The sequence below is a fragment of the Xyrauchen texanus genome, chromosome 30 (assembly GCF_025860055.1).
Source record: "Xyrauchen texanus isolate HMW12.3.18 chromosome 30, RBS_HiC_50CHRs, whole genome shotgun sequence".
Taxonomy (NCBI): Eukaryota; Metazoa; Chordata; class Actinopteri; order Cypriniformes; family Catostomidae; genus Xyrauchen; species Xyrauchen texanus.
Genome location: NC_068305.1, coordinates 11,420,302 through 11,492,390, shown reverse-complemented (window position 1 = coordinate 11,492,390; position 72,089 = coordinate 11,420,302). Strand labels below are relative to the sequence as shown.

Genomic DNA, 72,089 nt, shown 5'->3' with positions numbered 1-72,089 from the left:
CTCCATTTAACGTTTATGATAATTTTTCAAGTCACCTTTGACCCACATATGCATTTTAGAGATTAAATAAAATTTTGTATTTGAAGTTTATGTTGATTAATCACAAAATATATAAATATATTTTTTAACATTTGACAGTGTCCCAATGGAATTAAATTCATCAGACTCCCTCTGCAATGACACAATTGCTTGGGTATGGCTGTCTTCTCTCCAACCACCATTTCTGGCTCTTGTCATTATCCTGGGAGTAGTGGGCAACATTCTGGTCCTCTGTGTGTTCTGCATCCAGCGGAAGCCTTGCAGTGTAGCAGATGTGTATCTGGGTAACCTGGCGGCTGCAGACCTCATCATGGTACTTTGTTTGCCCTTCTGGACGGTCACTATTGCCCAAGGCTATCAGTGGAACTTTGGTCAACTCATCTGCAAGGTGGTGAACACCGCAATCTCTATGAACTACTACTGCAGCATTCTCTTCTTGGTGCTGATCAGCGTGGACCGCTACCTTGCTCTGGCCAAACCCATGAAGCCCTGGAAACTTAGACGGCCTGTATGGGCCAAGTATATCTGCTTAGTAATTTGGGCAGTGGGCTTCCTGCTTAGTCTCCCAGCCCTGCTCTTCCGAAGAGTCAAATTGTTTCCAAACGTCGAGGTGGATGCCTGCTACCTAGTTTACCCTCATCCAGCCTGGGCGCTCCAATGGAATCTTACAATAAACGTGATTGGCTTCCTGGTTCCTCTGCCGATCATTTCATTTTGCACCTTTCACATGGTCAGGGCACTTAAAAATGCTGGTGTGGGGATCCGACCAAGTGTACAAACAGAGAGGAAAGCCACCCAGCTGGTTCTGACAGTTCTTGTTGTGTTTCTCTTCTGTTGGACGCCCTTCCATGTGGTGCGTTTCCTAGACACTCTAGACTACTTTCAGCTCTTACCTGGGTGCCTGTGGGAACACATCTTAGGGATCAGTGTACAGCTTGCTTCTTACTTGGGGTACAGCAATAGTTCAATAAACCCTTTCTTGTACGTCATAGTAGGGAGTCACTTCAGGAAGAGAGCTAAAGGGGTTTTTAGAAATCTTCTCTCTCCTAGATGGAAGGACAAGGCATCTGTGCTCACAAATGTCACTGTTAATAGTAAGTGGAATGACAGTCTCAAAGGATCACAAGACAAAATAACATCACTGGTCCTGAGACCTGTATGTGCAAACATTTCACACGTTTAATCTTTTACAAATACCTAAAATAAAGTTTTAGCTCTACTGGTAAAGTATTGCACTAACAACATGAAGGTCATGGGTTCAGTTCCAGGAAACGCACATACTGAAAATAAATGTATATCGTGAATGCACTGTAAGTCACTTTAGATAAAAGTGTCTGCCAAATGTTCTTTGAAATATAAATGGTTTCTTATGGCACCATATGTGTTTTTTTATGATTGTGGTTATCTATAAATTAATAATTTACTTGTGTATTGATTGTCAATAACGTATGTGGAAAATAAAATTCATTAGGTGTGATTTTATTTCTATAGTGTGTACAGTATAATGGATTTCTTTTCTCAAGTGTGCCTTTGTTGTTTGGCTTTTGTTGTCTAAGGTATCAACAGCCAACAGTGCTGGGTAGATTACTTCTGAAATGCAATCCAGTACAGATACAAGTAATTTGTATGATTTCATTATCCCTCATTTTGTGTCTGTTTAAAAGGGAGACAAGGACTGTGATTTTTAAATTGAGTTGGTAACTCTTACATGGAATTGAATTAGAGGTGGACGTGGACATAACATAATTGAGTGGGTACTGATAAATAGAGGTATAGCTGATCAGAACGGATTTCTGGTAAGTATTACTTTTTGAGTTGTTATTATAATTATCATGTTTGTTAGTGAGTGTATCACTTGTATGCAAGTGGTGTGGATACGGTAACTCACATATTGACACATATTTGTAGATGTGACTGTGCACATTGTGTTTGGGGTTTGAGGGTGGTTGCATGTAGTGTGGGCTGGTCTTGTGTGGCTCTGAGAAATCTCCCATTTCTCTTTCATGCACCTGGAATGCAGTGAGAGTGGCCAGCGTTGTCTAGCAGACTCTGCCTTACTCTTTAATGATGTTTTTTTTCTTTGTTCTTGTTTTTCGTTTTTGTATTTTGTTTTGTTATAGACTGATATTAATTCTGTTTATTCTAAGAGTTGATTTTCTTTTAAGATAGTTACTATTTGTATTAATAAAAAGTGTTGTTTGATTTTCGATTCATGCCTCTTGCTTTATTATTCTGTAAGAGTTGTGAGATTAGACCCAAGTGACCATATGTATTGGTATAAAGGAGTCCTTCTACCCTTTTTTAGAAAGTGGCATAGTTGTGCCAAAGTGTTTAAGTGTTCAAGAATTAATGCTTATAGCTTGAACTCCACTAAGATGGAAGAAAATGACAACATATTTGTATTTTAAAGATAATTAATTGTAATTAATATATAGGGAATTAGGAATAGGAATCAAAAGATTTACAGCTTTCTTTTTTCCTACTTTTTTAAATTGTTGATATTGTTATTTATTAATTTATTGTAATTGCTGATAACTTATTACAAAAGTATCCCTTACCTTTATGCCCTAACATGAGTTTCTCTCTATTAGAGAGCTTTTATGAGCAGAGTTTTACGACTCTGAAAACCTATTCTTTACTAATAATGTATGCTTTATATCAACAGTAAAGGATGAAAACATGTATTTGTAAAAACAACGTAATAATGTGTTTATAAACACATTACCCTAATTTTCGTATAACCATGAATCAGAATGCAATAAACATACCTTTACAAATGGTCCGCTCACAGTATATTTTTACATTTACATTTACATTTATGCATTTGGCAGATGCTTTTATCCAAAGCGACTTACAGAGCCCTTATTACAGGGACAATCCCCCCGGAGCAACCTGGAGTTAAGTGCCTTCCTCAAGGACACAATGGTGGTGGCTGTGGGGATCGAACCAGCGACCTTCCAATTACCAGATTACCAGTTATGTGCTTTAGACCACTAAACAACCACCACTCACAATATATTGTACAAGGGACTATTCTGAATTTGCATTTGGCATGCAACACCACAGAATCGTCAATAGTGCTACAGAAAAAGGTATACACATTTGAAATGATGCAAAAATGTCTGATAGGGGATGGCACTTGCCAGTTACTTGGCAGAATGAGGTCGATATCAGGGTGCTGGAATATTTGGGAGCAACATGTTGACTGGTTTTCAATTGTATTTATCAGTAAATATATTCAATGAATGCAAAATTTGAAAAAGTAATTCAGTTATCATAGCCTTTTTATTATTATTATTATTATTATTACCTGAAGGCTTGAAGGCCCAAGCTAGAGGTGCACCGATACTACTCGGTAGTACTCATATCTGGCCGAAACTGGGGGGTAAAAACTTGTAGTCAGTATCAGTGTCATCATTTCATATTTCTGAGTACAAGTATATTCATATAATGATGTGACTGCACATGAGTGCATAGTGCTTCTAAGACTAGTTTGAAAATATGAGAAACATTTGAATGTATTTAAACTAGGGCTATCAATCAATAAAAAATTTTAATCGAATTAATTACATGGTGTCCTGGTTAATTAATCATGTTAATCGCATATACAAATATTTGCTGAAAAAGCCCATCATGTAACAATAATTCAATATTTAAAGATTATACATATTTATATCAATATATAATTATACATAGTTATATTTAAATATTTAAAAATTATATATATATATATATAAAAATATTCACTTAATTAAAATGCATTACATTCTTGTAGTAGAAGAGTTAATAATTGATAAGACAATACAAAAAGCAGCTTTAGAATACAGTGTATTGTTTACTACCATATTATTGAACATAAGCCAATCATTGGCATACAGTTAACAGCAATCCATTTCACAATTGAATTGAATCGGTTGGAGATTTATAATGAGGGCTTGTTTAAGAGCCCGTCAATTTACACCTGCATCAGACATGCTTTTGTAGTGTTTCGGGTGCGTTGCATCATAAACATAAATTGTTTAGTTCACGCTTTCAAGTTAAATATAGTTTAATATTCAATCTTTAAACACATCTTGAGATCCCTTCGCATTTGTGTCCCATCAAGTATTTTGAATGCAAGAATGTAACGCAAGTTTGCATTGTTCTGCCTACTGAGGTGTTTTCTTCACTGTATAAACAGCACGTTGCTCATACAGCTGAAATTTCACTTACTGCCCTCTGGAGTAAACAGGTGGTACTACAAGCTTGCATTGTTTTTTTAAAATCCATGTAACCATTAAAGAAAGGAGGCAGCTGGGACAGGGTTGACAAAGCACAAAGACATTTATTGTCGAAGACTTTTCAGCATTCCACAATAATACTTTTCAGCCGAACATTCAACATATGCGATTCTTTTCAGCACCTGCTCTTCTGACACGCAGACCCACACAGGGAGCTTCATGCATCACTCCTGCCGCCACTCGCTGGAACGTGAGACCAGTGTGGCATGCAGTTGAAAGTCATTCGCCACTTATCTTCCCGGCCTCACTCTGCCCAGATGCCGCTCGGCTCCGTCCTGCTCACCACATACCCCCATCGTCGAACTCAGGTCGGGGATTTCTCCGGACTGTGATATACTCCCCCCATTTCTAGTAAGGGAGCATCGACGGGTCACACCGGTCTCCGGATCTGACCTGTGCGTGCCTGGGAGGGGGGACAGGATGAAAGAGAGGAGAAAGGGTAGTGGGAATAACAAAAGGGAAAGAGAAAGCAGGGAGGGGAGAGAGAAGAGAGAGGAGCTCACTGGCCCCAGATACACCATCGAGTGGTCCTCGGCCCGCTGTCCTGCTTCCGTCCGCAACACCGGGTGGTGGCACTGGACCCCTTAGCCATTCCTTGCGGTTGCTGGTTCACGCGGGGCACCAGTCCCACTGGATCGAACACTCCCTCAGCGTTGCGACCCCCAGTCAGCGGCGAGGACTCCTTGGACAGCGCATCCTTCCTCCTTCCTGGGTTTTGGCACCAGTGTAACAGTTAAGGAAAGGAGGAAGCTGGGACCAGGTTGACAAAGCACATAGACATTTATTGTCGAAGACTTTTCAGCATTCCACAGTAAGACCTTTCAGCCGAACATTCAACATATGCGCTGCTTTTCGGCACCCGCGCTTCTGACACGCAGACCCACACAGAGAGCTTCATGCATCTCTCTCTCCCGTCAGCCACTGTCTCTTCTCCTCAAGTACTCCCGCCACTCCTCGCTGGAATGCGAGACCGGTGTGGCACGCTGGATAAAGTAATTTGGCACTTATCTTCCCAGCCTCGCTCTGCCCAGATGCCGCTCGGCTCTGCCCTGCTCACCACAATCCGCCTTCTCTCCACACATTTGTGTTTGAGGGAGAAAAAAAAGAGTGCTATAATCAGACTTGCGCCAGAAATCTTTACGCCAGAAACTCTGCAACTACAAAAATAATTTGTTACATGTAAAATCGAAGTGGGATTTTCAGCCCAATAACAACACAGTATAAAGCAATCAAACTCAAACAGCCTCAACATAACAAAACCAGAACAATCCATCAATACTAAAGCAGCACTGTCCTCTCCGTGAATGTACATAACACATGTAGGTAAGCTACACCCTATCAAAACAGTCCTGAATTGTAATTTTTAATGAATGAAAATGCAATATTTGCAATATCAAGATATCAAATGCATTTAGAATGGCATACATTTACAAACACAAAAATACTCATATCGGTACTCTGCATTACCTACTTTTAGGTAATATCGCCCTTAAAAAATTGGTATCTGTGCACATCTAGCCTCAGTTGTTTAGCTCCCCTTCAAAAATTACGGGCCAAACGTTTTTACCTAGTGACAACCCACCAAAAGTTAATGTCCCACTGTTATGTCTGCGGCACAGACTTTGAACATAAATAGAGCATAAAGCCAATGCACTGTTCTTGCCTTGGGAGGAACACCAGGCAACAAAAACGCACAATTTCTAAGTGTAGATAAGCCTCGTCAAGGGGCTCTGGCTTGTAGTATGGTGCAAACATTTGCTGTGACAGCCAGAGTATCCGATGAGCCCTGTTAAATGGCCTAATATGGAGTCTCCACAGCTCTAGCTAGGGATGCATCGTGCCAAGAGCTTGCAGAGCAGATCTCTAGCAGATCTCGAGAGCATTTAACAGCTCTACCAGTTCCGGAAGCTAAGTGTGGTTGGGCCACTCCAGGGCAAACAATAACACAGTTTCCTTGTCTTCCCAAATTTTGCACAACACTTGGTGTTGCAAGCCAACGAGAGGGAATGCATACTTACATTTTGCTACCCATTTGTGAGCTAGGGCCAGCATGTCCAGTGAAGCCTGTGTCTGTGAAAATCAGAGGAAACAATGCATCCTCTCCAGGGAGGCAAACAGGTCTATCCCAGCTTCACCAAATCCTCTGAACTGTTAGAAGAAGAAGTCTCCATTCCTGGGTCTAACTCCCTTATGCAAGAGCAAATCTGTCCTGCAATTAAGATGACCAGAGGATGTGCCCTGCACGAATAGATATAAGATATCTCTCGCTCCAGAGGAGAACATTACATGCCAGAGTCAGCATTGGGCAAATGCACCCCCTTTTTATTGACATACTTTCCCCGATTTATGTACACCACTGCCGCAGTACTGACTGTATGGACCATAAAGTCAAAGCCTTGCATGTCTGCCTGAAAGTTTTCTAGAGCTAAGATGATGAGCAGCTCTAGGACCAGAAATACCCATGAAGGGCTATTTGCACATATAAGTGCATGTCCTTCATGCCCAGTGACATGAACCAGTTGAATGGATATGCATGAGTCAAAATCTGTCTCTGAGTAACCATCTTGGACAGAGACTTTCTGAGTGTTTGGTTCAAGTGCCTCAAGTCCAGTATTGGACGCAGCCCTCTGTCTTTCTTGGAAACAAGACAACAAAGATTACAGAAGCCTTTTCTGCTTGTTGCCTACCAGTACAGTATCAGTCGCACCCTTGCCAACAAGACAGTGTACCTCATGGCGTAAAATCGGCACTTCCCGCACAAGTACAGCTGCTATGAGGTTTGTCTCTTGAGTTTCAATGTGGCAGTCATATGGCACATCACCATCATCAATATAAACAGTCACAACACTGAAATCTGGTCCTAGAGCTGCTCATCATCTTGATGTCCAATTTAAAATCTGGGTCCTGAAGTGAAATCAGTTAATATGAGTAATATCTAAGTCATGATTTACAGTCTTAAGCAGCCAATCAAAGTGGTGAGTCTATATTACAAAAGTGTGTCAAGTATTTTGAATTAACGCACAATTGTTTTTTTCTACTGTATATATCTCACTCAGTCAACATCCCTCATACATGCAAATTATTCAAGGATTAACCATAGCAGGCAGTTATCATGAAAGATACAGTTTCCAACCTGCTGTCCCAGCCACTGGGGAGTCTAGAGCATTGTCCAATTTGTTTATACTGTGAGAGTTGTATACATTGATTACAGAAGTCAATGTGCTGAAAGCTGTCATGATTCACTGTTGTTTTGCCTTGTGTTTTGCCCCTGTCATCTGTTTTCCCCAGACTACACTTCCCATAATCCCCTACCCTCATCACTACCAGCTGTTCCCTATTGTTCTCACCTGTGTTTCATTTCCTCTTTTACCCCTGTGTATATAATTCCCTGATTTATATCCCGACTTTGTGAGTTGTTGTATTTTGCTCCTGATTGTGTTTGTTTTCTGTTCCTAGTCTTACCTTGTTCCAGTGTTTACCCTGTTTTGTACTTGGGTTTCTATTAAATTAAACTGCACCTAGATCCTGCTCTCATGACCTCCTTACAAAAGCTATCTATCCCTCAGTGTGAAAAAGGTCATCGAGCAATTATAGAGGTCATTTTTCTTCTGGTTTTTAAACTGAAAGGGCAACATGGTGTCACTGCTCTAGCCACGATTTTTTAAGAATCCTTATTCAGCTTTTCATCAGTCATGGACTGTGACTTAATTTTGGTTGATGGATTCCTTTAAAACAGTGCGACGCTATTGTACTGCAACAACCTGCCAATGGTCAGTTAACAAACCCCTGCAGACCTGTTTCTGATGTCTTTATGATGTTGCTAACTTGCTATACTAAGGAGAGTGAGAAGCTAACCTCCATTTGACTGGAGTGTACAGTATGTCGCATACTAAGATGACCATTCCCTCTAACATTAGCTGTGCTAGGAATTAACAATCTGAATAGAATATTTTCTCGTTAGCTGTTAGCATGTACGCATCCAGCCCTTTCCTCTCTCTGGGACAGCAGTTACCTGGTCAACTGGCCAGATAATGTCTTTTAAACTATGTTATGTCCTGTTTGAATGGGTAAATGGGAATCTGGAAGCTCCGATAATCAGGTTTAGCCTCTGCTGTAATTTTTTTTAATGCTAATTTTATTTAAAGATTACATTTAAAAGTCCAGTTCTCCCCAGCAGCATAATGTATAACACTGAAATAGCTAAATTGAATTACTCACAGTGTCTGTTGATTTTAATAGGTGAAAACAAGGAAGAAAGATGTATTCGGTTGACCACCAGAGGTCAGTGCAGGACAGCACATACTGTGTGACCTCTCCACACATGCAATAGTTCCTCTGATGTTTCTAAATTACAGTAGATTTAGATGTCATCATGGATGTCTCTACAGACAATGTCAGTTGTGTTAATATATTTAATTCAAAAGTAAATATGTACATGGACATGCATTGATCATACAGTCATTTTTGCATCCAGAAACAGTCAATTTAATGCGAACACTTAGGAAACCAATATAAGGATATTTAAATATTCTTCAATAGCTATTTTCGGGTATTACATTCTACATTTCGGGTATGGACATTTCAAATACAAAGAAAAAAATAAAAATTCTTATTTGAGAGAGGAGATAATTTATAAAAATGCCTGTTCTTATAACATTTAGACCAAGATCTTGGGGTCCAAAGCTTTAGATATGATGATATGAGAGACAATGTGTACACTATATAGATATATAAGAGGTATACAGGAGAGAAGGGGTCTAGTTGCCAAATTAAGTCATTGCCATTTTTGAGTCAAAAATCCAATTACACATATGCTTGTGTTTTTCAAGCAGTGGTTTTGTTTGAATGTTTCAAATAGCTAGTTTAAAATCCTCTTAAAATATCTTCAAATTCTACCTCCCATTACAATGGCATTTTATTTTTGTTTTATTTTGCAAATAAACAAAATTAAACCACACTTACCATGAGGTAAGGGTTACAATCTGTTTAATCAATATAATAAAAGTACATTTTAACCAAAAAGGTTCACTGTGTTTTCAGGACAGGAAGTTGAGGCAGGTTGTCACATTTTTATCGGGGCAAATTGGCATGTGTTTTATATGATGAAATTATATATACTTTAGTATTTACAATTTCTGTTAGACAGAACAATGCTTTGATTTAATCAATGGTTTCATTTGTATTGCTGTATGTTTCCTTTCACATATTTGCAGTTTCATTAATTGTTTTAGCTGCAAAGCTTAGGCTGTTTAATGATAGGTTTTGTGACAACTTTCCCCATTTGTTAAAATATGTCCCTTTTTCTTGGACGAAAATGGTACAAATGTTCATTAGCTTTACATAGCCAAGACTTTATGTGGCTATTGTTACATCCCTGGGCATATTTTAAGCATCATTTTATTTGTGATCATTTGTTTGTATCTTTTCATTGGGGAGGTGTTACGTCGTAAAACTTACCGGTAGTCAATGTTGTTACATTGTATCTGTTTTGGTTGTGTATTTTGGGGTGGGACTGTTTAGTTTTGCAGAGTGTTTTTGCCCTGATCACTACCAGGTGAGAGCACTTATGAGGAGTTCTCCTGATTGTCCTGGCTGTGATCTGATGGAAGATAAAAGATGCTGTAAAGCTTCATTTACCATGTCACCTCCTCAGACATGGTGTTATATGTGCGTGTGTATTTGTGATACGTTGTTTGGGATTTGTGCTTATTGATGGACTGTTGTTAAAAGGGGTTGTCTTAAGTCTTGGACTGATTACATTGAGAGATTTTGTAGGGAGGTGTGTGCATTTTGTTTCATTATCTGTTTTCTCTTGTTTTGGGGTAGAAAGGGAGTTGGAGTACGTTTATGTTTTGTATTACTTTACTAGGAAAGTTGGTTTACTTCTCTTTAGGAATTTGTTAACTTATGTTATTTTGGCCTTTGCCCCCTCCTAAAGCATTTTTGGCTCTTTTCTCATTTAATATGAAAAATGCCTTGTATGCTTCCAAAAACGTGAATATTTTTGAGTGCTGGGATGGATGAGGTGAACCAAAACCTTCTTTATGTTTTTTTTTTTTTCTTTTTTACAAATCTGAGCATAAACACCCTTTATGAATCTTTATTTCAAAACAAGATCATAACAGGCAGCAACCAAAAATATGCAAGACATGTACAGGTGAAACTTGAAAAATTAGAATATCGTGCAAAAGTTCATTAATTTCAGTAATTCAACTTAAAAGGTGAAACTAATATATTATATAGACTCATTACAAGCAAAGTAAGATATTTCAAGCCTTTATTTGATATCATTTTTATGATTATGGCTTACAGCTTATGAAAACCCCAAATTCAGAATGTCAGAAAATTAGAATATTACATGAAATCAAGAAAAAAAGGATTTTAAATACAGAAATGTCGGCCCTCTGAAAAGTATAATCATGCATATGTACTCAGTACTTGGTTTGGGCCCCTTTTGCATTAATTACTGCCTCAATGCGGCGTGGCATGGATGCTATCAGCCTGTGGCACTGCTGAGGTGTTATGGAAGACCAAGATGCTTCAATAGCGGCCTTCAGCTCTTCTGCATTGTTTGGTCTCATGTCTCTCATCTTTCTCTTAGTAATGCCCCATAGATTCTCTATGGGGTTCAGGTCAGGCGAGTTTGCTGGCCAATCAAGCACAGTAATACCATGGTCATTGAACCAGGTTTTGGTACTTTTGTCAGTGTGGGCAGGTGCCAAGTCCTGCTGGAAAATGAAGTCAGCATCTCCATAAAGCTTGTCTGCTGAAGGAAGCATGAAGTGCTCTAAAATGTCCCGGTAGACGGCTGCGTTGATTCTGGACTTAATTAAGCACAGTGGACCAACACCAGCCGATGACATGGCTCCCCAAACCAACACAGACTGAGGAAACTTCAGACTGGACTTCAAGCATCTTGGATTGTGTGCCTCTCCATTCTTCCTCCAGACTCTGGGACCTTGGTTTCCAAATGAGATGCAAAATTTGTTCTCATCAAAGAGGACTTTGGACCACTGAGCAACAGACCAGTTCTTTTTTTCTTTAGCCCAGGTAAGACGCTTCTGACGTTGTTTGTTGTTCAGGAGCGGCTTGACAAGAGGAATACGACATTTGAAGCCTCAGTCCACTCCGTGTGAAGCTCCCCCACACATTTGAATGGCCTTTTCCTGACAATCCTCTCCAGGCTACGGTCATCCCTGCTGCTTGTGCACCTTTTTCTTCCACACTTTTCCCTTCCACTTAACTTTCTATTAATGTGCTTTGATACAGCACTTTGAGAACATCCAACTTCTTTTGCAGTTACCTTTTGAGGCTTTCCCTCCTTGTGGAGGGTGTCAATGATGGTTTTCTGCACAACTGTCAGGTCAGCAGTCTTCCCCATGATTGTGAATTCATCTGAACCAGACTGAGAGACCATTTAAAGGCTCAGGAACCCTTTGCAGGTGTTTAGCTGATTAGAGTGTGACATTTTGAGCCTACAATACTGAACCTTTTCACAATATTCTAATTTTCTGAGATTCTGAATTTGGGGTTTTCATAAGCTGTAAGCCATAATCATAAAAATGATATCAAATAAAGGCTTGAAATATCTTACTTTGCTTGTAATGAGTCTATATAATATATTAGTTTCACCTTTTAAGTTGAATTACTGAAATTAATGAACTTTTGCACGATATTCTAATTTTTCGAGTTTCACCTGTATTCTCATCTTTCACTGATGAGATCACCCTGAAATATGAGCCTGAAGTTACATAACAAACCTAAATTCATCAAATTGTTTATATAAAAGATCTCTAATTGGTATGTTCCCATTTAACCTAGGAAAAGGGAAGACAAAATGACTTCAACACATCTGTAATGGCACCTTCAAGTAACTAAAATACATTGATTATTTTCCAGTCAGGAAGGAAAAGTTCTGGCTGAGGGATCATTAGTTGAATTTACACAACAGCACTTTTATCATCAGGTCACTAGAGAAACTGAGTCACTCAATGTATTTGGCCGCTGTTTTTGTAAGCGGAAAAGCACACTGCATATTAATGCATCTGGAGTCCAATCAATTGTAACCCTCTTTGGGAGTTTCTCTCAGTAATAGTACAGCAGTTGGCCAATAGAAAGCAGCAGGCCACATCCATCATCTTGAGTCATTCAAGCGGTGTCTGTTAATCTGTCAGACTCCAGTAGAGCCATTGACGTCATTGCTTTTTTTTCCTAACATGCCTTCCTCTGTCCCTCCATCCTCAATCTAACACAGCCTGAGATTATAGCCTGCATAGTGCCATCTAGTGCTCAGAAGGCCTGGTTTATTGTGGGTTTGCTACAGTAATGCATCACACTTAATTGTTTATAGATTCACTTATGAAGTTACATTAGTTATACATTTGGAGTGGTTTGCAACATATATCATTCACTAACAAAGAAATACAGTATATATATATATATATATATTTATTTTATTTATTTATTTTTTTACAGCATACATACATCTTGGTTAATGTTAAAGGGATAGTTCACCCAAAAATAAAAAATTATCTCATTTACGCACCATCACGATATCCCAGGTGTATAGAAAAATATCTTAGCTCAGAAGGTACTCAATGCAAGTGGATGGTGATCAGACTTTTGAAGCTCCAAAATTCACAGAAGTCAGCATAAACGTCATCCATATGAATCCAGCGGTTAAATTAATGTCTTCTAAAGTGAAAGATAGCTTTTGGTGCAAAAAAGATACATATTTAAGTACTTTTTAACTTTAAACCATCCCTTCTGGTCAGTAGAAGTATGTGCAGTTGACGTAATCGTGTTGGAATGTGAGTCACGTGAGAACTGATGCATGTGCGACATACCCGGAAGAGCAGCGCTGTTTAGAACTGAGTAGGAAGGATATTGTATAGAAGCTTAGTTGGTTTTGGTTTAGATCTGCATTTGTATCTGTTTGTTTACATGCAATGGTTCATTTGTGTGCTCATCCTGGATGTCTCAACCGAGAGAAGAATGCGAGATTACGCCCATAACACGCCAACGTGAATTCGTCACATGAGAGACCAGGTGAACTCAGCTCTCTCGTGAATGTTTACACTGCTGCTGAAGGTAGCAATGGTGTATAGTTAAAAAGTACTTAAATATTTATCTTTTCACACTAAAAGCAATCGTGTCACTTCAGAAGACATTAATTTAACTGCTGGAGCTGTAAGAATGATATTTATGCTGACTCAGTGGTGTAGTAGACACTGAAGAGGTGGGTATACTGTGAATTTATCAAAAGTTTATTTAAATGCATTCATGTTTTCACTTTTAGTAGCCAAGTAAATTATGCAAACCAGTGCAAATTATGGGGGCTCCAGCACTGCTGGCGCATCAGTATTTCACTGTAGATGCCAGAAATGTCCCACCCCTTATTGAAATGGAAAATATGATTAGTTAGAAAACGTCCAACCACGTCTAAATCAAATGTTCTGATTGGTAGCTCAGCCTTCAGTTGCGGTCCCCCCTCCCGCTGCTCCGTGCGGGTAGAGGGAATCTCTGAACACTTATAAAAATAAAGAAAGCCATACACACCAGGGATATCATGAGGGTGAGTAAAGGATGAGAACATTTTCATTTTTGGGTGAACAGTCTCTTGTGATACGAAAACACAATTATTCATTGTTAGTTCATGTTAGTTTACAATGCGTTAACTAACGTTGATGCAAGTTTTAATTTAAAATGTTTATTAGTATTTGTTAAAATTTTAATTAAACCAGATTCAATTGTGTTGAAAAGGGATTCTGATGAATGATTGTACGATTATGTATCAATTTGATAAGGTGACAATAATTAATTTTTTTGAAATTGTATTAAACAATTATCTAAGCTGAAATGTATTAACATTTATTGTTTAGACTACGTATATCATTAAAATATTAAGCAATCTCACGGGCAAGAGTATGATATGGCCCTACATCAGCACTGCTGTGATTCGGCCACAGGCCGAGTGCCTTAGGTAATCACAGCAGTGCTTGTTTAGGGCCATATAGGAGGATTGCGAATGTGATTTTGCTTATATACATCAGTGTGGCAGGGCGGGGCCGGGTCGTGATTCTACACACCCGGTCCCTTATCGGGCTAATTAAGCCTCTGATAGGGATAAAGGCCGACTGTGGAGGATGATGCGGGAGAGAGAAATCATTTAATGACATGTCCGTCTTGTGTGTGTGTGTGTTTGTCTTTTGTTTAAGTTTCTCATTAAACTATTATTTATATTGTCAAGCTGGTTCTTGCCTCCTCCTTGCCCGTTTATATCACGTTACACTGGTGCCGAAACCCGGGAAGGTGGAGGGATACACCGTGGTAGAGTTCTCGCCATTACCGTCCACCCCAACGGAGCAGCCACGGCCATCTGCCGGGGGACGAGGAGCCCGGCCACCTGGAAGCGGAGGAACGGCCACCGACCGCGAGTGGAGAAGGGGCTCCTAATCGACCGCCTGGAGCAGTCAGGGCCGCTGCCAGGGGCAGAGGAGTCCCCTACCCGCCGACCGCGAGCGGGGAGGGTCTAGCTGCCGACCACCTGGAGTGGGAGAACCGCTGCCAGGGTGGGGGAGACCCCTTCTGTTCCCCGAGAACGCGGCGGGGCATTCCGTCCGCCAGGGGCTGGAGTACTGCCACCGATCCGCCCGGAGAGGCGTGGAGGAGGGCCGAAGAACAGGCTACAGCGTATCGGAGAACTGGCGAGTAAGTGTTTTTTTTCATCAAAAAAAGTGTTTTTTCATCTCTCCTCTCTCTCTCTCACTGCCACGCTGCGTTGGCCTTTTCCCTCTTGCTTAAATTTTACAGTGTTTTTGGGGGTACTACACTTTTACAGGAAGTACCCCCCCATTTTTATTATTTCTTTTTCTCTCCCCTTGTCCCCTCTCTCATCCAGGTAGACGGGGATGACCCCTCCCTAGGGAAAGGGGGGGGGGGGTGTACTTCATGCCGGGGGTTCCCCAGCTTGAGAGAACGAGGGAGGAATGTGGCAGGGCGGAGGTTGGGGCCAGGCATGCGTGTGTGCGTGTGTGTTGGAGAAAGAGAAATAGAGAGAGATATGGAGCGTGTGCAATCACCTGTCTCTGTTGTCACTCCCAAGCAAAGATTCTGTAGTGCATTAACGTGCACAGCTCTTAGCAGGGGTGAAAGGACATGTACAGAGTGTGAAGAGAAATCTGCCATCAATAGTTGTTGAGCTGGGGGGCACCTTTAGATTTGTGAATGAAAGGGGCAGGGCTTACGCCCCTGTAGCCCCCGTTCTGTGCACTCCGATAAGACGAAAGCGTCTTGAGTAATCAGTCTGTTGTATCTCATAGCTGTGATGAGCCTTAAGGCTGAAGTTGTTAGTTTAAAGCATTTTCTCTACCAGCTTTAGTCGTGTAGTAGTAATGCGAGAAATCACAGAGTGCAGATGATTGAAAAGACTGACTGACTAGTCAAGCACGTCATCTCAGATTAATCATTTACACACAAAAATTGTCTTTTGCTGCCACCTGCTGGCTAAAATCTGTGATGTCACAATAGTAAATGTAAAGAGACACACTTAGCTTTTTACATATCTGCACTGCTCTTACACTTTGGTTTAGAATGGCACAAACACAAGCAGAGTGATACAAGCGTCTGAGAGCTGATGTTCTGAGACATCAGTACTAGAGGTCTGCACAGGCCATAAAATGAAACCTGACCCATACCCGAGAACGTGTGGACCTTACCCGGCTCGAATGATACAGATTATAAGACTGAGCCCGAACCCGAAATCGCTCACTATCTTTCAAATTTCTTCTCCTAGCAAGTACTGTTGCTATATATATATATATATTTATGTAAGCATATAGGTAATATTCGTAACGGCATTGCAACAGTAATCATAAAGTTTTAACAAGGCACGGCACCCCCTCAGTACACTAGAGCAGTACAGAAAAAAGCATTGACTTACCTACCATTTATGTGCTGAAACTTTGCTTGTTGCAGAACAATCTGGAACAATATGACACAATGCAACAGTCCCCTCTTTTCAGCCTGAACTTGTTGAGAACGTTGAAAATTTGTGACACCTGTGCTAAAAACAATCTAGGTTAATCTAGCTAAAAAAATTTACAGCGCAGGTATCTCAACATGCGTTTTTGAAAATGTGAAGCTCTTTTTAACTTGACACAGTGTTTAAAAAGTCCTGAACGATATGCTGAAGAAACAGCAAGACACAGCGCAACAGTCTAAGACATTCGTTCCAGCATGTGTTTACATAGAAAAATAATGGGAAAACAGAACAGATGTACACAAAAACAAATTTGGTGTGAACGGCCCCTAACTCGTCCATTCGAGCGTGTCTGTGAGTGAGAGCGTGTGCGCAAAACAAGTTTTGGTAGGCCTGTTTATTTTTTCATTAATTACGAACCCGAACCGAACCCAAAGTCCTACTTGGAAATCTGACCCGAACCCGGCCCGGGTTGTGTTGTGTTGCAGAACTCTAATTAGTACTCATGGAACATCTCTCGTACAATCAGATTTGAGGACCGGAACTGACTGTTGTATATTTCACGTTAATGATTCCTAAAGCACCTTGAAGCATTAACATGAGAAACACCTTATCAAGTTCTGCTATAACACGTTTTTCTAAATGACTAATTTACTAATATTTTACTACACAGTAATAACACAAGTGTGGTCAATAGCTCTGCTATTCAATACTTTAGTAGCCCAAATGTTCCCAAAAGTTGATATAAAAAGGCTTATTTTACAAGATATGCAATGGTAACCATAGTTTATGACTAAATATCATAGTTAGTTGTTACTGATGTAAAATTGCTTTGTCCTGTACAATTATTACATAATTGGAGTAAATTAATGTAAGCTGATTCTGAAACATTACAAAATATCATGAAAATTGTTTTCTGGCACAAACGGACTATTTTGATGCAAACTATTACAGTAATAACAAGTAATAAATAAAAAATGGCATCAAGAATATTAAGCTTTAGGATGGGGAAAAGTTTATGGAATTTCTCTGAATAATAGTGTTTTTAGCCAAATAATAATAATAACAAAATCGCTGTAAAGTTTGCTTGACTGATGTGTCCATATTTTAACTTTCTACCTCAGCACAACTGCCAAGACTTTTAACCCACCCAGACAGGAGCCCAGGTTACCATAGTAACTACACAGACATCTACTGGATCCAATGCTTTTAAACTGCACAATTTGCTCTAATTGCAAATTAGGCCTTCTTGTAAATATACTCTCCTTTTATAATCCCCTCTCTTTTATTCCTTCATCTTTTAACATATTTTCTTGTTGCTGCAAAACTGAAAAAATGAAGCACAGGTAAACAGTGATAAACGGTGTACATGGTCACCCAGTCCCACAACCATAAATGTCTCTTTGTTCTCTGCAGTTCTTCACCCTCCACTTGACTGATGTAGATTTTTTCCTGAACTCTGATTCTTCCCTCAGGTACTGCACATCTAGATTCACGCAAGGTTAATAAGACACATCCAATCATCTCCCATTCCTGTGTTTTGTTTGTCTCACTGTCACTGACAGTGAGCGTGAGTCACACTGAGAAACTTGTTGGAACCCACAAGCGACAGAGGCAGCTGGGAACACAAGCCTGTGGATGCAGCACAGTAAGGGACCAAACAGACAGGATGAGGAAAGGGGTGTTCACACTATGCATTGAGCAAAAATTTTACATACAACGCAACGGACCAGGATATAATGTAATGCAGGAAGACTTGTGGTGTAAGTAAATACTAAATCACAAAAAACAAATAATATTATAAATGTTAAAATATTCTGTATACTCACTTTCCTGCAACAATAAATCTTGCAATTTGAATTGGGCCAAGAGGTCAGCATGTGACGTTTCAGTCTCCTATTGGTCGCACATCCTCTTGTTGTACGAAATCACTATTCAGAGTTCACCAAGCTTGAACATTGGTACACAGCTTAGAACAAAATTTCTTTGCATGAGCTTACATTTCCACTCTGCTGCATTCGGATGCATTTGAAAGGGAGTGAATGGAGCGTGAAGTGTAGTGTGACTACCCATGAAGGATGAGCGAGAGAAAGAGAGAGCAATTCATTGCCTTATAGCAGTGATGGGGACAAAGCCTCATAATCTTTCTGTAATAGGAAACATGAATCAAACCAGGTTGACAACAACAGCACTAATGAAACATCCTGTTTTCCCAAAGCCTAATAAGCAGAAAACACACAAACTGTCACATGTAACACATTGAAAGTGTGTTTAAGAAATCAGCAACAGAGGGTTGGGCACAGATCAATATTCAGTGTTCACATTCAGTGTTAACATTATTCACGTACTGTCATCAAAATACAATAATAAAAAATATATATATACATGTACTGTATAGATAGAGAGAGAGAGAGAGAGAGAGAGATGGATCTATGGATAGATAGATAGATAGATAGATAGATGGATGGATGGATGGATGGATGGATGGATGGATGATTTAAAGAATATAACCTTGCATTTGCAGTTCACCACTTTTTACAGTGTCTGGGAAAATGTTGGTCCAAAAGTTGCTCCTTCCTATACCACATATGATCGATATTAATATGAAAAATTACACTACAACTCTTTAAATCACTCCAAGGCTCTTGGTTCTTTGTGTGGGTGTATGAATGACCTTTATCATCCATGTAACCTTCTCATTGCACAAAGGGTTCTTTGTTGAGGAAAATAAAAAGATTCTGTTCACAATGTTTTTCATACTAAATTATTGTACAGTACTGTGCAAAAGTTTTAGGCACTTGTGAAAAATGTTGCATAGTGAGGATGTCTTCAAAAATAATGACATAAATAGTTTTAATTTATCAATTAATGTCTTACAAAGTCCAGTAAACATAAAAAAGCTACATCAATATTCATTGTGACCACCTTTGCCTTTAAAATAGCACCAGTTCTCCTAGTTACACCTGGACACAGTTTTCTTGGTTGTTGGCAGAGAGGATGTTCCAAGCATCTTGGAGAATTTTTCACAGTTCTTCTATCTATTTTGGCTGTCTCAGTTGCTTCTGTCTCTTCATGTAATCTCAGACTGACATGATGTTCAGTGGGGGCTTTGTGGGGGACATGACATCTGTTTCAGGGCTCCCTGTTCTTCTATTCTAATCTTTTCTATTTGCAAAAGAAATGTATGGGAGTCTAAAATATATATTTCGTATTGACACACTAAAGCTGAAGATATAAATAACCGTCTTAGACAAATGTTTTGCGATACATCTTATGTGACTAAAACCTTTGCACAGTACTGTGTGTGTGTGTATATATATATATATATATATACTTTATACAATCTTAAAACCTTTCCATTCCACAAAAGGTTCCATTTCTTCATGATCTGAACATTTGTTTAAACTGGTGAAAAACTCACTGCAATTTAGTGATGTTCTTTCAGCGATATCTGTCTTTGATAATTGATCTCAAAATGTTATCAAAGTTATTCATACATGAAACATGCCGAGAAACATTTTTTAAAAGTTACTACATTAAAACAATTATTTCCATGATTTGGTTTCATGGTTTAATTTGAAAGAAAACATCATGCAGAGCTGAAGTGAAATACAAATGATCAAGGTAAAATGCAAAAAAAAATATAGTTATTATTATTGATAATTTCTCGTCATAAGCGTAATTTTAGGCCGGGGTGATAGGGAAAATCGGAAATGTCCCGACCAACATTTGGGCAATTTTACCACACAGAAAATACTTTAACTTCATACTATGTTTGTATTTTCATTTGAATAACTATTAAATGCCATTGGTATAATTATTAATGTGTAAATTATTGTCCTATCTCTTCTGAAGCCGTGCGTAAACAGTGTTGTCACATGGCTCCTGTTACTTTTCTCAGTGCTTTTCAGGATGCTCCAATCACAGTCGTTTGTAAGATTTTTTTTGTACAATTTTTGATTCCCATTGTTCTCTTACATCCAGTCCTTGAAATAAGTATATTTAAACAAGCATACTTTTCATGTACAAATGTTTTGTGTCAAAAACGTCCTGAGTTTATCATGCAGTCCAATTTTATTGATGATTGTCAATAAAATATGGCATTTGTGATAAAAGAAAAGTGATTAATTTTAGGCTAAACCTAAAGCCTACTTTGTTCAGGAGGCCTTCTTTTTCCAGATACAAATATAAGTACATATAAATAAGCAATAGGATAAATATTTTATATTGTGATGCCATTTTGCACATTATCAAATTAAATTGTTAATTTACCATTTGTTTAGATTTCCATTTGTTAAATGGTGGATAATATGTTTTTACAGAATGTCACTTTATGTCCCTTGGATATTATTTTCTAGAGGTACATCTTGACCCTTTAATCTTTGGTTTATCATATCAAACATTGTTGGCACATTATCCAACTGTATCTCATATTGTTCCTCCTAACGGTCAAGCCCTAGTGGTCAGTTCTTAATTTGTTAATTCTGTAGAAATTATTAAAAAAAAGGCTAATATTTACTATGGTGAGGCAGAACATTTTTAAATGACACTTGTTATATGAGGTAATAATTACTGATGCCTGATTACCAGCCCGACTTTCTCACATTTTCTTAATACCAACATTTTGAATATTATCCTTGCAATATGTCCCAGCCAACATTCAATCCAAACCTACACCCTTTTTTCATGATATAAAAAGTCTTCTCTTTTCTCCTTTTTCTTACTTTGAATAATCATTTTGACAATAAAATGTAAATTAATCTTTTATTTTATATTATTATTATTATCATTATAATAATTTTTAGCTGATACATATGCTACAGTACACCTGCCAGACAGTGGGTCTATAGTCTTGTTTGGTCTTTATTGTTTTGGTAAAAATGCTTTATAAATTCATTTAATTAAAAGAAACAAAATTACTAATTCAAAATATATTAGTAATATATATTGGTAATCATATAGTGACTTTAGTTTGTGGGTTGCTATCTCTTTCTTCCTTAAACTCATACAATTTATAATTATATATTTGCATGCATTTAAGGAAACAGAAGGTCTTTAGATCAAAAGGTTTTTAATATCATGAAACATACATTTTAATTAAGTGTCTCCAAATATTTTAAATTAAGGTCTGATGCTTGCTTTAAATGTTCTTTTTTGGAACTTGAAATTTACAGTCCCCATTCATTCAATGGAAAAGAACAGCCTGGACATTCTGCTAAACATCATCTTTTGTCTGAACATCTTCCTTACATGTTCCACAAAATAAAATAGTCAGTTAGGAACAACATGAGGGTGAAGAAATATTTTCATGTTAGGTGAGCTATTTCTTTAAGCCTGTGCCAGGTGTTTGAGTACTTCAATTCTGTTTACCGATAAAAAATTATTCATTGCCCCCAATAGCTAAACTTAGCTACCCAACATGCCTACATGATGCTTATAATCCACCTCTGCAGACATTGTTGACATTATTCACAGCAAGTGGACCAGAAAATATAGCATCATTCATCATTTTTGCTTTTTGTAGTAACAGGTAGGTGTTGTTTTCTGTTTTTCCATGTCTGGCTCAGATCAGATTCATAATAGGATCTACATCATCACGCATAATAGAACTTGTAGGCAGAATTCAGTTGTTCTAAACAACTCTCCAGCAATTACCTTTTCATCTAGACTGCTAATACTCTAGAAAACCAGTTGTATCCTCTGCTGGCATTTCTTTGCTCTCTGCTTTGTCATGTTTCCTGTTGTGTTCTGCCGTTTGGCTCATTGGCAAAGTCCTCACCCTCCGTCTGTTCAGCCTGCTGACGAACGTACTCTTCCCTTTGAAGATTGTTTCTATTTTTTTCTTGTCCTTTTTTATTTATTGTTTTGACAGGACTGTCTCTTCAAATCAAACTCCCTCTCTCTTGTTCTTTAGCTCTTGGCTAAATAATATGTAAAATTGTTGTTGTTTGTTCAATAGCCCAAGAATAGGCAAAAAAAAGGAATTCAAGTTATTTGTTTCCAGCACCTCCACAAGTTCACAGAATAATTTAATTGTTGTTGTTCTTTCCATTTACTGTAATGTTTGCAGGAAAGAGGCGAGAGGAGGATCCATGTACAGGCTTTTTAATTAAAACTCAAAGAAATAAACATTGTTATGTCGGATTCCTCACTCTGCCGCTCAACCTCCAGGCTAGCTGAGGTAGGCACCAGGTCTTCCATGTGCACATTTGCAGGTGCACTACAGACATTATCAAGGCCATTGCTGATCGGTGTATACTGTATTTACCCTTAACTTTTGGGCAGTGAGTCATTTGATCACTTTCCAAAGGTTTTGTTGTTTCAAGGCCACTGTCTTGATGGCTCGTTTTAGTTCTGTGCAGCCCATCGGTTTAGCTAGCATGCTCTGGTTGATTAACATCAGTAGTTGCAGAGGTATTACTATCTGCAGGCTTAAAATATAAGGTAATATTTTTTTTTTTTACAAAAATGTTGGTTGTGTTGCTCTATTAGCTTTTGCATGTTTTTTTTATGTGCCCTATTCTTGTGGTTCTTGAAGTCTGACATCTTTCACAATATGCTGTGACTCAATGCTGGACAGCTTAACACAATGATGTGTCTGCCGCATCATTACAATCAACCAATCAATGTCACCAGCAGCAAAAACATTGTTCTGTAATTAAAGAATGGTATATTCAATGTATATCTGTATGTATTACTGCTAACTACAAACCTTAAAAATAATATATTTGTAATATAAAATTAATAATTATATATATATATATATATATATATATATATATATATATATATATATAAATGCAGACAATAGGCCCCTCCCTAGTGCAGGCCCCTGGGCTTCATTCCATGTAAAATGGTGCATTAATGCACCCCTGCTCATGATGTAGACCTTGAGTATTGTTGAACTAAACATGCAGCTTCCTGAGACACATCTTCATCTTTCTGAAGCTTTATCCGCAGCAGAATGAGTTGAGAAGTCAAGAGTCTCAAGACAAACCAGCAGACAGTGCTGTCTTTGTTGTCAAGGTTTTCGTGAAGGCTTTAAAGCCCTTGCAGTGTGCTTGACAATATAAATAATAGTTTTAATGATGAACTTAAAAGACAAACACACACATGACGGCAGGGGCGGCTCTACGGGGTGGCAAAGGGTGGCAGCTGCCACCCCTGGGATACAGTCTTGCCACCCCTGTTGCCACCCCATTTATAAATCAGATAATATTTTTTTAAGTATATTTTATGTTCATAGCCTACACGTTGAAGGCCAATGAGACCCGCACCAAACTCCTCTCAAACAGAAATCGCCGATTTAGAATCCCTCCCCTCACAATGGTTTCACCCATCACCAGCACGGCAGCGACCCCGCGAAATTTCACCAGTCAGTCACGCCAGCAGAGCAGCTTGGATAGTGTATCGGAGTCGGAGAAGAGAGGCTGATAAGCAGCAGTGAGTTTTGAGGTAAGTTTTTGACACAAAGTCGAAAAAGTCCATAGCAGACAGTTAACCCTGCAACAACCACATTGTTACGTTATTTACATCCGCAATACTTTGTTGTCTCATCGAATTTGTCCATGATCGTCAGTCAGAATAAGGGTCTAGCGTTAGTCTAGCTCTTTGTGTGTGTTTAAACTAATGTTACTGCTGTCATGCATCCACTTTCCCAGCATCTATGACTATCCAATTTTGAAAAATGGTCAAAATGCCAAATTAAACTGAGATATCTAAGCGGTGTCATAAGCTGGTGATGCACAAGCACTGCACGTGTGTCTCACGTACTCAGAGTAGGCTACTAGTCTAGACATTTGAAGCTGATGTCAGCACATCACATGCTTAGTGCATGAGATGTAATTGCTTAGATTCCAGTTAAATATTTCATTGGGTTTGCTGGTAGATGAACCAACATAAAGCTGAGGCCAGCACAGCATCTGATGCATGATTAACCACATTTGTCTTAGTAGCTTATGCAATTTGAAATGTATTTCTGTACAATTACTTCAACTTACTGAAGTGAGTGCATTTTTATTAAAAACAAAAATTCCACTACATTCCACATGATACTGGTATTTCATACAATGTATCAGTGCCATGACCAAACTTGCAAAAATCATGATCAACTAGAGGAAATAAACCGTAACATTGTTAACAGCTGTTCATGGCTCTGCAGCATTGTTAGTTAAAAACTTCTCATGATGGGAATACACAATAGTATGAATCTAGTTAAAGTATTTACATTTTACTAAGGATTAAGATTCAATTAACATGGATAGATGAATTGGAATTGTACAACATGGTTTTAACCAACATGCTATTTTTACGTTTGACAAACTGCAGGTCAGATTAGGATGCAAAATGAAAAGGTTTGGCATAGTCAAGTTCTTTCAACCCAAGAAAAAAAGGGGGGAACTAGACACAGGTGGAGAAGACAGGGAGAGAAGAAGGGAGACTGGAGAGAAGTTAGACAAAGATGAGCAGCACAAGAGACTGGAGCAGACCGAGGGCCAGAAGCAGACCAAGGTTCAGGAGCAGCAGGAGACACTAAGGCGGACTGAGGGCCAGAAGCAGTGTGAGGGGCAGGAGCAGCATGAGAGACTAGAGCAGACCGAGGGTCATGAGCAGGACGAGGGGCAGGGTCAATATGAGGGTCATGAGCAGCATGCGGGGCTGGAGCAGCCCACTGAAGAAGAGGGAAATGTAGGACGAGAGAGAGGGCAAATCAGTGAAGAGTGTGAAAGTGAAACTGGAGAGATGGCTAGGAGCAGCGAATGTCAAGCTGGCCCTCATGGTATGTTGAATCACTGCTGTAATAAAGACATGTCCAACTCTAGGCTGCAAAATTAAAACTGATCTTGTTTAGATAAATGCAACAAAAATTTTTATATGTTGTCAGTACTGTGATTTTGTTTTGTTTTCTCTTCTCAGATATATCAAAGCTGAAGGCAGATGATCCGACACAACCTGTGTTAAAGGTATTTCCCAAAACCATGCAGGGAGGGGCAAGGAGGAGCTTCCATGGACAGTGGTATGAGGAATATCCTTGGTTGGAATATTCAGTGGCCATGGACGCTGCGTATTGCTTTGCATGCCGGCATTTTTCGTCTAGCAAAACTGTTTATACCTCTTCTGCGGGATACAAAAACTGGCGCAAGGCCACTTTCAAAGATGGTGGCTTTAGTGTACATTCCAAATCTGAGGCGCATTTGAATGCAATGACCACATGGCGAGATCATCAAAAGATGATGAAACGCAACATATCAGTATTAGGCATGATGAATGATGAGAATCGCAAACAGATAAAAGAGAATCAACAATACATAAAGACTATAGGTCAGGTATTGCGTCTTACTGCAATACAGAATATAGCTCAGCGTGGACATAATTAAAATGATGAGTCTAGGAACAGAGGCAATTTCCTTGAGATTTTGCACGTAGTAGGAGATCATGATTCTTTTATTCAAAAAGACTATCAGAAGGCCCCACTAATGCGATGTATACTTCCAAAAATATCCAAAACCAAATATTACAAATCCTGGCAGGGATGGTCCAGGAGGACATACTAAAAGAAGTCAAATCGAGTCAGTACTTCTCTGTTACATCTGACTGAAACAAAAGATCTCAGCAAAAGGGAGCAGTTGTCCATAGTCTTAAGGTATTATTATGAGGGAGCTGTACGGGAGGGCTTCTTAGGCTTTTGGGAAGCCGAACATTTGGATGCCAGCTCCTTAGCTACCAAAATCATCTCTTCTTTGGAGCAGTATGGCCTTGAATACAAGGAGAATTTAGTGGGCCAAGGGTACGACGGCGCTGCAGTTATGAGTGGCCGGTGCTCAGGGGTGCAGACAAGAGTTAGACAAGTAGCCAAATATGCTTTTTATGTCCACTGCAATGCTCATTGCTTAAATTTGGTCATTGTCGATTAGGCCAAAAAGGTCCCTGAGGCTGGGGAGTTTTTACTTTGCTCCAGCAATTGTATGTGTTTCTTTCCGGCTCTTATGTCCATCAAAAGTGGATGGAAGTACAAGCGGAGATGTTTAGTGGCCCCCCTAGAGAACTTCAAAGCCTCAGCGACACCAGATGGGCCTGTCGCGGCATTGCCTGTAGGAACCTTTTTGATAGATTGCCTGCAGTACTCAAAGTGTTGGATGACATATCATATGAGGTTGATCCTGAAAGATCTACGAAGGCCCGAGGGTTAATGTCTCAAATTGACCTGAACTTCATTGGGCTACTTGCCTAGACAGGTGCTGGGTGACGCCAAGTTTTTGTCTGAGCTGCTACAGTCCCCAAACTTGGATCTCCTCAGAGCTGTAGACTTAATTGAGACCCTCAGGGAGACCTTTGAAGAGCATCGCAATGAGGATGAGTACTTTAATGAGCTGTGGAACACAGTAATCCACACATGTGAAACCTGCAACATCCCCATCACTGTTAGGCTAAAAAGAGCCAAACAGACACCCAGAGCACTAAATGACAGTTATGTCACATCCACACTTGGTCACAGAAGCCAAGTTAATGGCAAGGATGCCTTTAGAACAAACATATTCCTGCCCATAATGGACTCCATTATTGGGGAAATGCAGAAGCGTTTTTCAGCGCCCAGTTGCTATATAATGAAAGGCTTACAGGGGCTAAACCCAGTTAGCAATCACTTCTTAAAAGAGGATATTGTCTTGCTGCTTGCTGAAGCATATGGCTCAAATATTGAGGATCTGAAAAATGAAGTCAGCTCAGGTTGAGAGGCTTTTTGCAAGGAGTAAAAGAGATGGAAAAAATTGCCCTTCATCTTTGATTGAACTGCTAGGTTATTTGGACCCTTTTAAAGAGGTGTTTTATGAGATGCATCGTTTATGCAAGATTGCAGCTGTTTTACCAGTTACCACAGCTGGATGTGAGCGCAGTTTTTCCACTCTAAAACTCGTAAAAATCACCTGCGCTCAACTATGCTAACTGAGAGATTGTCCCATTTAGCTGTGCTCAGCATTGAGAGTGACCGTGCAAAAGCAGTGGACTTAAACGAGTTTGTTCAACGCTTTTCTAGCATTCATGGAAACCGCCGTCTGCAATTGATTTAACCTGTACAGTTTAATAGTCATGTGTAATAAAATAACAGCATCTTGCAAATAACAAAATTGCATTAGGTTATAATTTTATCAAGTTAGTGTTTTTCATTTCAAGATGTTCTTTTTCGTATGTTTGCTGCATACAGTATGGAGCCTCACAAATGCCTGGAATCTATAAATGTTTATCTTGAGATGAAATGCCTAAACTATAGGCCTAGTTAATATGAATTCCATAGTTCCTCTGGATTTTGAGGTCTTGCCTCAGAAAATTGTGTTTTTGATGTTTGCCCTCAAGTGATTAGCAGTTTAGAGAGAGAAAGAGAGAGAGAGAGAGAGTGTGTGTGTGTGTGTGTGTGTGTGTGAGAGAGAGATTAATTAAATGTACATAAGAATGTCAATTGTTGTATGTTATATTGTAATAAATCCAAAAATAATTTTGACTAAAAAGGTACTTCACTGAGTCTTTATTGAATCAGAGGGAAATGTTTTGACAGTCATGGTTATCATTGCAACAATCCTGCATTATAATCTTGTTTCAATCCAGATAACCTAAATCTATTGATGGCTTATGGTGAATGATTAAATCTGTCCATATTCCCTCAAAACTCACTAGAAGACATATTTTTTATCTCCTGGGGAGCATACCCCCAAACCCCCCAATAATTGCTTTTTCACAAAGTACAATTTAAGTATAGACTACACAGACTGTTGATAGTGATTACACAGAGAAAGGGTCCACAATTCACAAATTAAGACCCACACCATCCAAAAACCCATCTACATCTCTGATTTGACTCCCACTCTGTGTAATGTAGTGTAGAGAACAAAACACATTCAATGAAAACCGTAGCATTTTAAATTATGAATAATTTCCATGGCCCCCCTCCTGAAACCTCATGCCACCCCAGGAAAAAATCTCTAGATCCGCCACTGCATGACGGACATGTCCGTAAACTGTCTCTCTCTCTCGTCGCACCACCGTCTGTCATTGGCCTTCATCCCTCTTGGAGGCTTAATTTGCCTGATAAGGAAGCGGGTGTGTATGGTCACGACCAGGCCCCGCCCCCGCCCTCCGCCCTGCCACAAATACATTCAAGTCATCTGCCAGTTTTTGGTTCTTTACAGAGTTGGGGGAAGGTCTCTTGAAATTAGATATGTCTTTCAGGCCACTCCACACTGATGCAGGGTCGTTAGCTGAAAACTTGTTTGTCAGCTTATCATAATAGCTTCTTTTAGACACTCTGATGTCCAAATTACATTTCTACACTTGGCTACATATGTGAGGAGAAATAAATCTCCGAACAGCTTAAATCCACCTCCGGTTTGCGAGTTCTGTTGTTGTTTACTTTGTAAAAATTACCATCTGACTCCTCATTATTTAGCCTTTTACAAGAATAATTGCCAAATAATTAAATGCACATGAAATATTGATTTGAGTTAAAAATTATTTTATTAGCTTACTTGTAGAGATCGCACAGTGAGCCAAGAAGCAGGAGAACCCTGATGAGCTGTCTGATATGTCTCAATCCCCAGATGTGCGGTAGTTACAGGGCAATATCTGACCACTGGACGACATCATTGATCAATCTGAATCGAGTATTCCAGAGAGCTGTGTAATAACTGATGTTAATGAATGCAACCTTTCTGTAAAGTATTATCAATTGACCAATAGCTCATTTTTGCTATGAAAAGGCCACTTTTCACACTCCAGTCAATTCCCAGTGGATTAAATCATCCTGCAATTTCTTCCTGTTCAATATTATTTCACTGATCAGAAACACATCAGATTGTGGAAGTAAAATGTGTTGCGAATGTAAGCTGTAAGAAGATTTATTCAAATGTGTATCATTTTTGAGATTTGATAGTTTCATTAAAGCACATAACCATCTCATGCAACAAGTTTAGTTTTGTTTGAAAAGGCTCTATAAAAACTGGACAACTAATTACTCTTTAATTAGTTGAATGATTCATCATGTTAACATGTATTCATAGCTCATTGTAAAACATATTAGCACATTAGCATGCAAGGTGAAGCAGCATAAGTAAACAGAAATGAACATGTGAAGCATTTTAGGTGGTGGATCAGCACTATGTGGTGTATCACGCAAAATCTCTGTTTGTCTCTCTTTTATCTCTCTGTCTTTTTATCTCAGTGAGAAGAAATATACATGAGGAAAATTCTAAAGAGATAACTGTTACTATGACAACCCAACTCTCTCGTCACACTTTTTTATTCTCTCGGTATCTGATTTTTGCTATGAGGTTCCAGTTGAAATATTTTGAGAGAAACTTATTGTTTGTCTAATTATGTCTGAATGTTTTTGGTAAAACCAAAAATCTACCATGGTTATGGCTGTTTGGACACCATGTTGTTAATATCACAATGTCGATGTAAAAATCAATCCACTAAAGTTTAAGTTTAATTGTTGCCTTAATTAATATATATATATATATATATATATATATATATATATATATATATATATATATATATATATATATATATATATATATTAAACCACAGTTGTGCGAAAAGTTCATTGCACTTTTTTGACCACTGGATTTATTTACTGATGAAGAAAACCAGGTTAAAACTCTGAAAACTCATAAAATTAAGTAGAAATGATAAAATCTATTGTGACATGTTACATGGACACAAACAAAGATGTTGTTATAACAATGATGGTATTTATAGTTTTCTTATTTATGGTACTTTGGAGTACCTTGCAAATGCTATAGTATACTAATATAGTCATTATGATGTATTGTACTGCGAAGCATAAAGGGTCAGCAATAGGTGAAAGTTCATCAGGTAAATTAATGGACTACTTTTGCGAAATTGTTATCACATTGCTTCATTTTCCATGGCCATTTAAAAAAACAGTAATAGTAAATGAAGATACACTCATGGCATCAAGTAATTTATTTTAGTACATGGACATTTTATGTTATTTATTTTGTGTCTTTCATTGTATTAAAGTTTGCATTCATAGTAACACTGGAAAATCTGAGCTTGCTACAAATCTACAGAAAATTACTTAATATATCTAACCGTGACCGTGTATAGCCTGTATGGAATACCCTCACATATAAGGTATCTTAAAGCACCCACATTTACTGGTGTTACAGTTCTGTACTATACCGATTTCATGTAACTGCACCTCAACAAACATTGGTTAAACCTGTTCTTTCCCACAGCAATAACAGTTCTGCAATCCTACAGATTACTATTCTTGAAGCCACTTTCTCCATACTGCCTGCTGCTCAAATGTGCCCCTTGACGATGTGTGTTGCATTATATACTCTGTCTGTGAAAGGGCATGTAAAGATGCACTGTGGTGTTGTGTTCATTGTCTTTGCAACACTTGGGTGGGGTGATTGTTTTCTGTCCTGTATTTATCTACTTATGCATTTATTGTATGTGTTATGCAAATGGGATGTCTATGTATGTGACTGTGTGTTGCCTGTGTTGTTTCTGCAAGATGTCTTGAAAGGTGTTGATGTATGATGGGACATGCTGTACCAAAAGCAAATTCTACAGCCAGACTGGTAGAATTTGGTAGATATGAATCCAAGTTACATGGATATCGTGTAGAAATGTACACAATAAATTTAAAGTTACCAATTTATTTCAAATGTCATTCAAAGGAAGGACAAATTATAGACGACTAATTTTACAATAAAACAAACAAAAGCTTAATAAAATTAGCAAACAAAAAATCCTATGGGACTCTCATTAAACAAAATGAACACAAGACTTTCATACATAATAGAGTGTAGACACTCTTCCCCTGCTCACTCTGTCTATAGTACAGCAGTCATTCATTTGTACCTTCATAATATATGAACAAAATAAACAATAATAGCCTAATATTTGTAATACTATTTCATTGAATCTACATGTGTGTTTAAATTGATAATGAAATAACTTTCCACACCAGAGTTTGATTATTCAGGAATAACTCTTTTAAATATCTTAAATGTCGAGTTATGCCTTCCAGTTTGATTGAAATTATTGCCCTGATTCTTGAGATAAGGGTTAAAACTTATGTCTTTATGTCTTACAAAAATCCTGATTTAGTTTAGCGACATTGGAGGGTTTTCAAGCATGAAATGCCCATTTAAGGTCCTGCCAGAGCATCTCAATCTGGTTCAAGTCAAGACTTTGACTAGGCCACTCCAAAACATTCATTTTGCTACTTTTGAGCCATTCAGAGGTGGACTTACTCCTATGCTTTGGATCATTGTCTTGCTGCATAATCCAGTTGCGCTTGAGCTTCAACTCATGGACTGATGACCGGACGTTCTCCTTTAGAGAGCAGAATTCATGTTTCCCTCAATTATTGTAAGTCGCCCTGGTCCTGAAGCAGCTAAGCATCCACAAACCATCACTCTACCACCACCATTCTTGACCGTAGGTATGATGTTCATTTTGTGGAATTCTGTGTTTGATTTACACCATATGTAACGGGAACCCTGTCTTCCAAAGAGTTCCAGTTTCGACTCATTGGTCCAAAGAACATTCTCCCAAAAGGTTTGAGGATCATCAACGTGTATTTTGGCAAAATTCAGATGAGCCTTAATGTTCTTCTGGGTTAACAGTGATTTTCGTCTCGCAGCTCTTCCATTGATGGGGGGGATAATTTTGTATTGGATAATTTTTTTGCTTCAATACATACATTTATCATTTATGTTTACTCAGATTCCATTTATTTTATGTTAGATTTTGTTTGTATTTTTGAAACAATTTAATTTGAGATATACACAAAAACAGAAGAAATCAGGAAGGGTTAACCTGTCCTCAGCAAGAGGTCACAATGTTAGACTGCCAAACAAAGTGTTTAAATATGCAACAAATAAATATAAATATCAAATGAAATGAAATGTAAGGATCTGTTAGATATCAAACAATACATAAATTAAACTTTAAATTATATTTTCCATAAAAAACAAATGCCTATAAAATTTGTGTCCTCACTTTGTCCTGAATAAATCAGACAATGTCATGGTCTGCTATAACTCTGAGCTCACCTTTCACACTTCCTGCTCATGGTGGATGCAGTAGTAGGACACTTGGACTGATAATGTTTTTCATATTTTAAACAAACAACGTTTAAGTCTCTGCAGTCACATCTTGAATATCCCATCCCATTGTGATAATTTCGGTAAGAATTGTTGGTCAAATTTAAGCATTTTAGTTTAGGTTAAGGGAGAGAGGGGGGGGGGGAATTGAGAATGTATTTTATTACCGAACTCCTTTACCTAATACACTTATTAAACTTTACACTCTTGTTGGATGGATCAAATTAAAATAGTATGTTTTTAGTGTGTCCAATGGAGTTGACACAAAAGTTATGAAGTGAATAAATGTCAATTTTCCTTACATGATTCGTTTGCTGAGATCTTTGTCTACAAATATATCAATTTCAAATTAATTTAGTATTAAAATATCAAAACTAAGATTTTGTCATAAAACCTCTTTTGTCCCATATCTCAAGAATCAGTCACTGGATATGTGTTCATCGGTGACAAATACCGTATATAAAACTAAATAAATTACAGTGATGAGATTTGCTATTTTTTCTCACTCGTTCAGTCTCATTTGCTTTCTTTGGGCCACAAAAGGTGCTAGGGGGTTTGTAGAAGATTTCAAGGGAGAAAAAAGTTACAAACATTCACTACTGTTAAATTCTACTGGTCATTCAATTAATCAAGGTATCTATACACAGCCAAGTTAATGCTGATAAAGATATAGCACATGTAGAGCACATATTGCATAATTTATAGTTTCATATTTGGAACAATTTTTTCCTTAATAGGTGATTAACGAGTAGTACTACATGAACACTTTAGTTAATACTATTAAGTAATATGGAAACACGATTAATCAATAAGTAAGTAGTAGCAAACTGATGACTGAGGTAGTTCACTGTTAGGTAATCAGTAATTACGGAATTTGATCTGCCTCATTGAGAACTATCTACAAACTATGGCTAATTTAAAATAACTACTAATTAATTTCTAACCAAAACATTAACACGTTTCTAAAATGTGAATGATTATGCTTTTATTGTGAACAAGATGCATGAGTTCTTTGTTGGAATTAATTTATTAATGTTAAGAGGTTGCTAATCAAGTCTGTGGTGTCTGGTAGAGCATCACAGTCAAGGATGAAACCACATATTCAGGATTGATGGTCACTATAAGTCCCCATCAATGTCTATGGTGGTTACGGCCATGATCATAGTTAGCTTACCATACAGAAATATAGTAATGTATGTGCACAACATGTGTATTCCATAGGATATCTCTTCTGTTCATTAAAAAATTATTAACTTCTGCATGTTTGATGTTGCTGAAGGTCTTTTTTACATAATTCTGGTGACCCATAAGTAATGAGTCAAGTGTTACCACATAAGTATGAAGGAATTACTAATGATCTGGACCATTATTCTAAAGTGAGGAACATGGTAACGCATTATTAATTAATGAGATCTTACTGTTTCCTTTCTTGGGAGTTAAAGGTTATCTGGACCATTATTCTTAAGTGAGGGATATGGTAACATATTATTAATTAATGAGATCTTACTGTTTACTTACATGGGAGTTAAAGGTTATCTGGACCATTATTCTTATGTGAGGGACATGGTAATGCATTATTAATTAATGAGATCTTACTGTTTCCTTTCTTGGGAGTTAAAGGTTATCTGGACCATTATTCTTAAGTGAGGGATATGGTAACATATTATTAATTAATGAGATCTTACTGTTTACTTACATGGGAGTTAAAGGTTATCTGGACCATTATTTTAAATTGAAAACACATTTTCAGATGTAACTTGTCAGTTAGTAATGAATACTCAAGTGTTTGTTTGTAAATTGTATTCATTTAATCAAACAGATCAAATAAACATTCACAGACATTCAAAAAAAACTGAAATAATTGAACAGAATTGCATAGGCTACAAACCATTAGCAGGATAATGATTTTAATTGCTGGTGCTCACGGTTACTACATGTTTTAAAATCTTAACATAAAGTAAAATAATACAATTATGTGTAAAAAGGACAAGTGTGTTGATCTCCACAAGACTTCAACAGAAAACGGAGAGAAAACTGGCATGCAGCATGATGCTGATTCCACATGTGTACTGCCGCCCTAGACAGCCCACTCTGTAAATACGTATAGTTTTTATCAAATTAACTTGAAATGTTTCCTCTTCCTATGTTCAGTATGAACAGAACAGAATGTATGTTAAAGTTTACCTTGTGCAGGCAGATCGACTGGAGGGCAGAGCAAAATTGCACTGGCTCTTCTTTCAGTTGAATGCAATATGAATTGAATATGGCGAATATCGCTTTAAAATAATTAGTAATTCCTTCATGTTTATGTGGTAACACTTGACTCATTACTTATGGGACCTCCAACAATATCAAACCTGCCGAAGTTAATAATTTGCAATGAACCCAAGGAATTCACAGGTTGGGCACCCAGCCTCCGAGAGGGAAAAAGGCTGAATGCGGATGGTGGTGCGACAGAGAGAGAGCATTTACAGGCAGTTGTCCATCATATTTGTGTGTTTGTGTCTTTTGGTTTAAGTTCTTAATTAAAAATAATTTATATTGTCAAGCCAGATCTCGCCTCCTCCTTTCCATTAATCCTTTTACACTGGTGCCGAAACCCGGGAAGGAGGAGGGATACGCCGTAGTGGAGTTCTCAACGCTACTATCCACCCCAACGGAGCAGCCGCGGGCATCTGCTGGGGGATGTAGGAGCCCGGACGACTGGAAGTGGAAGAACAGCCGCCGACCGCAAGGGGAGAAGGGGCTCCTAGCTGACCACCTGGAGTGGTCAGGGTCGCTGCCAGGGGCGGGGGAGACCCCTACCAGCCACTAAACGTGGCAGGGTTAAGAGAAGACCGCCGACCGTGAGCAGGGAGGAGCTCCAGTCCGACCGCCAGGAGCGGGAGAACCGCTGCCAGGGGCGGGGGAGACCCCTTCTTTTCCCTGAGAACGCAGAGGGGCGTTCCGTCCATCAGGGGCCAGATGACTGCCTCCAATCCACCCAGGGAAGCGTGGATGTCGTCCGTTAGAGGGTGGAGGATTGGCCAAGGACCAAGCTACGGCATATTGGAGAACCGGCGAGTATTTGTTTTTTCTCTCTCCACTCTCTCTCCCACTGCCGCTCCACGTTGGCCTTTTCCCTCTGTGACAGGGTGGAGGGTGGGGCCGGGATGTGATTCTACACACCCGGCCTCTTATCAGGTTAATCAAGCCTCCGAGAGGGATAAAGGCTGTCTGCCGATGGTGGTGCGACAGAGAGAGAGCGTTTACGGGCAGCTGTCCATCATATGTGTGTGTTTGTGTCTTTTGGTTTAAGTTCTTAATTAAATATAATTTATATTGCCGGTTCTCGCCTCCTCCTTTCCGTTAATCCCTTTACACCATGATTTAGTGAGCTGTTACATTCCTAAATTAATTTCCACAAAGAACACACGTGTTTCTCTGAAGGCGCATTTCATGATCATGTTCGCAATAAAAACATAATCATTCACAATTTAGGCACCGTTTATGTTTTGATTAGTAATTAATAAGTAGTTATTTTAAATTAGCCATAGTTTGTAGATAGTTCTCAATGAGAGATCAAATTCAGTAATTAATGATTAGCTAACAGCGAACTACCTCAGTCATCAGTTTGCTATTTCTTACTGGTTGGTTAATCATGTTTCCATATTACTTAATAGTAGTAACTAAAGTGTTAATGTATTACTACTCGTTAATCCTGTTATTAATTCCTGCATAATTACCTATTAATGATGGACCAATATTCTAAAGTGTTACCTCATATTTAAAAGTATAATTTCATAGTTTCATTTAATATTTTTAAACATCAATCTCATAACATTAGCATCAATTAACATTAAACATTAAATAACAAATTACTAAGTACTCTAAGTTCTTCATTGCACACAATGTGTGACATCACTTAGTATAAATTGGTATTTTGTATACATTAAAATATATGTTTGCTTTTATATTTTAGGAAGGGAGTCTATTGAAAGGGGATCCTGGTCCTTGGTATCAAAAACTTTGAAAAAAAAAAAAAAAACCTTTAGACTCATCAATCATGCAGTTTTCACAGTGTGGAGGAGTGAGGTCCAGCTGTGGTGTTGCTTATTCTAGCCTGAATGAGTGTGTGGCACCAGCACTGTTGCCCTTGGAAAGAGGTCTTCTGTTCTGCAGGCCACATCTGTTTCTTGTTGTGACAGGTGTGATTTCAGCACTAATGTGAGAGCTCACCTTTGTATGCCACTGAGACAAGTGTCTTGCACCTGCTTGTGAGAGAAGTTTTATATAATATCAAGACCAGAGAAAAAATCTGTATGCAAACTTTTGAATGTTGCCAAGAAAATGTAAATATAAAACAATGTTCATATATTTAATAAGTAACTATTCATAATTAGTCATTTAACTGCGTTATCATTCAAATAATTATATAATGTTTGGATCCTATTCGCTGCATCCCAAACAGTACAGGTACGTTTTTGAACACTTTTTAATTGCAGAGCGGTGTTGAGATGTTCTTGAGATGTTCTTCACACAATCTCCACTGAAACTGTGAGAAAAATTGTGAGAAAAATACAAAGGATGTTAAGAGGTGTGAACTCAGTGGAAGTGTGCTGTAAAAATCGAATCGAAGATCGAATACAGCATTAGCTCTGTCAACAGAATCTGAGGCATGCTGTTGATTACCGCAGAAAATTATTTAGACTCACTCCTCAGTTTATACGATATATACATATACATATACATATACAGTATATACACAGATGGTGTCATGTTCACTGTTGTCTTTTGTTTTTGTGCTGTTATTTTGAAGTTTAGTTTAGTTCCTGTTTCCTGTTTGGTTTTTGTAGTCCTCTGTAGTTTCTTTTTATGATTGGTTTTCCCCTGATTGGTTCTCCTTCCCTGACTGTTTCCCCAGGTGTCCCTCATTCCCTTGTTTGTTCCTTCTGTATTTAAACCTGGTTCTTTGTTCAGTCTTTGTCGATTGTTGATGTTTCTGGATGCTTGTTTTGCCTGTTTCCCAGTTTATGTCCTCCGTGTTTTTGTTCCTCCGTGTTTTGTTTTATTTTTCCCATTGTGGATATTTCCTTTGTTCCTGTTTTGTTGTGTTGTCATTTTTGCTTAAATAAAGACCCACTGCAGATAGATCCTCGCCCCTAGTCTGCCTTCCTGCGCATCGTTACAGATGGTTAGGTTTAGGGTTGGTGTTAGGGAGCACAACTAAATATTCAAATCACTTTTGGTGACACTTTGTGAACATTTCACCCTAGAAAATGGATCTCCTATGTGCCCATATGTTCAACCACACTTTCAGCTTCAGCCACTGGGGGCAGAGGTTTAATTTCGGTAAGCATAGACCGATTTCAGCGGAAGAACTTTTGAACTACACTCATCAACTTAACAATGTGATCAGTCTTAATATAGCGCTCAAACAAGTCATTTGGATTACTTTTTGGTACGTTTTGGAGCTTGACAGCCATTGGTCATTGTCTACTTCCATTACATTGAATAGAACAGCTTGGATAATCTGCTTAACATCTTTTTTGTTCAATGGAATAAAGAAAGTAAAACGGAGTGACATGAGGATCAGTAGATGATGACAGAAATGTTATTTTGGGGTGAACTATTTTCAGATGCACATGAACAACCACATCCACTCACTCACACAAAGAAAGCCTTGCAGATGTTCCAGAGGGAGATGACTTCTTTATTTGCTTCCATTAACAGCTTCATCACTGTTCTCTTACGAGAGGTTCTCTCGTATTGCGTAAGCTAGCAGTGCAGCAACTGCATACATTGAGCGGGCTAGCTAGCGAGCTCATAGGTTGCTCTGCGGCAACTGCTGCAGCCTATAGACGAACTTGAGTGAACTTGCGTCCAATGACAGGCGCCCGCGCCGTCACTGCATCAAAGCCCGCCAAAATGGGCGTGGCTAGAGTGCATATAAGCGTAAGTTCGTAGGCTGGAACCCTGATTTTCATCTATTCAGCGAAGCTCTTCGCATCTCTGAACTGCAGAAGCCGCGTCGCCGTTCGAGGGGCATCTAGCAAGCTTGGACTGCGCTCGAAGAAGCCGGCCGTCTTCGCCACCTTCAGCCATCCTGCGAGCTACGCCATCCGGCGACGTATCCTTTTAGAGCAAGCAAGTTCCTCAGCGAACTTCACAAAAGAGCAACGAGCGTCTTTTTAAGATGCCTCGCACCACCTGCGCCTCATGCGCGCCCCTCTCAGCGCCGGAGACCGCCACCTCATCTGCGCTCTCTGCCTGGGACTGGAACATGCAGAGCTCGCCCTCGCCGACGGCGGATGCGACCTCTGCGAGGAGCTTCCGATGTCGACCCTGCGGGCTCGACTCGAAGCACTCAAAACCGAAGCCGCCCGCGCTTCGCTTCGCCGCGCAGAAAGAAGCGCCGCTCCCAAAGGCTGCCGGAACCGGTGTTAGAAGCGACTACCTCGCCGGAGCCTCTCCCTCGAGCCTCGCTTTCACCCTCCCCGCCCTCCCGGGACGCGCAGTTGCTGCCAAGCGGCCGCACTGTTGCCATCTCGGATGACGAGGCGGAGGATAAGGGCTGCTGTTCCATCATGGCTTCGGACAGCAAGGAGTGGTCAGGCTCCCAAGCCGCCTCCTCGGCCCAGGAATCCAGCAGGACCCGCACCGGAGTCGAGGAAGAACTAACGCGTCTCCTCACACAGGCCGTCGACCGCCTCGGGCTCGAGTGGTCACCGCCCTCAGAGCAGGCTCCCAACAGACTCGACGGCTGCTTTCTTCAGAGCCGTCGCCGCGCGGCACCCGCGGCCCGGGCCGCGCCCTTCCTGCCGGAACTCCACGCCGAGCTCTCTAAATCGTGGAACGCGCCTCTCTCGGCCAGGAACCGATCCCACGTCTCCACCTCTCTTGCTCTGGTGGACGGCGCCACCGAGAGGGGCTACTCTTCCATCCCCCCGGTTGAGGATTCGGTAGCAGCACACCTTTGCCCACCCTCCGCGAGATGGCGGTCTAAGCCAGTGCTCCCGTCTAAGGCCTGCAGAACTACTTCCGCCTGTGTTGGCCGCGCCTATGCCGCCGCCGGCCAAGCCGCATCTGCTCTGCATTCCATGGCCATTTTACAGATCCTCCAAGCGGACCTTCTCCGAGAATGGGATGAGAAAGGCAGGCACCCAGAGGCTGTTTCAGATCTAAGGAGCACGACGGATCTCGCCCTTCGCGCCACCAGAGCTGCAGCTCAAGCCCTAGGGAAGTGCATGGCCGCGCTGACTGTGACCGAGAGACACCTATGGCTAACACTAGCCGATATGGGAGAAGCTGAGCGCTCCACGTTCCTCAACGCGCCGCTCTCTCCGTCCGGTCTCTTCGGTTCCGCGGTGAGTGGCATTGTTGACCGTTTTTCGGAAGTCCAGAAAGCCACCCAAGCCATGAATCTCTTCCTGCCTCGTCGCGCTAGCTCCTCTGCAGGCCGCCCATGTGACCAGCCTCCTGCACGAGCCTCTTCACAGCGCCCAGCCCAGCAAAGCCAGACTTCTCAGCGTCGACAGGGCGGCCGCCCTAGAACGCGCTCAGACAGCCGCCACAGACCGCTGCCCCCCTGCGGGCCTCGGCCTAAGATTGCGCTGAAACCTGAGCAACCGAAGTCCTCCTAGCTTTGTTAAGTTCCCCTTCTCTCAGGCTACTGCAGTGGTGGATTCAGCAGCCAACAAGCCGGTGATACTGCCGGCTTGCCTGCACTCAAATGCCGTTTTCACGGCGAACAAAAGAAATTTTGTGAAAAGCAAACATGCCTTATGTGTAGAAAATGTGCCCACAATCCAGTGTTCACCCCTACACACAAGCATTACACTTCTCGTGTCCCTATCAGAGCCCACTCACATAAAGCAGGCACAGCCAGCTCGAGTGTTAGAGTCAATAAACGCGCCCACGAATCCGTGCGCGCGCCCCTTCTCCGCCCGCTCTGTCACACGGCCAGCAAACACCTCTCTGTATGTAAGTCCCATGCCCGTGACTATGCTCGCGCATCACTTCACAGATGTGACTCTTTCCCCATTCACCTCAATCGGGAAGTCACTCACAGAACAGCCTGTCCCTGCTGTCTGCGAGCAGTCATGCATAAGCACAGTAAGCGTGCTCACACATTCTGTTCAGCTCGCTGTGTGCGGCAATCAGGGCGACTTGGCCATTCACCCTCTAGCGTTACGCTTCAAAGCGTGGAAAGCTATCCCAGGGATTTCCAAATGGGTGTTAAGCACAATAAAACAGGGCTATTTGCTACAGGTCGATCGCCGCCCTCCCGCTTCAGAGCTGGCTCGAAACTACTGTGAACACGGAAGCAGCCTGCATGCTTCATTCAGAAATAACAAACCTTCTGTGCAAAAGGGCCATAGAGAGTGCCACCTTCTCTGAGCGAGTCGGGGTTTTACAGCCGTTATTTTCTTGTCCCCAAGAAAGACGGCGGCCTCAGACCAATATTAGATCTCAGGGTTTTGAACAAGGTGCTCGCAAAAAGACCGTTCAAAATGCTTACAATCAGGAAACTCCTCGCGCATGTGCGCCAGGGGACTGGTTTATTTCTCTCGATCTGAAAGATGCCTACTTTCAGATTCAGATAAATCCCCGTCACAGGCCATTCTTGAGATTAGCCTCGACGGCCAGGTTTATCAATACACCGTCCTTCCGTTCGGCCTGTCTTTAGCACCCCGTACTTTCACGAAGTGCATGGATGCGGCGCTCGCACCCCTGTGGAGTCAGGGCTTGCGAATTCTGAACTATTTGGACGATTGGCTGATTTTGGCACAGTCACATACGGAGCTTCTGTCTCACAGGACAGTTCTCCTCAGTCATCTGAACAGTTTGGGCCTTGCAGTCAATTGGACCAAGAGCTCACTACAGCCCAGTCAGACAATTTCCTTCCTTGGAATAGAACTAGACTCCATGGCGATGACGGCTCGCTTATCTACACAGCGCGCGCGCCGTGTTCACCGACTAGCCGCGTCCTTTCAGATGAACAGCCTCACGCCTCTGAAAAAATTTCAGAGAATGCTAGGTTACATGGCTTCAGCCGCAGCAGTACTTCAGCTGGGCTTACTGTGCATGCGCCCGCTTCAGCATTGGCTAAACACCCGCGCGTCTCGCCGGGCTTGGGCCACAGGCCGCCAGCCGATCAGAGTGACTCAGACCTGTATCTCAGCTCTGCAGCCCTGGGCAGTGGCCGAATGGTATCAAAAGCTCCTTCACATAAATTGTCTGGAAATGATAGCGGTCGAGTACGTGCTCGTGCGCTTCCTCCCGGTCATTCAGGGTCACCACGTCCTGGTCCGTTCGGACAACAGATCTATGGTATCCTATCTAAACCGTCAGGGCGGTGTCAGATCCAGGAACCTCTTCCATCTGACAAAATGCATACTGAGTTGGTCCCAGTGCCACCTGCGCTCGCTGAGGGCGACGCACGTGCCAGGCCACCTGAACGATGGCCCAGACAGACTGTCCAGAGACAATATTTCCCCAGGGGAATGGTCCCTACATGCTCAAACAGTCCAGAAGTTATGGAGTATATTCGGCAGAGCAGAGATAGACCTCTTTGCGTCAGAAGAGAACTCTCACTGCCCAGTATTTTTCTTGAAAAGCGAGGACGCGCTGGCCCAGGACTGGCCCAACCGCCTGCTTTACGCCTTCCCTCCCGTCTCGCTATTGCCACAGGTAATGCAGAGGATCAGGGAAACGCGTCACTCGGTGCTCCTCATAGCCCCGCGCTGGGAGAATCAGACATGGTTCCCGGAGCTTACGCGGCTGTCACTGACAGCCCGTGGCCCATTCCAGTGAGAGCAGATCTCCTCTCTCAAGCTCGCGGCACGATCTGGCATCCCCACCCAGAGCGCTGGGCGCTGCACGCGTGGGTGATCAACGACTACCCGTCGCTTTGCCAGAAGGAGTAATAAACACTATCATACATGCTAGAGCCCTTTCCACGAGAAGACTCTATGCGTCCAAATGGTCTGTGTTTTCAAAATGGTGCCTCCAAGGTCATTTTAAAGCCTAGACATGGCTATGTCCCACTGCTCATGCAGTGGATGCTTGGCGCGCACGGCGTTGACAATGGGTTCCCGTAGCGTAAGCTAGCTTACGCAATACGAGAGAACCTCTCGTAAGAGAACGAATCGGTTACCTTACCTAACCTCAGTTCTCTCTAGAAGAGGGAACGAGTATTGCGTAGCCGGCCGTGCTCGCGCCACGAGCGATTTTCGCTTCATTCAATGAAAACTAAGGTTCCAGCCTACGAACTTACGCTTATATGCACTCTAGCCACGCCCATTTTGGCGGGCTTTGATGCAGTGACGGCGCGGGCGCCTGTCATTGGACGCAAGTTCACTCAAGTTCGTCTATAGGCTGCAGCAGTTGCCGCAGAGCAACCTATGAGCTCGCTAGCTAGCCCGCTCAAGGTATGCAGTTGCTGCACTGCGTTGACAATGGATACAAAATTAAGGATAATTTTTTGGCTTCAATATCTCAGAAAAGATGAATCTTTCCCGTAGCGTAAGCTAGCTTACGCAATACTCGTTCCCTCTTCTAGAGAGAACCGAGGTTACGTAAGGTAACCAATTCGTTATTGACTGATAATGATGAGAAGAGTTGGTTCCCAAAGCTCAATAATGTAAAATCCAGTCTGCAATCGGATGGAAATTTCTCCTGCACTGACAACACAGGAGAAGTTTGTGAAGTCTGAACAATGCAGCAAATCAAATATTTTCATAAATGCTTTTTAAATTGTCCTATTATTGATCTCTTAGATCCGTGTCTGGTGTTATTTGGCAAATTTTCACAATAGGAAAGGATAAAAGGAATGCTAATTTGGAAGCTATTTTAAGAGGCAGTTCTTGTCAATCATGGTTGCATAATGTTTGCTTGTGCAGAGCAGGAAGGTCAGTCTGTTATCTTTCAGGTGAACATTACCTCAAGGTTTTTAAATAGCACGTTGACTGTTTTTTTTGTTTTTTGTTTTGTTTTTGTAGATTCTTACATTTCAGGTTGACCTTTGTGTGGGGAAACCATATATTTGATTAGAACACTGCCTCAGCACATTGATAAAAAGATTCAAAACAAAGTGCACAAAGAAAACAACCATGCAGACCTTGTTCGATTTTGTTCAACCATTTATTTCCAAAAGGCACTCACTACATTGAATGTAATGGTTGCACAAGATATACTGCAGACAGCAATTTACTAGCATATGCAGCCCGAAGTAGAGCTCAAACATGGACATTTCAAAGTCTCAATAAGCATGTTTGTGGTACAGTCAATACCATAGCATGATAACATATTAGCACAATAGCATACTTTTAGGGATCAATGTCTCTAAATAATTTTGAATGCTTTAAAAGGGTTTCAATTTTTCTAGCTTTTTTCATCACAAAATTGAGTCTGCTGCATTCCTTCTAGACTATTGCAAACATAAAGAGAGTCATTAACTCTAGCTTAAAAACAAATGCTTTTGCTGCAGCTGTAGATGTTTGTATGTGTGCATTTACACGTTGGTGGGAATGAGGTACTGACACATCTCTGCCTCAAGGAGTTTTCATTTAATACAGTCAGCAAGATAACAAACACATCAGACAAGAAACACGCACACAAGTATGTCAGATATTTTCGGGCGAGTAGCACAAAACAACCATTTCATTATTTAGTGGTATGTCAAAAGTCTAGTCCAGAAAAGAAAGAAACTTGTAAAAGTGCAAATTTTAAAAATATTGAGAGACCTCTTAATAAACAGTTGATTTTGTACTGTAAAAAAAGTAATAATTCACCCAAAAATGTTAAGATGTGTATGACTTTCTTTCATCTGCTGAACTCAAATGAAGATTTTTAGAAGAATTTCTCAGCTCATTTGGTCCATACAATGCAAGTCAATGAGTACCAACATTTAAGCTCCAAAAATCATATAAGGCAGCATAAAAGTACTCCATATGTCTCCAGTGGTTAAAGCAATGTCTTCAGAAGTGACATGAGATGATGAGAAACAAATCAATATTTCAGTCCTTTTTCACTATAAATTCTCCTCCTCAGTCAATCTTCTTTAACTTTCACATTCTTCTTCTTCAGTTTTTGGTGATTCACATTCTTCATGTTTATCCCTTACTGGGCAGGGAGAAGAAATTCATTCAGCAGTTCAATTGTTTTTGGCAAAAAAAGACTTAAATATTGATCTGTTTCTCACCCACACCACAATCATATCGCTTCTGAAAATATGGATTAAAACACTGGAGTCATATGTACTAATTCACTGATGCTTTTATATGCTTTACAGAGCATAAACAATTTGGCACCTATTCACTTGCATTATATGGACCTACAGAGCTGAAATATTCTTCAAAAAAATCTTCATTTGTGTTCTGCAGAAGAGAGAGAGTAAAGCACATATCGGATTGCATGAGGGTGAGTAAATGATGAGAGAATTTGCATTTTGGGTGAACTATTCTTTAATACTGTGTTTCCTTGTCAAAGTTTCATTAACCCAAATCAGGAGTATACATGTCTGCAAAGATTTTCATTCATCCGTGTAATTGTAGAGTGTCTAGCAGAATTAATTTAACCCTTCAAGGTTTTTTTAAATGCCACACTGCTCAATACGTCATTGTGAAATAACATTGTGGAGCGGTTACAGTGGTGTGAAATCATCACTATCAGACAACCAGGGGCGTCAACAAGAGTTGACACACAGGCCTAATGATGAGAGGGGCCCACTAAGGTCCTTTTTATCCAACTCATTGGGCCCAGTATAGGGAGTCTAATCCAGTGTTTGTGAAATTTCGTGTCTGGGCAATGCGCAAATGACGTAGGTGGGAGTATCCGTGCTATTTGTGGGTGTATGCGCAAACAGTGGGCATTATCACAAAAATATATGGAAGGTTCATGTTAATGAAGTGGTACAAAGTCTCATTTGTTATTTTTTGAGAAATTAGCCATTATAAGACATCTGAGAATCATGTTTAGTCTCAGTTTAAGTCTAAATTTGCAGTTTAAGGATTCCACTAGCAGGTGCCACAGAGTGCATCTCTCTGGAATTAAGTTCTGTAAAATTTAACAGAGCCTACATCCAATTAGTCCAGACGAGAACCACCTTTTCCATGAGTGTAAAGAGCGTGGAGAGGTACACATCGTAGAGGCATACCTGACATTCAAGAAGTATGTAATAACTCTGATTCTGATTTCAGAGGGACAGTCTTTCCATAGTCTACAATATATGGCTATGCTTTGTGTTGGATCGGCCGCTGTTCATTTCCAGTGGTGCTGAACATGCAATATGTTCTTGAACAGCTGCAAGAACATAAATCAGCAGCCTATATGTACAGCCCATTCACACTGGGCTACCAGTGTCTTATGAATGGGCTTACTTCATTTATCGATTGCTTTTGCACTTGCGATTTACCAACTCACTTACAGTTTGACTTAGCGCATGCTTGCATGGAAATACCAGAACTTCATACCAGAAATACCAGCATTCTAAAAACACAGCCCAATGTCTTAAAATGGATAAATGGATTAACAAGTTTAGTGGGTCCTTAGTAAACTCTACTAGACAATCTATGCTTTACAAGATGTTGTCCTTTCTACCTTATGGCTTTTTTTTCCATATCATTATGCTAAACTTTCAAATCAAGAAAACACTACTGAACAGCCTCAGATATTTAGCGATAGCACACAAGTTATATGTCAGACATACCGTACAATTGAACAACTACAGTAGGACAAGCCCTGAGGTTTTATAAGTTAACTTCATAAATCTGGATGACATATCAATGCACTTTACTTGTTTTACAGGACAGTATAGCTCTGTGCAAATACAACGCATCACCAAGTAAAAAAAAAATATATAATCTTCAAAGAGTTCTACATCTTTGATCTTGGGGACTACAAGCCTCTGGGTAAGTTTATTCATTTAGAATGGGTGGATCTCTTGACAAATATTGGTTTTGAAGCAGTTATGTTTTCCACCAAATTATCTTTAAGTACAGAGCAAAGCATGGCAGAAAGACTATATCGTTGACTAAATAAACTGCCAATGTACTTTGCTTCACTTTTCCAAGGTTACAACAATTATTTTAATTCAGTGGTCTGAAGAAGTGAAACAGGTTTCTTTCAGTTGCTACTGAATTATATTACAATATCAAGTTATCAGGACACAGTGAACAGTTAAAATGAACAGCAGAAATTGAGATTCTCAAATCTCAGCTCAGGGTAAGGGCTAAACAAGGCACTTTCGGTATATATTATTTTTTAAACCACTATTCCTATTAGGACTTTGTTCTTTCTAGGGCTCCATCTGCATATGGAAGTCTCCGTGTTCAAGTTTTGTCTCACTTTCTTCCACTTTGGCCTGTGGCGGAAGAGGCATGAATCCATTTTGTAAATTGGGGATCTCCACAAAGAGAGGCAAGTTGGTCAGACTAGTGTTGTCCTCCTTCTCAAGCTCCTCGTCTTCAAGTGCCACTTTCTTCTCCTCATCCATTGTGGGATTATTACAACCAAAGGAATCTAAGGCTTTTTGACTGTCGTCTGGGATGTTCTTCCTCAACTCTTTGTTCTTGTTCCGCTTGGCTAGTTTTGTGACAGAACCAAGGCGGTTGAAAAGGTTATCTTCAGAGTAAGCCTGGCTTGGGTCACTCTGTTGATGATCAACTCGTAAATGGAGGTTGTTGAGCTTTGTGTCAATGCTCTCCTGGGAGGATGTCTTGAAATTGGTGGCATCCAAGCTGTTGAAAGCAGCTCGACGCTCAGGAGACAACATGTCTAATGAATGGGTGCGCTGATCGAAACCCAACTGCCTGCGCTCCATGCTGCGAATAGTGGCGGCCCTCTGAAGTTTGTCATGAACTTCCACACTGAGTCTACGCCTGGTCTCACGGAACTCAGCTCGAACATTGGCCTTCCACTCAACTGCATGAGCCTTGATTTCACCCACCTTGAAAATAATGAAAATACTTAATGAACCTGGGTGCATTTGGTTGTCCATTCAAATAATTGCTTGAAATTTTCTATCAAATGTGCGGTAGAAAACGTCAACTCTATGGTCATGCAAATGCAAAATGGCAGTATTGTTTGGTTAAACCCTGAATCAGGTCTAGACTACTGTATGATCTGTCCTTAGACAAATGGGTTAGACTCGACTTTACTCAGATTTAGAGAAAACAGTTTAAAAGAAATTTAAATCCTCTTTTGATAATCTACATCTAGAAAACTCTAAAGCCAATTTCCTTAGTTTTAGTGTTGATATACTATAGTTGTCTTTGTTGACTTCACAGGGAATCATAGAATGCTAACAAAGGTCTCACCTCCTCTTTTGTCTTTTTAGAAAGAACCCTCAGCCAGTCTCCAATCATGCTCAAAACTGCAGCAAAGTAAGCCAGTCCAACCAGAATCCAGAACCACACCAGCGGCCTGTACCATTTACGGTACTCTATTCTTCTATTGCCTCCTGGAAGAGATGTAGGTATAAATGACACTTTCATTTAAGTACAGGGAGCATTTGATTGCTCTACAAGCACACTTTTTGGAGGCATACAGAAAAAAAACCCTTTAAGCTATTTTACTGAGAACAGCAATCAGTTTCTGTCAATGCCTGGTGTCTAAAAGCACAAAAACAATAAAAAGAAAATAAAATGCATTTATATGGACCGTGTTTTACTCAAGTAGTAAATGGAAACAAAATCTATAATGGAATTCAATCAACAGCATAAGTAAATAATGTCTGTTCTTATATTCATCCATTTTGACTACTAAAGCAAACCAAAAGCAAGTTAAACTGTCCCTTGAAAGGAGACACATGGAAATAAATGTGATGTGGACCCATTGAGAAGAAAAATCACTAGAGAGAGAGAGAGAAATAGAGACTTTTGCTTTAATAGCATGCTTCTCAGATGTTTCTCCTAAGAAAGAGACACATAGTAATCCCACATGTCTCCTCTACAGTAAGAGAAGAGATCTCAACAATGTCTCAAACCATGCCTAAATATGCCAAGTGTAGAGAAGATGAACCCAAATATTTCTCATCAAATTCTTTGAAGGCCAAATTATCTGAGCAATGCAAACCACATTAATTGTGCAACTCTATCACCTTACTGTACAGTATTTCAACAATTGTCTCAATGGTTTCTAATTTTATTTATGGAGTACTGTTTTTATTTATTGTATTGTCTTAAGACTAAATTCATACATAAGAGTTAATGAAGCATAACTGAGATGTCCAACAAATCTAATTATGGTATGAATGGGCAACCTCTGGCCAGTTGATTTGTCCTCTAGTGAAGCATAATTTTTTGAGTAAGATTTATTTTATTTACATTCTGTACCTACCTGCAACATAATCCCCAATGCCAACAGTAGTCAGGGTGATAACCACAAAATAGATTGCTTCTAGCCCAGTCCATCCTTCAATGTACTTAAAGATAATGGCTGGTATGGTGACGAAGATGATGCAGCCAGCCAGGATGAAGAGCAACGTAGAGGTCACTCGGATCTTGGTCTGGCTAATCTGATTGTGTTTCCGCTAAAAGGGGATGAAATACAAAGCAATATCAACATGAAAGATGAAGAAACATGGTTTGAAAGCCATTTTTAGTCACAGACACAGCACAGCTTCGCTGCAAGCAACAGCCACATGTGACACGGGAAGACATTTCGTGACTTCTTAAAGGTGGCATGTGTTCATTAGCTCTCTGAAGGGCCGAGTGACGATCTGAAGGAGACTGATTAGCTCTAATGAGGTGTGATCTCAACCCTTATTGCAGATGCTACAGCCACAGCATGTTGGGCCCTGCTGGTATCGGGAGCCACAGTGTGTTTTTTTTTACAGGTCCAGCAGGTCTGCTGTGCAGGATCTGACCAACCTATCACAAATCAATGCTGCAATATCCCTTCCTAATGGCTCCCACGAAGTGATGAAAAGAGATGACTTTGCATACTCTACCATTATAAACATAATAATGATCTTAATAGACAAGAATATTAATTGGTACCTCATGGTAGACGACATATTCATTTTTTGTGAATGTAAACAAGGCTGTGGAGGATAGACATACAGTCTGCTCAATGGGTTGCACTACTGAATACCTAGGTGTCAATTGTTCAGTTGACACAACATAACAAAATAAATAAATTTAAAAAATCAGAGAGACCAAACAAAGCCTGGTTCTATCCCAGCTTACTATACAGAAGCTAAATTATAATTAAGCTATTTGTATGATGAGCTATTTGTATGACATATATAACAATACTTATTATTATTTAGTGTACATTTATAACATATACTTTGTGTTATACTTCCCTTGCATTAATTATAAAAAAATATATAAAAAAATAGATTTACTGCTACTGCTATGGGGGTTTCTAAAACAGCTGCTAAAGGCCCTGGCACACACGCAACACAATGTTTTTAGCTGAGAGTCAAAAAGAAAATCAGTACAGCTGAGCAACAATATACTGTTTGAAAACATTCTGACACCAGCCACGCTGCTGTGGGAGGCGTTTTGAGGTACAAGGTCAGTAAAAGAAACAGAAAATAATGTGCTGTAAAAGCAGTAGAAAATTCGTAATTTGTCAGGTTTACCTTTTGCATTTATTGCGCTAATGTGCTAATACACTGTACACAGACATAAAACACGCCGCTTACACTCCATTATTGCAATTTATGATGACACTGATGCTACTGCAAAAACGGATGTATAAATGGCAGATGTGTGAGTGGCTTTTGGCTACAGATGGCACATAAGTGAATAGACACATAAGAGTATTTGAGTAGATTTGATTCATTTTGTAGACTAACTAAACAAACAAAACAATTGCATGACATGTTCTTGGAAAATGCCTACGTGAATGATCAAAAAGATATAGGTTAGTTGGCACCAGTTCACTAATAACACTGCATGCAGGTGTGTTCATGTTGACTGATCTTATCTGACTGAACAGAAATTATCTGTGAGCCACAAAGTAGGTGCCGTGAACCAAAAGCACTAAAAAGGTTTTTTGCTGCCAGTACGAAGTTTTTCTGAAATTTTGCCCTGGCGAGTTGTTACTGAATCAACAAAATGAACTCAAAAACACATTTGATTTTGCCAAACTTAGTTCTAAATGATGTCACACCTGTTCGTTCTTTGATTAAGTATGAAGTGTCAAGTCAAGTCAAGTCAAGTGGTTTTTATTGTCGTTTCAACCATATACAGTTAGTACAGTACACAGCAAAACGAGACAACGTTCCTCCAGGACCATGGTGCTACATAAAAACAACAAAGGACCAACATAGGACCACATGAGACTACACAACGAAATAAAATACCTATATAAACTACCTATATATACCTATATAAAGTGCACGTGCAAACATGTGCAAAGTACGGGACAGTACAACAAATTACTGACAATGAACAGGACAATAGACAGTGCAGCTGCCGACCAGTACTCAGTAGTGCAAAAAGATGACAGTTTCTAAAATGTAAACATAACATACTATGAGATAATGTTCTATGCACATAGCAGTTATTGAGGTAGCAGACAGTTATAAAGTGACAGTAATTAGTGCAACTCAGGACACGTGTGTGTCAAACCACGTGTCCTGAGTTGCACACCAAAGTGTGCATATGCCTTAAGGGAATCATCATAACTTTGGCATATTTCTCTCTTCTGAATGCCGCAATCCAACTCTCTATATTTCTTTCCTCATTTAGAAAGTTGTTGAAACATAATATTGGATTTTATTTTGCTGTTGGAGAAAATAGCAACACAAAAACAATATTTATCTCCCATTCATCACTATAGAAGTTTACCCTGCTACAGTTGAATTCCATTGTCTGAGCCTGGATATGAGAATAAGGTCCCTTTACACAGACAATAAACCCTTGTATTGTACCCCACAGTTCACTTACCTTGAACATTTTCTCCACTTTTGCAATGCTCTTCACAAAAATAGTCCCCAGTTGATCTCCAACACCAGCCAGAAGAAAGCCAAAGAGTGGGATGCCAAATATTGCATATAGAATACAGAAAATCTTCCCACCCTCTGTGCTTGGAGCAATGTTACCATACCCTTAAAAAAAGACAAGAGATAGATGGTGATGGAGTTTAGATGCAGCTGAAGGGGAAAATAGAGATAATATGTCAAGTCATGCACTGTACAGTGGGAACCGGGGCTAGTTGTCACACGAAGAATTTGTCACAAGGGCTATATTTCAGTAACAATAATAATTTGTCAAAAGTCCAATTGTGCAAATGTGTGTTTTTTCTGGTAGAGGTATTGTCACGTATTGTGGTAGTGATGGAGAGGCAATGGATCAATTTGCAGGCTTTTTAATGAAGATGAAGAAGATATAAAACAACGTGGCGTATCATAAACATTCATACTAACACAAGTGTTACACGGATGAGAACTGACAATCAATGAATAAAACAAGAGTGCATTTATACACAAACGGAACTAATAATGGAATGGAAGATAGGTGAGGATGATGGGGAACAGATGGCTGATGAGGGCAGTGTACCATGGGAAATGTAGTCCAGGGGAAAACTTAAAAATAAGAATCCTAGGTAAACATGAGGGAGTTCATTTTAGACAGATCTATTCAAGTCAGGGTGAGATCATCGTATTCCAAAACATATTATATGGACATGGTACTCCTCTAGGTAGAGTGTGTAGCCCCATCCTATTTAATGGTATGATTAATTACATATTTTCCCAGGTTGGTGCAGGAGTTGAAAAGTCTCTGTTTGCGGATGATGGAGCACTGTGGAAGAGAGGGAGGAATATTTCGTATGTGGCTAAAAGTATTCAAAGTGCAATTAATGAGGTGGAAAAATGGACTGATAAATGGGTCGAAAACAGGTTATTTATTTTTCAAAAAAGAGAGAATGTCCTAGTGTATGATTGCAGCTATATGGCAAACCCTTAGAACATGTGAATGTGATAAGATACCTGGGGGTATGGCTAGACACAAAACTGACATTTGAAATTCACATACAAATGTTTTTTTTAAATATCTTAAGATGGTTAGCTTGGGTGGATTGGGGTGCCAGGCGTCACTGATTGAAGAGAATATATTGTGCATTAGTTATGTCAACTATAGATTATGGATGTATAGCATATGGGTCTGCGTCTAAAACTTTGCTGCAGAAAGTAGAAATAATTCAGTCACAGGCATTACGTATATGTTGTGGTGCTCTCAGATCTTCTCCTATTCCTGCCTTACAGGTAGAAATGAGTGAACTGATATTAGATGACTAAAGTTAATGGTGTCTTATTGGATTACAGTAAAAGGACACTATGAAACTCATCCAATTAAAAAAGAATTGGTAAAATGCTGGGAATATGAGACAGCCAATCTAAGAAGTTTTGAAGCATTGCAGAAGAAGCAATGCCCAATCATGTGGAATAATAAATGTAGAAGTGAGCACCACAGTAGTAGTGTCACCCATTTCACCTTGGCTATTCCCTTTACCATTATTAGATATTAATCTGCAAGAAATGATTAATGATAAAAAAATAGAGTAATAGCAAAGGATGCAATGGTTAATCAGTTTCACTGTTGGATCTAAAGATCCTGAAACAGGTCGAGCTTCAACCACTGTATATGTCCCACATTTTCAAGTTAAAACTGGTAAAAGAGTATCTGACCAAATAGGAGTTTATTCAACAGAGATGGTAGCGATATTGTTAGCTATCAGGTGGATGGAGGACACTCGGCCAGTGAATGTGGTGATATGCTCAGATTCATTCTCTGCTTTATCAAGACTTATTAGTGGGAGATCCTCAAGACAAGATTTTTTATATGATATTCTTTTAAGTATGTATAGATATAATTTATATGGATATAAGTTAGAATAAATAAAATATATAATGAATTAATGAGATACTTAAGAAAGGTAAAACTGTTTAATAGGATTTAGAAGGTAATAGGGTTTTTTTCATCAATGGTCAACACTCCAGCCCAGTACTGGTGGTAATGCACCTATTGTTTGTTTGCCAACCGCCATAAAACGGAAAAATAAGAAGACCACTAGGGACAGAACGTGACAGGTATGATGGTTTTGAACACTTCAAAATGTCTTAAAATAGAATTGTGAATTTCACCCTCCAAAATTTTTACTTGTATCAGCATAATTTTTGTTATAGCTATCGGGAAAACAAGTGAACATAAACCAGTGGTGAATTCCCAGGGCCAGCAAAGCGTGCTCTGCTGGCCTAACATGCCAAATAAATACATATTTTTCATCCTTTCTGTCACGGCTGTGGGAAGCAGGAGAAGGCAGACGAGTGATTTGGATCCAAACGCGGCTTTATTTATAAATCATAAACACAAAGAAAAGTTTTTAGGAAAAACTAAACTAAAACATAAAAGAACACACGGCAGGAAGAACATAAACGAAGGGAAGGAATTAGGGGCATAGACAACGAACATCCACGAAAGGCAGGGGGTAACCTCGAATGAACCACGAGAGAACATAGGAATCGACATGAAATGCCAACGAACGACAAAGGGAAGGGGAAGCAGCAGGGTTTAAATAAAGAGACACAGTAATGACAAAACAACAGACAGGTGCGGACAATAACGCAGAGAAGGGCCGGGAAAGACGGGAAGTGTAGTTTACACAAGGACAGTGAGACTCGGGCGGACAACAGGGAAAACGTGACATGGAATATGATCGGTGATGGGTGAAACGGAAAACCCGGGGCAAGACAACAAGGGATCGAAACATGAAACACGGTGCAGATGACAAGGGATCGTGACACTTTCATTCTCAATCACCTTTTTGCTAATGTATTTTTAATTGCTTTCCACTCTTAATTAATCTAAAAACAAATAGAGAAAAACTAAAAGTTTATCCAGTCAGAATGTATTCCTTGATGCTTACAAGCGAAGTGTGACAACGGTGTCACAAGTCGCATGCTGAAGCAGCGCATGAGTCTGAGCTCCACCCCGTAAGGCCTTCAGAATTTCCTCAGAATCCCTCAACAGTGCATGTGAATGAGCAACTAAAGTCAGATTGTCAGATTCATCAGTCAATCAGATTGATTTATTTGTTCTTGGTGGGTGTGATCTTTAGGATATGTCCTGGTCAAGGCCTTCTAGCTGGTCTTGAGTGACGCAATCATGCTTTAAGTGACGTAATTTGAAAGCGAAGAGCGCAACATCTTGCTGAGTCGACGACTGTCATTGCTGCCACTATCGCCATTGAGAAAGAGATCCTTAAGGATTTAAAAACACAAGATATTCTGCATGACCGTGTGATTGCTTAATTTATTCATCAGGAAAGGAGGACTGATTTTCACTTCAAGCAAAATGGTAAGTGCTTTTTACATTGTTATAGCAACATCAGGAGTTTTCTACATGTAAATTAGGCTGCTTGAGCATTCAGTGCCGGATCAAGTTTTGAAAAGTAGTGCTGCGTTCCATTCAACTCAGTTGTCAGATTTGACAACTTCCTACTAGGAAAAGTGCAATGGAATGCCTCTTTAAATCAGAGTTACAACTTGTAGGCTCGTGCAGAAATTCTCAACCAAGATGCAGGGGCATGATGTCACACAAACATGTCGACACTCAGGGAGATATACAAAGTAAGTGATAAACATTCACTTTATTAAGTAATATCGATAAATGAGTTCAATTCCACATTACATGATATTAAAGCTTGTTTAACTAACTGTGGCAGACGGTGGTGCGACGAGAGAGAGATAGTTTATGGACATGTCCGTCATGTGTGTGTTTGTCTTTTGGTTTAAGTTTTTATTAAAATATTATTTATATTGCCAAGCCGGTTCTCGCCTCCTCCTTTCTATTGAACTCCTTTACACTAACGCTTGCAGAAACAGGTGCATAAAACATTATAATCTCTTTTGATAATCGTACACCTGAAGCACAAATGCTAGCGCTGCAGCATTGTTTATCAGTTGGGTTGCTAGGAGACGTCTCTAATGAGAGTAAAACCCCTGCTAAGCTAATGGGAGGGGGGATTGGAATGCATTTATGGTTGGAGATCAGAGATATCAAGTAGGAATATCCCACATCCAACTTTAATGGAACGCAGCATAACCATGTAAACATTTACATCACAAATAATATTATTTTTCCAGGTATTATAGACCTCCTTGGTAGATTCATATGAAAAATTATAATTTTTGAATTTCTGTGAGAGAAGTTCATTTCACAAAACAGTCATGCTGCAGTTAAAATTAGGCTTGATTGAGCATTAAGTGTCGCATCAAGTTCTGGCTTTCGTGCGTGGACGTGTTTTTAAAATGTCAATTGGTATTATTAGTTAGCTGCAACATAATGTATGATTCCCAAAGGCATAGTGTGTCTTATTCATTGTGAAACTGTGTTTTTTTAATGGCATGAATCACGCTGAAGGTTTAGACTTTTAACGCACGGCCCACCACTGACATAAACCACACTGGCATACATTAAGGCAAGGGTCAACTATATTATGAAGGCAGATTTCTGCCAAGGACATAGGTATTTTTCATGACAGTCAGGTCAGGGCATGTTGTCACCTTTTATCAGGGCAGGTTGTATTTTAAATGTCATAAATGTATACAGTTTATCAATTACAATGTATGCAGACCAAAACAATGATTTCTTTCCTTATGTAAGATATTTAGATATACTTGGCTTGAAAGCCCTCTGGAAACTACAAACAATTAGAATGGAGATGCAGACCATAGAGAATAGATATTCTGTCATTTGAGTAAGCCTCGTTTTATCATGATGGATATAAATGCAGAATAACTCCTCATGAGTCTATTAATTTCAGTGCTTCCCTGCCAGAAACACTCTGCAGGTTTGCTGTGTATAGATGGTAAAGCACCTAATATGGGGACCTTACATGCCTCAGTATGTGTCTACTGAGAGCATGTTCAGAGCTGTAGCTACTGAGGTGTAAAAACTAATCTTGTTTTTGCCTTTGTCCGTTGCCAGCTGGATGGCTGAGCCAATGCGAAATGACATTGAGAGTCCTGTCAGCATTTAACTACCAACCTGTATTGCACAATAGCGTTTTAAAACAATCCATCACAGACACTGGCAGGTAACACAGCGAGCAGCTTATGGACTCAAATGCATTACATCAAACCTCCAGTGGAATGCTGAGCCTTGGATGCCTGACTTTACGCATTTTTAACAATATATTGTAAGCTTTACAAATTTGATCTTTTCTTCAATGTATTTAATCTCCTTGAAAAGACTATGAATTGTAGCTTGATGTTCTCAAGAAAATTGATTAATTGTGCAGAAAGCATTACTTGTTTCATTTTGTATGACAGCTGAAGCAGGTCGAGTTTCAGCCATGGCATATAAATTGAGTTTTTTTTTATTGATTGGTGGTTACGTGGTCTGGCATATTGATTGAAAATGTGATAAATTCATTACACAGAAAACACATTTTATTTAGCTGGAACTATCCACATTAATGTGGTTTGAAGAAGACTTGTGCTTAGTGTGATGCGTTTTTATTTTACCTATTGTTGTAATCACAGTTCCAGCAAAGAAGAAGGAACTTCCTAAGTCCCAGTGACTGGAGTTGTATGATGTGTCTCCGATAGGACTCACTCCAGCGTTTACTGCATCTACAGAGTGCTGGGAAGAGATAAGATTGAAGTTCAGGCCATTTACGTGAGTGGAATATCATTCCTATAATTTATAATTCATTCCAGAGACAGATCATTTTCTCTGGTAATAAAAAATATGGTATCAAGCCAACATATTTCAACAACTGCATTACATATCCAACTACATTTAGAAGCTTGTCTAAGTGTAATTATATTGTGTAGTAACTCAACTGATAGAGTGTTGCACTTGCAATGCGCTCATATGCAAAAGGCATACGAGTTGACACATTGGTTTTATGTTTCATTTTATGGTGGTTGATTTTTACACATTCGATTTTTATGACTACCAGTTAGGTTTTGTTTTAGGGTAGGGGTCGGATTTGTTGATTTACAACTTTATAGAGAATTAACCTTTAAAACCTCATCTGTTTGAAAAACAATGTAACTTGCTTTAAAGGTGCACTCAGTAACTTTATTTGTGTCATCTTGGACTTACAGTGACACCTAGTGGTGTGGATGCAGCATAATTCAAAATCAATAGTTTTCAGTTACAGATGCCATTGTAGAAATTCACTATTCACAATCAGCCATGATTAATTTAATCCAAGAGTGAAAGTGTCCAATAACATGACGGTTACTGAGATTAAGAGAGTAGTATTCAGCTGGTCATGTGATTCTACAATGGCAGACCCCATGAGAGCACCCCTGCCCCATGTAGAATAAAACAGCTTTTATAAGGTTATTGATATTACTTGAGTCACCTCATGTGAGTGCTCATGATTTCCTTTAATGTACAGTAACTTGAATTGCCATGATATTTGTATGCCACGTAATACAATATTGTTTTTTAAAAAAATTAAAAATGGGAAAATAATCCTACAAATATCTTATTCGAGTCTTCATATTAAGCATTTAATCTTTAACCTAGTCTTTTGTGCAACTGTGTGACCACAGTTCTATATTATATGATCAGTTATGTTTATTATAGTATAATCCAATCATATTTTCTTAGACAGCTAACTGCACGCCATTCTTTTGCACTTTTCTTCACTTAAAGGTATACTGATTTAATTGGGCAGTACAAAAAAACATGGTGATACATTACGACACCTTAGTGATGCCTGAAAGAATTCCAAACAAAACGAACAAGACTCCTTTGTGAAGCAAACAGTTGTTTTTGATGAACAACTCAAGGTAATGTTCAAGGTATCCTACTGAGGACTTATGACCCAAACAAGCTGTGTAGCATTAATGGGTGATTGATGATCAGATGTATCATTAATGAAATGCAATAGAGAGGGAGGATCAGAGACCGGTCACTCAGCCCGACAGGAAGCCCCGGAGAGCAGGTGGAAGTACTATACCGAGATCAACGTGAAGCGGCTCAGGTATGAGGAATGAGCATGTGGGCAGCTGTAGGGCAGGTACACAAGGGCAGATTCACAGTCTGTCCGTCTAGACTGGATACGTAACACAAAGTTTAAGTCAGGTGCAGCCTGAGGGCAGGACCTCACACAGTAGGACAACGTTTTCAAATGGCTAAGAGAAGGAATAAACACAGCCTACGCTTACATTGTAACACTGTCAAATTAAGATTTAAAATAAAAATGCAAAAAATAAAAACTGTGCATTAAAATTGTATATACAGTATGTGCCAAGCACAATCGATGAGGTCTTTGGTGGTTGCATCTTGCTCTCTTATCGGTGTCTCGTAGCACCAGGGACCAAAGCAGAACATGTTTTGTGTCCGTCAGCACGCTTATTCAGTTCTTTTTATACTATATTTAAAAGTGTGCTAGATGGACGTATTTGACCATTGCACCACATCCAGTTGTTTTTAGCATCTCATGCAGGAGCATCGGGTTTTTGGTTGCTGTATGCGCATCTCAAGAACCCTGCGTTCTATTACAGTATGCACTGCGTCTAGTTTTTCCATGCAAGACACAATGTGACAAAGTCTGAATGGCCCCTAAAACATGCATTTTGAAACACTCTGTCAAGCTGAAAGGGGTTAAGTATAGGCAATTTTAAAAAAAAAAAGGATGTGCTATTCGTCATGTCATGCCCTTGTTTCAGTAGGAAATACGTCAACACACCAAAGAAAACCTGTGCTCGTCAAGTCACCTCACAGTGATTTTAAAATGCAGAGTCAACTATAAGAAAGCCATCTGAAAGTCCATTTCCCAGACAACATTAAACACTGTGGTACTATCAAAACGAATCTGACAAAGCAACATTTGCTCAACAAATGGCATGAGTTTTGGGTTGGGACTATTTGTTTGGCTGACCAATGGCAGATAAGGGGACTGTTCAAAGAAATCTATCTGAAAACAGTCACTATTTTCCAGAAGAAAATATATGTTTTGTACAAAGTAACAAAGTTCACGAATGATGACACTTTTTTTTTTATGAAAAGCTACAGAAGTATCTTTCTAGCTAAAAGAAACTGAAATAGAAGCTACATTCTAATCATATGGCATGAGATTCTTTCTCAATCCAAGAATGCAAAGCAATATACCTTGGAATTAATACTCTTTGGTGATCTCAGTTCTCCCCAATAATTTGAGGTTCTTGACTTTTCAGTGCAATTGAGTTTTACCTCAGCACAGACTGCTTGAAAAGCTCATTTGCATCCCATTCAGCCAAACATGTATAAATATTTGTGCTTCTCTGAATACCAACTGCCTTTCTTCCATATCATCTCTGAGCTGATCTGAATAAAATTGTACTTGCCAAGATGTGTGGCATTCCTGTGTCCACTACAAGATGGTATTACACCACCTTTAAGGTGGTGCGAAGATGATTGCAAAGAGAAATTAATGTTTCCTTCTACACAGACATTAGTAGGTGCCCAGCTAACTACAACTGGAACTTTTTCAATCTCATTATGATAGATCATAAAGATACCATATAACAATATAGATACGCAGTATAGGTAAATACTCTACATCAACATGATCACACTGGAAGTCGGCATGTTGTTTTCGAGAGTTCCAGTACCCTAGGATCAGACACATTATGCCAAATCACTGACAAGCGGCATCTTCCATCAGACAATTTTGCATCAGCTCAAGCATGTTTACCTTCCCTTGTGGTGTTTCCGGAAGCATGTTGTATCGGCAGAGTGGGAGACATAGAACATATTCACACTAGCACCATCTTTGGAATGACAATGAGGCTGTGAGGAATAGACTTACAGTCTCTTCAATGGGCTGTACTGCTGTTTAAAGTGTTTCTGGATCATTCAGCGGACAAAGCATTGATAAAATAACTGTCCAAGGACATTCAGTATACAAAGTACTCCAGACAACATGAGTTTTGGAGAATCAGATGTGATCTAGGAGCTTTATATAGCTTTAAACCATTTGTGCCATTGAAGAGATGGTGAGTCGATCACTAACAGCCTCATTGTCATTCCCAATAAAAATCAAAGATGGCGCTAGCGTGAATATGGTCTATGGATTCGGATCTTGGATTGAAACCAGGAAGTAATCCCGTTTGCATAATCAATGATTCTAAGATCGCATTTTCCCCTCTAACATTACATTTGTTACTCTACTGATGGTTAGGTTTAGGTTTGGGGTCGGTAGGGCTGGGTCAGTTTATAAAATATGCATTCCTCTTCATTGTATTACAAATGGAATGAAATGAAATGCAAATGAAATGGGACATTTACAAGCAAGCACAGATGAAACATAGCCATGTTACCAGAGGGAAAAAAAAAACAATTTGAGAGTTAATGCACAAGCGTTAGTGTACAAGCTCTGTCTGATATACAGCTCTTGGAAGTGCCTTGGCATTTACTCAAACTTTTCACCTCCAGTTGCATCATTGCCAGTTTGCAGCACATATGTATGGCCCGCAGCCTGAGCAGTGCGAAAGAAAAAGCATCAGCTTACTCTCAGCTAATCCACACACCGCAAGCCTGAACCATCTGAATCATCTATGCTCTGCAGCATGGACAATCAGCAAAAGCACATGTTATGTCTTTCACTGCTTATCTGTTTTACATTTTCTTTGTCTTGCAACTTCTACAAAAAACATTCTGAGAAGCTTCAATACAACACAACAGAAGCTGTCAGGAAGCAGCTGTCATCTCAGCCTCTCTCAAGCTCTTCTGGAATCAGTGAGGCTGCTGGGCTATTTAAAAATGGTGTTTTGTTACAATGCTTTTAAATGCTGCTGGTTCTAGATTTAATTAGGGTTTCGTAGTATTGATTAAAATGCTCAGTTCTTCCAGGGAGTATTGTGATGGGCTGGCCTCATGTTCTGCCCTACCCACCTTACTGACGGAGCCCCATTATTGCAAAAAGAATCACTCACTCCCCAGCAGATGCTTTTAAGGCTTGGTTGCTCTTTATCCGCAAAGCTGGCCGATTATCTCCGCTCATCTATCAGAGAAACTTAAGTCATTCTTGGCATCAGCTCTCATGGATGTCTTGGGAGAGATGTCCTTGGTGTTTTCGTTTCAAACCCACACTAACAAAGACTAGTGTTAAAACCATAATCTATCTCTGTCTCTCAAGCCCCCCCCCTCTCTCTCATATAACCCACCTTAATATCCAGAGTCAAATAAAAGTGTAACACTGTAAAAAAAATCCTCTTTTTGTATCAGTGGCCTGACCTAAGGCATGAGTTTAAGAACAGGACTATCAGTTTGTACAACCAATGGAAGATAATTTATAACCTAAATGAATCAAGTTAATATTATGTGATATGATATTTTATATTTGTATAAAAAAATACAAATTTACTGTACAACATGCTTTTCCCCGAGATCATATTAAAATAGTCAAATCCATATGTACTGTAATACATGCACGACCATTCATTTTTGAATATTACAGAAAAAAGGGACAGACTTAGACCATGACATCAGGCTCATTTTGAAGCTTGTAAATGTTTCTATTGTTGTCGAAGTAAAAGCTGTAACACTCCAAGTTTGTGCTGACTTTATATGTCTACTTGTTTGACGTTACCTGCGGAAATGTTGCAGTTAGAAAGGCTTAGACCTCTATTAAAACTGGTACTGCACTACACCATTTGACTACTGATTTAGGACTTTAATCTGTAGCTTTTACTTACATTTACATTTATGCATTTGGCAGACGCTTTTATCCAAAGCGACTTACAGTGCAATTATTACAGGGACAATCCTCCCGGAACAACCTGTAGTTAAGTGCCTTGCTCAAGGGCACAATGGTGATGATCATGGGGTTCGAACCAACAACCTTCTGATTATCAGCCCAGTGCTTTAGCCCACTACACCACCACCACTCTTTTACTTAAACTTGTACTTAAACAAGTGAATAATTAAACTGTCAGAAGAGTTTGACGTTGACAAAGCATTGCGGTTGGTTGAGCCATATTTATGTGGTTCTGCAAGCTTTTATAAATCATGTGCATTGTGTCCTTGGCTGCTCTGAACAGCTCTGAAGCTATTGGCTTCCACAACCAGTGGAGTATTTGAAACCCTGTGGACATGAATGGATATGTGGATGCGTTATTTTGTTTTTTAGGACACTCTCTTCTGACCCCAGAATAGTTATTAATATGTCCCCTGATAGAACCAAACATTATTGTCTCTCATCACTCAGAAAAACTATATTTCCCAATTTCTTCTGAAAAAGAAATAAATAAATTCACAGACTATTCCATTTTCCTTATAAGAATTCAATCATGTCCAGGTCTGCTCTGAGATACTACTAGTTCAAAAAATAAATAAGAAAACTAGTTGCCATAGCTGTGACGGTATTTCTAATAGAGCTGCTGAAAGAGTGACAGTAAAAATGTGGAATCTTTCCTCTTGTGAAAAGTGGAAACGCAATAATAATTGTTATTATTAGTTTACTCTGCTTCAGTTTATTTCCGCACATTTCTGTACAAAAGACGGAAATGTCTTATTATTATAATTAATAATAGTAAGGTCTATTATTGTTCATTATCAGTTCATGATGTCTAATGCATGAAAAAGTGAACATATATAATCTTATTATAAATTGTAAACAGAAATTCTTAACACTTGTTTCGCCATCCGTCCAGGTAAGACAAATAAAATGCTTCTTCCAAGCATGAAAAGAACCTGAATTTTCCACCTGTCCTATAATAAATTTGAAAGAAGTGAAAGTCTGTATGAGGGTGTACGAGAGACCCCATTTACACCTGTATTAAAGGGATAGTCCACCCAAAATTCAAAATTTTCATGATTCCTGGCATCCTAGATGTGTTTCATCTGCTGAACACAAATTAAGATTTTTATGAGAATATTTCAGCTCTGTAGGTCCATACAGTACAAGACTTTGTACCAAAATTGTGATGCTCCAAAATCTACACAACGGGAGCTTAAAAATAATCCATATGATTTCAGTTGTTAAATCCATGTTTGCAAACATGATATAATATGTGTGGGTGAGTCATTTTTTGTCATAAATTCTTCTCCCTGACCCAGTAGGGGGCGATATGCATGAATAATGTGAATCACCAAAAACAGAGGGAGAAAGTGAATGTGAAGGTAAAATAACTTAATTATTTATCTGTTTCTAACCCACACATATATCACTTCAGAAGATATGGATTTACCATCAGAGTCATCAGGAGTACCTTTATGTTGCCCTTATGCAGCTTTTGGAGCTTCAAAATGTTGCCACCCATTCACTTGCATTGTATGGACCTACAGAGCTGAAATATTCTTCTAAACATGTTTGTTTATGTTCAGCAGATTAAAGAAAGTCATCTACATCTGAGATGACATGAGGGTGAGTAGATGATGAGAGAATTTTGTTGAAATCATGTTGATATCAGACACTGAAGAAGATGTGTTAAGTCTTTGTGTTTGTGTATGTATCCGCTGTTTTGGATTGGACGGTTATTTCCTTTTAAAGCATCACGTAACTGGTAAAGTTAAAACACTTGTTTTAGCACAGTGGTTGATTGGCAGCTGAGGGGTGACACTTCGCTACTGTCCTGGACACATTCAGGACAGATTAGTGTTTCCACCTCAAATGTGATGTGGTAATATGCATTTTTGACTACTTTGCATGTACTTATGTGTTTTTTGTGATCTGATGATAAACGTTTTAGATCCTGTTTGGACCTGTGTTTAGCATTGACCACAAGTGATCAGATCAACCGAAATGCATCTTAATATCAGGTGTAAACGGGGTCAGAGAGTCATGCTGGAACTTCAGATTAAGCAGATTCAAGATCAAGCAGAAGTCAAACTTATGGTAACTAAATTACAGTTAATTAAATTGGTGAAAGGATAAGTTCAACCAAAACAGAAAATTATCCAGTAAAATCTGTTTGACTTTCTTTCTGTGGAACACAAACAAATAGTATTTGAAGGATGTTCCCACTAAAAAAATGTTCTCCATACAATGAAAAGTCTCAATCGCCTATTCAAGACACTCAAATCTCATTTGCATATTCAAACTTCACCAGGTTTGACATCAATGACTCCCAACCCCATTGGGGTTTTTTTTTGTGGAGGGAAAGATTATCAGTAAACAGCAACTTAATTTTGGTCTTTTCCTCACATAAACCTTCCATACGTTTCAGAAGACTAGGAATATAGCATGTGAGTCATGCAGTATGGACTACTCTTATGGAAGTTTTATGGTGCTTTTTTATCCTATTTGGAGCTTGACAGGATTCATTGTGTGTAATGAGCAGAGTGAACATTCTTTAAAATGTCTCCTTATGTGTTCTATAGAGGACAGAAAGTTATATAGGGTTGGAACAACATGGTGGTGAGTAAATAACAACAGAATTTCCATTTTTGGCGAAAGCACTTCTTCAGTGTAAACTCTTAGGAATGAACTCAACAGAAACCTTGTGCTAACTCTTTACACATTCTAGATGTGAGAGGGGGGAATTGTAAGTCTACTGAGTAAATTAGCTTTGCAGGAATGAAAAATCATTTTTTATTGCATTACATATCTCAAGGCTGATGGAAATGTATTACTAAGCTCCCAAGCTACATACCAGAGATGGAAGGGTTGCAGGGTTTGCAGTGTTAACCTCACATAAATCTCTTTCATATAGTTGTTGAAAGCATTTCTGAAAGGCCATATTACGTAACCCTAGTCCCGGTATATGAGAACTGTTAAAGACCAGAACGGACCTTACACATTGCTTTAACACTATAAAACAGGTTGATTATTGCCATTATAAGCACAATTCATCAAATATTTGAACTCTACAGCAAGTGGTTTGCAATCTGCTTTGAATTCTTTTACATTTATTTTCGTCTGTTGCTCCATTTAGCATTGTCCAACCGCTGGCCCTCTGGTCTATTGCATGAGTGAAGCTCACGTTATCAGTCAGATCGATGAAGCTATACTGTTACACTAGATCTGAGAATCCACTAGGGGCACTGCCTGAGCTTTACCACAGAAAACCAACAGTTTTTACCTTGATGAGCTCTTCCAGCTCCTCAGAGGTCACGCAGGGATGTTTCTGCAGGAAGGCGGCTTTCTTCAAGGTGATGGTGTCTTTTTGGTTGCTCTCAAATGGTTGCTCCAGGGCTCGGAACACAAGACCGCCAGCGACCAGGTACCCTACCACCACCACAAAGACAGCTAGAACAGTCTTCCACTTCATGACTGTGAGGAGGGCTGAGCCGTCTGCCACTCCTTCCATGCTGGCCACCATACTGGCGGGTCGTGAGACCGAAAGGCGAGGTAATGAGCAGCCCATTGGGTTCTGCATGGTGGCCACACTGGCCTGAACCAAGCTGGACTGCAACATCCCGGGCTGAACTTTCTTTGGTGGCACCAGGTTGGTTTGCACTGGCACTGTTGTAAAGAGGCAAGACACATTATAAGTTTATGTCATTTATATTATGTCACATTAATCACTGCTAAGAAGTATTAATTTGACATTTTCAAATTAGAAGTTCATGGTCGACAAAACTGGTCCAATAAGTCAGATAAAAGCTATTGGTATAATTTGACAATCAAAATGATGAAATATAATTTATTATTTCCTACCTATCTTCTGCTGTTTTAGTTTTGTGCTTGCTTTGCTCCATGGTTTCTGCATTTTTCTCTCTTTTTGCGAAAGAAGATTAGAAATGAATGTAACCACAGTAGATGAGAGAGCATTCTCTTTCACAGGTAATGGACCTAAATGCAGCATCCGATCATTGCTGCATACCCACACATACACACACACACACACACACACACATACTGTATGCCTGCACACACACTTTCGTGGGCTATCAGAAAATCCATTATAGTAGAAAGCAGCAGAAAGTGGAGCAATATTAAGCTATATTGCTGTAGATATCTCCACCAAATCTATAAACATTGCAAAGCACAATTATATAGCAATGCATAACAAACAATCTGAAAAATAGCAGTCAATTTGAGGAGGTGATAATTAAATTATTGATCCAGTCTTTCGGTCCTTATATTCAATAAACCAAAGAATGCATTAATGGGAGGAAGCACATATTTAGCCTTAAATAATTTTTCCTCCTCTTTCTTTTAAAGTCAAGTTGTCATTTTATTTGTGTATCGCTTTTCACAACACACACCATTTCAAAGCAGTTTTGAAGAAAATGAAGCTGTAATGTCTCCATTGGGCGGTTTCATAAAAAACTAGATTGTAGATTATGCCTTATAAATACTAACATATACACACATATAGGCCTATATACAGTATATATACAGTATGTATGGGTTATATGGGCCATTCCACCAAATTGGTGCAAACTGCGGTCCTACAATAAAAATAACTATTAAACAAATATATATGAATTCCGATATTAGATATGTCATGAGATTATGTTATGATCTACTAAAACCCAAGGCATTAATTAAGAGAATAATAAACTATTGATGCTGACTAGCACCCCTGGAGTCAAATCCAGGGTGGGCTGAGTGACTCCAGCCAGGTCTCCTTAGCAACCAAATTGGCCTGGTTGCTAGGGAGGGTAGAGTCACATGGGGTAACCTGCTCGTGGTCACGATTAGTGGTTCTCGCTCTCAATGGTGCGTGTGGTAAGTTTTGCGTGGATCACAGAGAGTAGCTTGAGCCTCCACATGCTGGGAGTCTCAGCCGTGTCATGCACAGCGAGCCACGTGATAAGATGCACAGATTGACGGTCTCAGAATTGGAGACTGAGAAACTGAGACCCGGATTGAGGTGTCCTCCGCCACCCGGATTGAGGTGAGTAACTGCTCTACTTTCTATTAGGAGGAGGCTGACCCAAACCCTCACCCTTAAATTTCAACATCTCAAAATAATACTTAAGAATTTTTTGTAATATTTTCCAATGTTGTTTTTTAAAATATATTTTTAATTTATTTTAAAGTTAAAGGAAATTATTTAGATTCTATGTATGGTTTCATTTTTAAATAATTATACTATATTAAAAAATGTTGTCCTCCATTTTTATGTCACAACCGAAACACAAAATGTTTTAGTCTTGAGCCTGATTTTAGTCACACTCCTGCATTTTTTACCTAGAATTCAGACTGCATCTCTGCCCATCATGGCTGTATGGCGAGTAGTTCAATCCCATAATTTGAAGTTAATGTACTCTAAAGTCAGTGTGTATCATTATGAATTGTCAATACCGAAACACATATTCAATTCAATTTTAGGGGGTTTTAATTGAAATATTCTGTTTTTTATGTAGATACGGCTGTTTAAAATATAATAATCATATGGTAAAATTAGCTAAAATTAAAATTAGCTAAAATTGTCAATACCGCAACATATATTAATTAGGGCTGTCAATCAATTAAAATGTTTAATCAAATTAATTACATGGTGTCCCGATTAATTAATCGCGATTAATCGCATATACAAACATTTGCTGAGAAAGCCCCTCATATAACAATAATTCAATATAGGCCTATATGATGAAATAATTATACATAGTTATCTTTTAAATATTAAATATATATATATATAAAATAGAAAATGTTCAGATAATTAAAATGCATTACATTCTTGTAGCAGAAGAGTTAATCATTGATAAGGCCATACAAAAAGCAGCTTTAGATTACAATGTATTGTTTACTACCATATTATTGATCATAAGTCAATCATTGGCATACAGTTCACAGTAATCCATTTCACAAGTGAATTTGTCAATCAGTTGGAGATTTATTATGAGGGCTTGTTTATGGATCCGTCAATCTACACCTGCGTCAGACATGCTTGTGTAGCGTCTCGGGTGCGTTGCGTCATAAACATACATTTTTAGGTGACTGTGTCAAGTTAAATATAGTTTAATACTTAGAACACATCTTGAGATCCCTTAGTTCGAATTTGAGCTCCATCAAGTGTTTTGAATGCAAGAACGTAATGCACATTTGTGTTGTGCTGTCTGGTTGTTTTCTTCACTGTATAAACTGTGTGTTGCTCATACAGCTGAAGTTTCACTTACTGCCCTCTGGAGTAAACAGGTGGTACTACAAGCTTGAATTTCTCAGGAATCTTCCTTATTACAGTCCGGGGGCATTGCGATTAATTGTGTTGATTTTATTATCGCATAATTTTTTAGAAAATTAATCGCACAGAATTAACGCGTTAAATCAACAGCCCTAATATTATTGTTTCGGTAGTGACATTATTTTTTTAAGCAGTGACAAAATTTTATCTTCAAAGTCTCATTTTAAGGAAATAATTACAAGCTTTGAACATTTGCACATACACAAAACATAACATTTAAGATTAAAACTCCAAAAACCCAAACATTTTTGAGTTATGCTCAAAATTAGCTAAAATTGTCACTACTGAAACATATACCATTACATATTGTATGATAAAGTTTCATTAATGATGTGATTATTTCGGTAGTGTCAAAATTGTATTTTCAACTATTAATTTTATGGAAACAATCATAAGCTTTGAATAGTAAAAAAAAAAAATATTTTAGATTCAAACCCTTTTTTAAATTGCAGAAAAAAAAATTCAGTTGTAACATTCTTAAAATTACACACTGATTTTTTCAGACTTTGGAGCACACTTACTTCAAAATGATTGGATCTGACTACTCGCTATACTGCCATGATGGACAGGGATACATTCTCACATCCTTGTTTGATTTTTCTTTGAAATGTTGGGTCTGTTTGTTTTGTTACAGACTTTTTATAGGATACATTTGTGAACAAAGTGCTCAGAAAGTCAGATAGCTAAGATTTAATACTAAATATTATGGTTGAGCATTTCATTTTTGAACTGAAACCTCTCGATTTATTATTTTACACCATTTTTCATGTGTTTGGAAAACAAGCTGTATGACCAAGCAGTACTTAACGTCAATGACAATTCAAAAGTAACGTTTGTCCTTCCAAATACGGATTATAAAAAGGGTTATGTCTTTAATAATTAATCACTGCATTGTATTTATCCTAAAATGTTTGTGTTTGTAGCCTATATGAAAGTAATTTTGCAATATCCTGGAAGTTCGTAAATTAACAGGTTGAGTTGTTTACCACATCGCTGATAAATGCTCGCACAACGGATTTGTGTGATTTGTCAGAACTGTTCCTGCAACATATTAAGAAACGCTTGTGTGAGTGTCTCTCATGTTTGATTGTGCATCACTGCATACAGCCATGGCCAAAAGTATTGGCAGTGACATACATTTTTCTGCTTCAGTTGTTGTGGTGTTCATTCACATTGTTTCTAGATTATTGTGCAGAGTGATCAGATGAATTTTAAATAATTGCAAAAAGCTTCATTGGCCAAAAAAATTTAACTTTATCACAAAAACCCACATTTCACTGTTTTTTGGTCCAGGCACAAAATGACCAGCTAACATAATTTCACTAATCATGTCAGCAGCACCTGAGAAATTGTGAACGAGTACTAGTCAGGTGAAATCACTCTTATCATTCTGATTGGATTATAAGAGCAGACTGTTTGCTATAAAAGGAGGGAAGATGTGCTTCCAATCATTGTGTTCTTGTTAGCAATGGTTACCTCTAAACAAAGATGTGCAGCCATCATCGCTTTGCATCAAAATGGCCTCACATGCAAGGAAATTGCTGCAAAGAATATTGCACCTGAAAGAAACATTTACTGGATCATCATGAACTTTAAGGAGAGAGGTTCAACTGCAGTGAAGAATGCTTCAGGATGTCCCAGAGTGTCCTGCAAGCGCCAGGACCATCTCCTCATAAGGAGTCGGTTACGGAATCGCGTCACCACCAGTGCAAAGCTTGCTCAATATTGGCAGCAGATTGTGTGAGTGCATTTGCATGCACAGTGAGGTGAAGACTTTTGGACGGTGTCAAGAAGGGCAGCAAGGAAGTACAAGGATTGGACAGCAGAAGACATTTTCTAGACAAGATATTTTCTCTGATGAAGCCCCCTTCCAACTGTTTGGGACATCTGGAAAATCGACAGTCCGGAGAAGAAAAGGTGAATGCTACCATGAGTCCCGTGTCGTGCCAACAGTGAAGCATCCTGAGACCATCCATGTGTGGGGTTGCTTTTCATCCAAGGGAGTGGGCTCTCTCACAATTCTGCCCAAAAACACTGCCATGAATAAAGAATTGTATCAAAACGTCCTGCAAGAGGAACTTCTCCCAATGATCCAGGAGCAATTTTGTGATGATCCGTGCATTTTCCGGCATGATGGAGCACCATGTCACATGGCAAGAGTGATAATGAAGTGGCTCGGAGATCATTACATTGAAATTTTGGATCCGTGGCCAGGCAACTCGCCGGATCTTAATCCCATAGAGAACCTGTAGTCAGTCCTCATAAGGCGAGTGGACAAACAGAAGCCCACAAATTGTGATAAAATCCGAGCACTGATAAGGCAAGAATGGATCGCCATCCGTCAGGATTTGGCCCAGAAGCTGATATCCAGCATGCCAGAGCGAATTGCAGAAGTTATGAAGAACAAGGGTCAACACTGTAAATATTGACTCTTTGCATATAGTGAATGTTTTTGCCAATAAAAGCCTTTAAAATGTATGCAATGCTTATCACTGTTTTCCAGTATACCATAAAAACATGTGAACAAATGATCTACAAATACTGAAGCAGCAAACTTTGCAAAACACAACATTTATGTCACTGCCAATACTTTTGGCCACGGCTGTAGTACTCGCAGACGCTCGTGTTGATGCACATCTGTAGGAGATTTTATGTACACTCCAACCTTGAATTTCTCATATACAGACGTCTCCAGCAGTTGTTCATCACCCACCAAACTAAACTATTGCGCTAAGCATCATACAAGATCCTCTCCTTCACGTCGTGATTTGTGTTCCGGTGAAAGACCTCTCTCGCATCAAGCGAGGTCCTGTTTGAAACGCGTGGATCTGAATCTTAATGAGAAGGTTCACTGATGCATTTAGACAGATAGCCCACAATTAGATCCATTATTAGAGGTAGCAGACCTAATGCATTAAAAACTGATCACATTAAACTACACCACCCATTGGTATCCCACATTCACAGCTGTTGGGGAAATGTAGTTATATGTTTATTATGTTGCGCATCTTAGTTAAAGTGTATTTGATTGGTTTAATTGGGTATCACTCTTTAAGATCGATGGAGAATGCAAACACATGCAATCACTCATCGTGACATTTGGCTGCCAGAGCGCGTATATGGTTCATTATGCTCATTATAACTTCGGTCTATATGCAGCATGAACCATAACGCATGTGTGCAATTGAAAATACATTTTGGAAATGAAATGTAGGCTACCTACCAGGTTGAGGGTTCCAGTTCCCTGGTTTCCTTGGGTTTTCCGTTGGAAATTTCATTTTGGATTGCAGTTTAATTCATGAAGTCAACGCGTTTGTTAAAACATCGAAGAAAGAAATTCAGTAGATGAGGTTTAACTGTTAAATTACGCAGCGATTTTCCTATGCGACACTGGTTTTAAACGAGACAGAGAGGTAAACGAGCGCAAGCACACATACATCTTCATCTTCTTTTCGGTTTACGGGTAGAAATAAGGAGATGCTGCTAGAGTGGCACGATTCTGCCTCTGTCTCTTAGTGGTACTTAAGAGTTCCAGATCACTCCGCCTTTTGCCAGTTGCACCATTTTCCTCGCGTCAGACCCTTTGCGTGAGAAGTAAACAGTGGAGGGCATCATCGGAGCGCTTCGCG

The 72,089-nt window shown here is 39.4% G+C and overlaps 3 protein-coding genes across 3 annotated transcripts in view; 2 read left to right on the top strand and 1 right to left on the bottom strand.

The window, feature by feature from the left end:
• The window catches only part of LOC127624369 (B2 bradykinin receptor-like), a 3,247-nt gene extending 952 nt beyond the window's left edge, over positions 1-2,295 (top strand). The window contains exon 2 of the mRNA XM_052099163.1: positions 139-2,295. Within this exon, the coding sequence (XP_051955123.1) occupies positions 146-1,222 (1,077 nt within the window). The 5' untranslated portion in view covers positions 139-145 and the 3' untranslated portion in view covers positions 1,223-2,295. The remainder of the gene's footprint in view (positions 1-138) is intronic.
• Positions 2,296-24,645: 22,350 nt separating this feature from the next.
• LOC127623657 (uncharacterized) lies at positions 24,646-25,676 on the top strand. The gene is made up of 2 exons (XM_052098066.1): positions 24,646-25,078; positions 25,216-25,676. The coding sequence occupies exons 1-2, from the start codon at positions 24,646-24,648 to the stop codon at positions 25,674-25,676; spliced, it is 894 nt and encodes a 297-aa protein (XP_051954026.1).
• A 20,804-nt stretch (positions 25,677-46,480) lies between these two features.
• LOC127624376 (potassium channel subfamily K member 10-like) lies at positions 46,481-71,855 on the bottom strand. Its single transcript, XM_052099172.1, has 7 exons — positions 71,684-71,855; positions 65,404-65,786; positions 56,902-57,019; positions 51,320-51,480; positions 48,756-48,948; positions 47,735-47,877; positions 46,481-47,364 (listed from the first exon to the last, which is right to left on the bottom strand). Exons 1-7 carry the CDS (start codon positions 71,736-71,738, stop codon positions 46,714-46,716), a joined length of 1,704 nt encoding a protein of 567 aa, XP_051955132.1. The 5' UTR covers positions 71,739-71,855; the 3' UTR covers positions 46,481-46,713.
• Positions 71,856-72,089: the final 234 nt, after the last annotated feature.

What these genes read in the sequence shown, in the direction of transcription:
- LOC127623657 (XM_052098066.1), top strand. Translation starts at nt 24,646, where the DNA reads ATGAAAAGGTTTGGCATAGTCAAGTTCTTTCAACCCAAGAAAAAAAGG. An exon ending in ATGTCAAGCTGGCCCTCATG is followed by an intron (nt 25,079 to 25,215) that starts GTATGTTGAATC and finishes TTCTCTTCTCAG; the next exon opens with ATATATCAAAGCTGAAGGCA.
- LOC127624376 (XM_052099172.1), bottom strand. Translation starts at nt 71,738, where the DNA reads ATGAAATTTCCAACGGAAAACCCAAGGAAACCAGGGAACTGGAACCCT. An exon ending in AAGTGGAGAAAATGTTCAAG is followed by an intron (nt 48,949 to 51,319) that starts GTAAGTGAACTG and finishes ATCCCCTTTTAG; the next exon opens with CGGAAACACAATCAGATTAG. An exon ending in CATTGGGGATTATGTTGCAG is followed by an intron (nt 47,878 to 48,755) that starts GTAGGTACAGAA and finishes CATCTCTTCCAG; the next exon opens with GAGGCAATAGAAGAATAGAG.